The sequence below is a fragment of the Musca vetustissima genome, unplaced genomic scaffold, assembly GCF_032173495.1.
Source record: "Musca vetustissima isolate MV318-11 ecotype Yass unplaced genomic scaffold, APGP_CSIRO_Mvet_v1 utg50366, whole genome shotgun sequence".
In the NCBI taxonomy this organism is placed as follows: Eukaryota; Metazoa; Arthropoda; class Insecta; order Diptera; family Muscidae; genus Musca; species Musca vetustissima.
Window position 1 is genome coordinate 1 of NW_026885019.1, and position 60,856 is coordinate 60,856.

At 35.2% G+C, this 60,856-nt stretch overlaps 1 protein-coding gene across 1 annotated transcript; it reads left to right on the top strand.

Moving 5' to 3' along the window:
* Positions 1 to 11,515: 11,515 nt before the first annotated feature.
* On the top strand, positions 11,516 to 21,722 carry LOC133332105 (inactive hydroxysteroid dehydrogenase-like protein 1). Its single transcript, XM_061540486.1, has 5 exons — positions 11,516 to 11,585; positions 15,016 to 15,138; positions 15,196 to 15,306; positions 15,384 to 15,835; positions 21,660 to 21,722. The coding sequence occupies exons 1-5, from the start codon at positions 11,516 to 11,518 to the stop codon at positions 21,720 to 21,722; spliced, it is 819 nt and encodes a 272-aa protein (XP_061396470.1).
* The last annotated feature ends 39,134 nt before the right edge of the window (positions 21,723 to 60,856 follow it).

Below are 60,856 nucleotides of genomic sequence, written 5' to 3' on the forward strand. Positions count from 1 at the left end.
ATCAGTATTCCAGCATCGCAGCATGGTCACTATATAAGTTACCATCAATGGCAAATCGGAAATCATATCCAGAATCAATCGACGTTTATATTTGGTCCAGATTTGAAGATGGAGAAAATCAAAAAATCCATGCCCATCTTAAGGTAAAGGACCAAGCGATGAAGAAGACACCAAGGTTAATGCTGAAGAGAGATAATATTTTGAGAAGAGTGAATAAGAACACAATAGCCGATGTACATTTCTGGAATCCCGATTATGCACCGATAACTTTAGGAGCCGATGTGGCGAAAAATATTTACATTGGTGCACCGAAAACCATTCCAGATCTGCCAATGAGCCAGTGTACTTTGTTCGGATGGACATTTTTTGGTCATGTTAAAAAGGTCGATATTAAAGAGAGTGAACGTTAAAAGAAGAGGAAGAAATAAACATAGATATTTTTTGGTGGAATAACAAAATAAACGTTATACTGACTTAATTTAAATTTGTATAATTTTTGGTTTAAGGGAGACCAGAATGCCTGCCTGCAAAATTCCAACTCAATCGGACAAACGTTAGCTACATAGTGCAGAATTTAATTAAAATCGATCAAAAATATATATGGGAGCTATATGTAAAAGTCATTCTAAAAATATTCTCAAAAGTAACTATGTTTCCATTTATAGAGAATATTCATCTAATTGTGGTGAGTATATATCTTGAACGAATAAACTGTTGAAACGGCGAGTTATTAAACTAAATTAGCGAATGCATGAACCAGATAAAGTTTACGCAGCGAATGAACAAATGAATATGCCATTTATCTAATGGTGGTGGGTAGGAAAAAGTGAACGAATGTGAACTATTGACATATGACGGATAAAGGTCCCACTGAAACGGCGAGTAAATTAACTAAAGTAGCGAGTACAAGAACCAGATAATCGCATTCGCTTAAGGGAGTTGTGTGTATATGAAATAAATTATGGATCAAATAATCATAGTAAATACAAGAACCAAATGGCCGACAGAGCTTTAGAAGAACAATTGAACCAAGAAATCTAATCGGATTTGACAATTTAGATATGCAAAGATAAAAATATGCCATATATTCGTTCGGGAAAAAAGAAATTCATTATTTTTCGGCAGATGGCTGTACTGATAGACTTCTCATAAAGTATCGATCAAAGAATTTCAGATTTATGCTCGTTGGAAGGGTGACACTTAGCTGTAAAAAAATCATTTTGCTGTTTTTTGTTTGGTGCATTCAGTTGTGAGTTACAGGGTGTTAAGAAATTTCTTTAATTATAAAAATTGGTATCTAGGGGAGATTGTGAAAATCGTCTACTAGAGTTTTTTGCAAATAGAGAGCAGGACTTCTATGAGGGAGGCATTATGATGTTACCTTTAAAATGGCAACAAAACGGTGCATATTTGGCCCAAATCGGACATTCCGAAGCCTGTTAATGGATTTCTTTTTCCCCAACCTAATATATGAAATAAATTAATTCGATACATGGTATTGTCTTTGTGCATATGTTTGTAACAGCAAAAAGAAATGAGATAGACCCATGGTTCCTTTTGAGGATATGCATAGAATCACTTTTGAGAGAATGAAATGAAATTTAGCACAGATTACTTATTTGTCGAACTCTATTGAATTTTGAAAAAATCACTTCAGATTTATATATACTGGTGATACACTGGTGACCAAATCTAAAGCAAATAAAGTTCCAAAGACAATAAATGCCTTACAAACATTTCAAAAATAAACATATCGTATTGGTTTTTCTGTTTTAAATCGGGTAATTTTTCTTTTTATGGTGTTCGATCTATTTACGAGATTTATGAAGTAATTGATCGGATTGTGTACATAAATTTGTTGGAAAACGTTATGGTTCCTTTCGCTGAAACAAATACACCGCTTGTTTGTGTGTTTCAGCTTGGCAATAACCTCAAACATACACCGAAACATGTCAAATACTGGTTCCGGGCGTCAAAACCCGGGATTTTATAATGACCAGCATAATCATCAGGTCGTCACCTAAAGAAAAATTTTTGGAGTACCATAGATAGCAAAAACACATAAACTCTTCCCCAAGGTTCAGGATGGTAGGACAAATATATTCCAGGTTCAAATTGAGCGTCTCATAAATGCAATGTCTCGTAGGTGTGCTGGTTATGAAGTCGAATACAAGCAAAATTTTTTTAGGAGGGCAGTTCGGAAACTTGGAATAATTCGTTTTTCAAAAATATTTTTATTTTTCAACATAATCCCCTGAAACCAATATGAAGGAGTTACCAGATCGAAACAAAATTTAACATGTGTTTATAACAAAATACTTAACTTTCTTCTGTTTATAATAGCGAATTAATAGCCAGTTCTAAACCCAGTACAAAAAATTATAAAATAAGCAAATCCATATATGAAAATCCACCCCAAATCTACAAAATTAATCCCGAATTTAAACAAAAACCTTTGATAATACTGCAAAATCCAGCTAGGGTTTTTATACCCTCAGCCTTATGGTTAATGAAGGTATATACACTTTGATACGGCGAAAATGTGCCTCATCGATTTCATCCAAATTGGCACATCTTAATATTTCTTCCATACTTAGTTTACGTTCTAAGATGGGGAATATCGGTTAACTCCTCCTCCACAAAATGATCAAAATTGTGCTAAAAATTACTTTTATAATAACATGAAAACGAACTATCCAAATTATGTTTACCAAGCCTGGATCTACTGCGAAGGTGGTATCCATTGGCCCACTCCTTCTGTTACCTCCCTCACAAAGGCGAATGGAATGACCGATTTGAACCAAACTTTGGACAACCTATTATCTTCAGGAAACCTTGATCAAGTCCGAAGTGACTTTACTTGTTCCCAAATCTAAAAACAATTCCTTGCTGGTAAGCGTTTTACCTCAAATGAAGATACAATTACAGTTGTAAACCACTATTTTAAAGACCTGGAGAAAAACTATTTTAATCAAGGGATAGTATTGCAAAAAAGCGTTGAACTAAGTGGATTGAAGTTCCAGGAAATTATATTGAAAAACAAAAATATTTTTGAAGAAATTTCCGAACAGCTCTAGTAAATCTTTTTAAAACCGCGTTTGTATAGGATGCCTTTTTCACATTAGTATAGTCTCACAAAGTCGAAGTCTCAAAAATTACACAAATTGCATTTTCATGAAAAAATGGAAAGCTATGGTATTTAAAAAGGGAGGGAGCTTTCAATAATGCCCGCACCAATTCTTAGAGACATTTTGAGTTGACCAGACAATCATAACATTTGCCAGCCACATGCTAGCCTACAAGACATAAATATCAGGAACAAAGCAGGACAAGGGAGACGGCAAGTGCGGATTTTATCATCAATGCTATGGATTACCACTATCAATAGTCTCTTAAGGACCCTAACATAGAAGGAATTCGAACCCGTTTATTAAGCAGACGACACTATAATACATCTGACGGGAAAGTATCTAACTTCTTATGTAGGGAGGCTGAGACGGTGTTAAACATCGCCTATAATTGAGCGAGAATACGACACTATAATAAACCCATCTTTCAAAACAAAGAGATAACCATATCAAATAAAGTTAAATATCTGAGGATCATTCTAGAAAACTTTAATGGAAAGATCATATATAGGAACGGTTAAACAAGCTTACATATTCCATCTGCAGCCGTAGGCTCTAAATGGGGTTCCAATCCTAAGATGATACACTGGATCTATATGAGCGTTATTAGACCAATGCTAGGGCAGCAACAGACGTAGAGCTTGTGGAGAAGAAAGCGAAACTTTAGAACATTTCCTGCCCAACCTTTTCAAGCCCTCGAACCCAATTCTTAGGAAATGACACCTTTGGTGAAATAACCGACCTAAGGGGATGTGAATGGAAGAAAAACTGAAGGGATTCACAAACAAAGCTGAATTCCCAGCAATTTAGGGCAATCAAATCCAAAACTGAATTATATCTTTCTACCACCTCCCCCTCTTTCCTATCTAACCTAAACATCTTAACCGAACTTGACTTGACCTTTTTATCTATATATTTTGCATATTATTTTAAAAAATTGTTATGTTAGTTAGAAAACTATGTATTTAGCTTCCACCAAAATTTAAAGTAGAGCATAACAATTACATGTTGTACATGTTCCTTGGTGTAATACACTTGCTCCCATTTCTTCCAGATAACTATGAACATAACACGAATAACTTACAGTGGAGGACAAAAGTCTACGTACGACCCCCTTTTTTTTAATTTTAGCCCAACTTAAAACATTTAAAAGAAAAGTAATGATGCAGTTTTGTTTAGAATTTAATTTTATTAGAAATAAAACAAAAATAGCGCATATTCAGCTTAAACTATAAAAGTTTTTAATAAAAAACATAAATAAGGCATTGACAAAAGTGTACGTACGTTTTTTATTTTCCTTTGTTGATTCATTGTTTTGCTATAAGTTAACGGTAAAGTACCGTTTATTTACTTTAGCGCTTATTCTTTGCATTCTCTTTTAAATTCATGGAATTGTGTCACTTGAGTAATATTCCGATCGTGATAATGACGTCGCGCACAGAAATTTCTAAAGATTTGCGAAAATTGGTGGTGGAGCACAGGAATAATAAAAAATCTTTTGGCGAAATATCAAAATTATTAAATTTAAGCAAATCCACGGTGCAAACAATATTTAATAATTTCAAACAATCAAGTTGTTCTGAAAGTAAACCGCGCAGTGGCCGTCCTAAGAAATTAAATCGCAGGGAAGTGTCGTTCATCCGCAATGAAGTAGAGAAGAATCCCAAAATACATGCCACTAATTTGGCCCAGGAGCTGGCAGAAAGATCACAAATTGTTGTCCACCCACGCACAATAACCAGGGCACTTAATAATGAAGGATACCGTTGCCGAATTCCTCGCAAGAAACCCCTTATAAGCGAGAAAAACCGAAAGCTTCGCTTGGAGTTTGCAAACAAGCATCGGGACAAGGGATTGGAATTCTGGAAATTGGTGCTGTTCACAGATGAGTCCAAGTATAATGTCTTTGGATATGATGGAAAAGCCAAAGTTTGGAGAAAACCAAATACTTGTAAGTACGGTAAAACACGGTGGTGGCAGTGTAATGGTCTGGGGAGCGATTGCAACCTCAGGAGTAGGAAACCTTGTGTTTGTGGAAGGTAATATGGACCGCTTGCAATACAAGCGCATATTGGAACATAATCTGCAGCCATACGTGGACAAACTAAACCTTGGTGCGAGCTGGATCTTCCAACAGGACAATGATCCTAAGCACACGGCGAAAATTGTTAAAGGTTGGCTGCTGTATTATGCCCCACGACAGCTGCATTCACCCCCACAAAGCCCGGACTTAAATATTATTGAGCATGTTTGGGAAATTTTGGACCGAAAAATCCGAAAGAACGCTATTACTAGTGCTGAACTACTCAAAGAGAAGCTGATGGAGGAGTGGCAGAACATCTCGGTGGAAGAGCTAGAAAATTTAGCTGCTTCAATTCCTATAAGACTGCAAGCAGTCATCGATGCTAACGGCGGCCCAACTAAATATTAATTTTGTTATTTATAAGTAAATTCTTTGAATATTCTTTAATTTTTGAGTTCGTACGTACACTTTTGTCAGTGCCTTATTTATGATTTTTATTAAAAACTTGTATAGTTTAAGCTGAATATGCGCTATTTTTGTTTTATTTCTAATATAATTAAATTCTAAACAAGACCGCATCATTACTTTTATTTTAAATGTTTTAAGTTGGGTAAAAATTAAAAAAGGGGGTCGTACGTAGACTTTTGTCCGCCACTGTATATTTGTTTTTTCTCGTTTTTTAATACAGTTGCATTTTCTGGTCAACTTTCTTGATCCAAAATTAAGATAGAACAGCAACGACGTTTTTTCCAGCAAGTTATCGCAACTGTTTTACAGTGGCAGTGGTGTAGTGTCACAATTTATGTAAATGTTTTGTGCGACAAGTTCACTGGGTCACGTGCGTTTGGGGTCAGACAGAGACAGACTAATGACCACCGGGGAAACAACATTAAAGGACACCTCTTAATTTAAGAAGATGTTGATTGCATCTATAACATGGTCATGTTTTATGCAAAACACATTTTCGGATTTAAGTGTGATAATGAAGAAAATCAGCTAAATAATAGAGATTTGAAAGAGATAGGTGGAATACGGTAAGATGCTATAAGGCTGTAGGCATATACAAATAATGTTATATATATTATATGGAGTTTTGATAGAAAGTGTCTTTCATAGGTACAGTATTTTTCGGTTAATTCACCCTACGGTTAATTGGTTTCCACGCTTAATTGAACCACATGATGGGGCAAAAAATATTTCATAGGAAAATACATGTAAATTTTCTCGGATAATTAAACCCTGTTAATTGGTTTCCGCTTAATTGGTTCAAAATTCATGTCATCAAAAATAAATTTACTTTTACTTTTCACCGGTTAATTGCATCATAATAATTGACAAATAATCTGTAATTTTTTACATACATATTTGACATAATTTAATTCAAAACGTAAGCGTAATTTGTATTTGAAATTGGATTTTTATAAATCATTAGTAGTCCCAATTATACGTGATTACTGTAATTGAACAAACTATTCAATTAAGCGGGTTCGGATAATTGGTTCCTCGGTTAATTGAACAAAAATTTGTGCAAATTTTGATGTGCAATTAACCGAAAAATACTGTAATCTAAAGCCAGGGAGACTTTAATAGTCAAATAGATGAACTTAGAGACGAAATTAAGTCTTCAGAAGTGGAAGTAAATTAACTTTCGAAATGCTAGGCTTCGTCGGAGAAAGCGTGGCGTTTTGATGATACCAGTTAGTTGATGATAAGTTAGCAAATGTTCGTCAATACTATAGTAGGGTGTTTCAGAGGTTGTGGTTGATTATGTTGGCGATAAGAAGAAATATGTTAAGGATCATTCTGCAGCATGGTAGATCCTGCCTGTGAACAAAGTTTGTTAGAAAATCGTAGTTTCGAGTTTTATACTTAAATTTTTATATTTTATATGCCTCTTTTGGCGAAATGTATTTTCTTATAAGAAGTAGAGAATGTCTTACTTTCCGCATCAATCTGGCAGGGTTTTAGAAAGTTTGCACAAAATGATAATGAGAGTCCGTCTGCAAACAGGCGGTAACCTATTTTTACCTATGTATATACAGTATATTTACCATGGCCCTAGTTGGTGTTGTCCTCACTTATTTTTGCCAGAATAAGTATTTGCACACTTCTAATATTCAATTTTGGAGTGCCCTTAACCCTTTGACGTATCAATTAGAGCAACGAAGTTCGATTCCAACTGTTAACACACAACTTGCACTAAGTAAACCGGTTTTGATGCAAAATTGATAATTAGACAACTGATTTGCATTAGACTTTGTACTCAGCTGCAACAATTTTTTTTTGTTCACATTTTTAGCTGAAAATAACGGGAAAATTGCACTCTTTTCATCAAATGTACACTTCTACACACCACGAGTTAGACTCGTGATAATCAATTTAGGCACAGAAATTATACCACGAGTCAAACTCGCGGAAATACGTCAATGGGTTAAAAACAAGAAAAGCACAATTTTGTTTACTAATTTAATGCCATCGATTTTATGGGGTGTTTACTTTATATTTGATATGATTTCCACGCTCAGTATTTTCACAATATTTGTTTTAGCGAAAAAATGACGTTTGGCAACCATTTGCTACCAGAAAAACTATTCGTACACATCTAATTTTACAACGCAAAAGTGTGTAAAGAAGCATTATAGTGAAAGAAATTCGTATATTTTCTTCGATTTAAAAATCGAGATGACCCTCAATACGAAAAAATGATGCTGATGAACTCGGATTTCCCTAAACCAGTAAGGAGTTTGAATCACCATTTACATAAAATCGGACGAAAATATATATGGGGGCTATATCTAAATCTGAACCGATTTCCCGCAATTTCAATAGGGTTTCTTGGGCCAAATAAGTGACATATGTCAAATTTCATCCAAATCGGATCATAAATGTGATCTGTACTTTGTTCACAAAAATACATGAATGGACCACAGTGTGTTAAAGGGTATAAAAATAGGCTATTGGCAGAAGAGGAACAATACATCAATTAAAACTTCCAATTCACATGTTCTATTTATACCCTACACAACTATGTTGTCAGGGTTTTATAGCTTTGTGCAGCCCCAAAAGTTTGTAACGCCGCGAAGTATTGGTCCTAGACCCACCTTTAAGTATACCGATCGTCATATCTCGACTAGCTGAGTCGATCTAGACATGTGTGTCCGTCCGTCCATTATAATTTGTAAACACGATACAGGCCACAGTTATAGACCAATCTTCATGAAATTTTGCATGTAGGATGGGTTCTGGCCAGTTCCAGTTATGGTCAAGGACAACGCCTAAAATGTTAGGTGATGATCAGATAATAATTTTTCGGATGAAGTGGACCGAAAACTTAATTATTTGTACTTTTCGAGTCGAAAGCCGAACATCACAACACAACCCACGGTGAAGGGAATCTGGACAAGTAATTAGAGGTGCTGTACTGATTATTAGTAACATTTGCTGGCCTCTAGCCAGTCAAAAGTGTGCAACTATCGCGAAATATTGCCCAATCTCAGAATATAGAACCACAGAAAGTTAGATTTTCATGCAAGTTGTGTAGGGTATACTGCTCCGCTCACTGGTTTCTATATAGTTCTATTTTTCTATAGTTAGCTTCTATTAAAAAATCGCAGTATTACGACATCCAAAATCAGTGAAAGGACAATCCTTCAGTAATAACATTCATAAAGAAGCTGTGCGCAAAATTTTAAAATTATCGTGTAGCTCGTAGAAAGCCGCACATATCCGGCATGAACTTCAGACTGATTACATAAAAAGGCAATTTTGCATTTTTGGCATTAAGGGAACCCCTTCTCGATTTTATTTTTTCAAGATTTTCAATGGGCTGGTTAATCAATACCAATGCTTGTTAAGGTTTGTAACTTTGCACATATATATTTAAAGATTTAAAAGAGAAGAAAAGTAATTTACAAAAAAAATTGTAATTGTTTTTGTAATTAAAGAGTCCTTATTTTTGATGGCGGGCATGATAACTCCTCACTGGAACATCGTAATCCGAAAATTCCAACGGTGTTAGAAAGAGTACATCTCTGGCTCTCGTATGAACTGGGATTATTGACCTCGCTCTAAAATTAACAAAATGGCGGACCTTTGAAAAAATATTTTTCGAAAATCGCCGATTTTTGACCAAAAACCAAGTTAAAAAATTGGCTTTATCCTAGTTCATACAATAGCTATACACTCACAGAGAAACGTGTAAAAATTTGGAATCGATTGCGTTATTAGTTTTTGAGTTATCGTGCCCGCCATTCGCAAAAGAGAAAAACGCGTTTAAAGTTTGAGAATACCTTTAGCCGTCATTTGATGCTGACACAATAAATCGGCTATATCTTCAAGAGTTCTTGAAATTTTCACTTGAAATTTTGTAGGGACATTCTTGAATTAATGTAGATTCGAATTAAATCAAAAAAATTTTTGACCCCGAGAATGGGGGGGGGGGGTCCTCTTAAAGGAAAAAACTTAGTTTAGCGTAAGAATTGTACATTCTTCCTCGCCTTATTATAGACGATTTTCCAGCGTTTCAGCTTTACAACTTTTCAACATAGTCAGTTTGGATTAGTTTCTTTAGAAATATTATAAAATAGTCTGCAGAACAGACTGCTTCAAATTCCTCCTCGATTAAGTTCCTTAAGAGACGGATAAAAGTAGAAACCAGTGGCGACCTGCTGAAGGATGTATTTTATAGATTTGTTGCAACTGGTATTCTGCTATATACCTTCAGAGAGTTTTTCTTTTTTTAACGTTCCCACGCCACATAACGTGGAGATAAAGTGCACCCCATAGTTCGGACTATGGAGGGTTAGTAATGAAGGAAAATTACTGGCTACAGAATTAACATCAGCCAGTCTTATATTAGTAGGTAGACATAAAAATTAATACAATAGTTTTGACAAACATCCAAAAAAATATTACAACGCAATTGTATGGCAACAATATTACAATTATGGACGAATAACACATTTTTTATTACATGAAAGCGTTAAAAATGATACTCTGTTATATAAATTATTATAAATGTCACATACAGCGCGAAGTGGATTTGTTAGTTAATAATTATGCCTAACTAGGGATAAGTTATGGGGTAAATAATTACGTGTTCTAAGGGAGGAAATATTAAATTTTATTTCATCGGGTTAAAAAGTTAATAAATATTGGTCTAAGCATTAATCGCTGGTCATTAACCGATTCGAACCGATTCTATTTTATTAGAATAATATTTATAAAATGGGCTCCAAAGTACACAGCCGTATTCTAACGTGGGTCGAATAGACGTATAGTTATATACGAATCATCAAATTCTTTACACCATCGCTTTAGAAACGATTTAGCTTTATTAACACATAATTCAATGATGATTCAATTCAATTTGTTATCTCAAATGATACCAAGATCTGAAAACGAGTCTACAAAGACAAGTTTATGAAAACCTATAAAGTAATCAATAGTTAATAAAAACACTTAATTGCGAAGGTGACACATGAGCTCCATTAGGTTTGTCAATGCACACCTCCCTCTTATAAAGCCATGTTGGAAAGGAGATTGTATAGAGAATCAAAGTGGGAAATTCTTCGAAAACCCAAAAGTTCAAATAAATTTGAAATCGCACTTAATTTGGCAAAGCCTCTATAATTTTCAATAGTGCACCGATCATAAGCACAAGACTTTAGTATAGATGACAGGACATCATCTGCACCAGCAGAATTAGAAGTTTTTAGTGATTTCAGGACATGTAATACCTCATCTTCCCAAAGTAAAAAAAAAATGTGGAAAAGGGTTTACCTTATTCATGTGGTAGTTATAATTCAAATTAAACGGAAAGTTTGAATAATTGTTCTGGAAAATTTGGCAAACATATTTGCAATATAAAGAAACTGTGCCAGAGACTTCTATAGACAAGTTGCCAAAGGCGGCATTTGATGGACTAGCTGGAGACTTCTATAGACAAGGTGAAGCATAGAGTTTTTCATAAAAGGGCTTTCTTAGAAAATTTTGTATACAAAAACTGAATACAAATTTCATTAAATCTTTGACATCATGAAATCGATAGATTTATAATAGGTAATTAATTACGACACCGCAAAATTTTTGTAAAACAGTGTAAATTAATTTTGTATTAACATTATGCTATTCGATCATTTGGATCGTATTCGTTTCTATTCTTAATTGTACTTTATTTCTCTTAAAAAAAAACATCAACTCGCTGACCAGTGAATTTAAATTAAGCAACGTCAGTAGCTTTTTGCATTCGAAGCTGTTCGATTCACTTTGTTGATTGCATCACAGAATGATTATTTTTGTACTTTTTACTTGTATTGGAATCTGTACATGTCTGAGTAAATTGTATTATTGTTTCAAAACACCAATGTTATTATTCTATTATGAATATGTGAAGAGAATAATACCGCTAACGGAGAAATTTGGCAAGTGGGCAGGTGAGTTGTCAAATTATTTCAATCTAGGTTTAAAGCTAATAGCAAATTAATTTTGAGGCTATTCTTTAGAGAAGAGAGGAAGACTATTTCACTGAGCTAGGATTGCGGGATGTGATCTAGACTACAGACTGATAAGCATGTGTAGTGTGTTTGCTTGCAAAATGTGAGATGAACAAGTGTGTGTATCCACTAGAGTTGGATAGTTCCGAAACGAACTAGTTCATTGGAACTATTCTGATAAAAGGACGTTAGAAACTAGGATCTCGTTCCTTTCATTGATCTTGTTCCCTTTTCACATATCGAGAAAGAATGTAGCCATCTTCTCGATATTATAGATGATCAAACTTATGTATTTTTTCCGACGTCAAGGAACTTGACAACAAATATATGATTAATCTGTTAAGGGGAAGGTCGCACCAGCCTCAAATCAAGACCGGCATTCAAGATCAGAGGATAGAGGTGATAGAGAAGAAGTTCTGAATGTTTTCTTCGCAGAAGAACTGAAGAGCTGAAAGTCTGCAACATTATCATAGAAGAACTGAAAGTCTTCCTCATAGAAAAGCTGAAGGGGATTCTCCAAAATAGGTATAATTCTTGGAGAACTTATCCTCCTCCATACGAGAGCTGATTGTCTTCTTTCCCATAGAATATACGAGATAGTGGACTTTATGAATCGGAAGAATATCTTTTTCGCGGCGGTGCAGGAAAACAATCTCAATGAAAATTGTAGCCTACAGTGTTGTGACGGTTACAACGATCTGAGGAATGATTGCACCATAAGTGGTGGTGAGGGCCTAGCATTCCTTATGCACCACTTTGTTCAATACAGGCCTTTCTCGCTTGAGCTTGTCTCTACTGGCCCATACATATCATGTATGGGGGTAGCAGTTAAATGCAGTCGAGGTAAAGGAGCTTAACGTGTATATACCACCGATTAATAGCTGTAAACCGAGTTTTTTCTCAACATTAATTTCCTATTGGGGGGCAATAACCGTCTAGGGGATTTCAACGTTCACCATGAGTTGTGGCATTCCGTCCTAGGTAATGACCAGTGGGGAACAGTGCTGGCAAAGCAAATTGATAGTACCACGTTCTGCACGGTAAATGAGGATGCCCCCACCAGAATAACGGTAGAGTGTCAGGATTCACCAGGTCTGATAAATGACGTCAATTGTCATGGCAAAGAACACCTCTCCTTATTCACATTTAACGAGAAACTCTGACTGATTTGAAGAAATACGGCGGTCATTTTAACCGACAGTTTGTCGAGCCTCCCAAGAGCGACAGGGCGAAGCGAAGAGTACTACGTCATATAAGATCTATTCCCCCCGAGGAGGTACCACCACAGTTTGCAATGGTTATGGTGCATGTGTGATCCGTAACGCAAAGTCATCCAAAGCTTTGGTCCCCGATAGAATATCAACGTATATTCTAAAACAACTGGACGAGTGAGGAGTTGTGTAACTGACCAAAGTCCTCAATTTATCGATAGCCACCCAAATCATTCCCGAAGCCTGGACAATGGGCAGGGTAGTTCCGCTATTAATCCCAGGCAAGAATGCAAGCAAAGGTGAATCTTACAGGACGATTTCATTTTTGTCACCCGTAGTGAAGACTCTTGAGGTATTACTCCTCCGCACCATTAGGGAAAGCTAACCAGTTGGTCATCATCAACATGAGTTCTGTAAGTATATATCACTTTTTTCATGCGGAAATATGAAAATATCCGCCACGAAGTCGCCGATCACAATATTCACCACATGAACTGCGTAGATGAGAATGCCGTTGAATGTGCGGTCGGGAGCACACAATTTCGACCACCAACTACCCCAAAAAATATTCGAGGTCACATTCAACAGCATGTTCAAATCGTCCGCGCACACCACATCTATCTGCAATGAGTTTAAAAGTAGGAAAAAGGTCATCAAATCGCTTGCCGGCAGCACTTCGGGGAAGATAAAGAAACCTGGTTGGCCTCTTACAAAGCGTTGGGTCGGTCTGTGGCTAGTTATGTGGCAGCAATGTGGTCTGCGAATAGTGTTACGCAATGGAGAAGTATTCGGACCTGTCAGAACGCCGCCATGAGAACTGCGACTGGGTGCATCCTCATTACACCAGTGGACCATCTTCTTGAGGAGACGTCAGCATAGCAATGTGCTTTCGTTGCAGTGCCTGCTCGGGTGCTTCAGGGACGACAACCATACTAACCATCATATAGTGGATAAGACTCTCCACCCAAGAAGGATCTGCATTATCTGGAGAGACAGGTCTCTATGCAAAAGCAGTTGGTCTAGCAAATGGGCCTGATGAGCTCCGTCGATCTAACCCAGTGGATCCCAGGTTCAGGCAACTTACAATTCCGACCACCAACTACCCCAAAATACTCGAGGTCAGAATCGACAGCATGTTCAAATCATCCGTGCAAACCACAGATGCCTGCGATAAGTTGAAAAGTAGGAACAAGGTCCTCAAGTCGCTTGCTGGCAGCTGTTGGGGCGCAGGTAAGGGAACCTTGTTGAACCCTTGAACCCTATTGGTCAGTCTGTGGTTAGCTATGCGGCACCACTGTGGTCTACTAGTGTTACACCTGTCAGAACGCCGACATGAGAACTGCGATTGGATGCCTCCTCATGGCACCTGTGGACCATCTTCTTGAGGAGACGTATCTGCTCGGGTGCTTCAATCATCCTAACCATCATATGGTGGATAAGACTCACCATCCAGGCGTGTCAGGAAGGATCTGCATGATCTAGAGGGAGAGCGCTCTATGCAGTTGCCGCAGCACTGAACGACCCACCATCGCAGTTAACGAACGTCAGCTGTTCAGCGTTCAGGATTGTGCAGTCTACACATATTCAATTGCCCTGCCGAATCTACCCGACTTACTCCTGAAGATCTGTGGTTGCAGCCAGTGGAAGTAGCTGCATTTCTTAACTTGGAGACAGAACCTGACTGAATCAAATAGAAGAACAATATTCATATAAACTGCTACAACAACTACGACTAAGGATATTAACTATTATATAAAATCTAATATTGAAGTTCGTTCTTTGAAAGTCGATCTTCATTTAAAAACATAAATAAATTTAGTACCGCTTAATATTTATGAAAAACTAATCCCCAAATAATTTTTTCCAGCTAGGGCATTTGTAAAAGAAAAAATTTAGCTCCCTCACCAAAAGCTGTTTGTCAATATAGGTCCATGTTTTGTCGTAGCCATTATATAAAGCTTCCAATTCTCCTATCTGGGTGCATGTAATTTGGTATTTCAAACAATCAAAAGTGCCAGAGCCTGCATTAAAGGTTCCGACTTTTTCATGTGTATATATAATGTCCAGTACAGGGTAGGGGGTATAACAAATTCGGGCCACTCAAACTTTTCGATGTATTTTTCTTCTTACTTTTATTTAATTAATTTCTTCCATTTAAGCTATTACAGGTTCTACCGACGGCATTGGTAAAGAATATGCCAGAGAACTGGCACGACTTGGATTTAATGTGGTATTAGTTGCTAGAAATGAAAGTAAATTGGAAACAGTGGCTAAGGAAATTGGTAAGTAATCAGGTCTAAAAACTTATTCGAATTTTAATTTGCCTTTTTAATTTAAAGAAAATCAATTTGGTGTTGAAGTTTTTACAATACAGACCGATTTCTCACATGGTCCCGAAATCTATCCAAAACTATTTGAAGAATTGTCTAAAAAACCAATTGCTTTACTTGGTAAGTAAATTGCACACACAACCAATCATTTTCTTTTAAATTTAGAAAAAAAAATAATTTTTGTATTTTTCTTGCAGTCAATAATGTTGGCTTGGCCACCGAAAAACCCGACCTGATGTGGTCACTTCCTTCCAAATTCCTATGGAATATGAATTATGTAAATATGGCTGCTGCCACTGAATTATGCCTACATTTTGTGAGAGTGTGGGAAAAGAATGACACAAAAGGTTGCATTGTAAATGTATCCTCGTGTTTGGAATCATATCCAACACCTTATGGTGGAATTTATAGTGCCACCAAAGCCTATATGCGTAATTTTACACTGACATTACAGCATGAAGTTAGACCATTGGGTATAACCGTACAATTATTATCACCATTTTTTGTATCAACAAAACTTGTGGATTTTTCAACGTGGCTACGGCGAGGTAATCTTTTTGTTCCCACAGCTGATGTTTATGTCCGTGACGCTATAAGGACATTGGGAAAGGTGAATGTCACAACAGGATATTTTTGGCATACTATTAATGTAAGTTATTTTTATAGCATTTTTTAGAATTGAATGTATATTAAATTTGAATAATCTTTTTCAGGATATGTTCTTTAGATTGGTACCTTACAATCATCGATCGAAACTTTTGGATCTGTTCGGAAAATGTTTGGTATATAATTATTCGGAGATGTATGCTCAGCTTAATAATGGGAAAAGAACAAAATACAATAATGAAGAAGCGATCGATATAAAAACATCAGAGTAGAAAAACGTTCCAAACATTCATGAGGAAAACGCTATTTTTTGCCAATTATCTAGATTAAAACATAAAATACAACAACAATACATCTTTCTTAGAGTACACATACCAGTGGTAGTGTCACAATTTATGTTAATTTCTTTTTTTTTTGTTTTGTTTGTTGGCTCGTGCCAAACAAGTTCACTGGGTCATGTGCGTTTGAGAGCAGACAAGCCGGCAAACAGACTAGTGACCACAGGAGAAACAAAATAAAAAAGAAAAAAACATCTTTATTTAAGAAGGAGTTGATTGCATCTAAAACATGGTCATGCTTTATGTAAAACACAATTTTAAGATTTAAATCTGCATGAGTTTACCATTTGTGGTCCGCACCAAACTATCGTACACACGCAAATAAAAACAAAACACATATAACTATGCTTGGAGGTTGGTTCACATGTGGATAAGAATTTTCGTTGTTAAAATAAACTTTTTGTACAAAAAATAATAATAAAAATAATTGCGTACGTCCCTGGTAGTACTTAAAATTGTATTTAATCTGCTGCCTTAACAGCTGCGTCTAAAGAGGTTTTTGTTACAGGAAATTGGACGAAATTATATTTGGGAAAAATTATATATGAGAGTTATTATATATAATTTCGTCATATATATTGCATCAAATATGTTAACGGTTCCATAAAAGTCTTAAACTTTTTACAACTTATTGTAGGTAATAATATGAATCCTAATAGCACCTCGTTCATATATTAAACTTTGTTTAAAAAACGAACAAACAGTATCGGCTAAAACATAAGTACACCTTTTGTACATTTGTATACCCTCAGCCTTATGGATAATTAGGGTATATACACTTTGATAAGGTTTTTGCCTTGTTCGTATGTCTAGTTCATGTTCGAAGATGAGCAATATCGGAACACTCCTGGGCTGTGCTGAAAATTAATTTTATAATATCATGTGAACGGACTATCCAATTGGAACCAAACATTGCAGCCCATGTTATCATTATCAAACCTAGATCAAGTCCGAATATAGGACTCAATGATCTACTATGGCCTAATATTTTAACCATACCTGTATATTGATGGGATATGGGACTTATCGGTCCACACCTTCTAGAACCATACAAGTTATCCATGAAGAAATGGTGCACCATTTCGGACATGGCCGACCATATGATACCCTACACAACTTCCACGAAAATATTACTTTCTGTGGTTCTATATTCTGAGCTTGAGCAATATTTCGCGATGTTTGCAACCTCTTGGCCGATTAGAGGTCAACAGAAATTACTAACATTCAGACAGCCCTTCTAATTACTTGTCCAGATTCCCTTCACCGTGTGATGTTGAGATCGACGCGAAAAACACAAAAAAATAAGTTTTCGGCCATTTGACCCGCTAAATATTGACCGATCTTTATCAAAACAGGCATTCTAATTCTTTGGATCGACCAGAAAAACCGACCAAAATTAAGTATTGGTCTATTTTATTCCCTAAATATTAACCGATATTTACCAAAAACAATATGGGTCTTCATTGGGCAGAACTCATCCTATATGCAAAATATTGAGAACATTGGTCCATAACTGTGGCCTGTATCGTGTTTACAAATTATAATGGACAGACGGACACATGTCTAGATCGATTCAGCTAGTCGAAATATGACGATCGTTAAATATACCGATCGTCAAATATTTCGAGGCGTTACAAACTCTTGGGGTTGCACAAAGCTATAAAACACTGATAACATAGTTGTGTAGGGTATAAAAAGCTAAATTTATTTACAACTAAAATTATTCTATGAAAATCTAAATTGACCCAATTCTTGCACGGTAAAAACTTAAACAATTTTTTGATTTGTTCTTTTAAATAAGCAAAATTTTCTAGTAATAGACAGCATAACCATTATTTTTCATTACGGGAACACATCTACGAGGCATTGAATTAGTAAAATGCTCAATTTGGTCATTAGGTATACTATTCCTTGCATCCTGAACCTTTTGGAAGAGCCTATACTTGTTTGGTTTTTCATTTGCATCTGATGATTGTGTTGGATTTTAGACTCCCGCAACCAATCTTTAACATGTTTTGGTGTGTGTTCGAGGTTATTTCTTCGGCGGAAGGAACCATAACGTTTTCCAACACATGTGTATAATCAATCCGATCCATGACTTCATAAATCTCGTAAATATATCACCACATACAAATAAAATATACCAATACCATTATTGACCCTCCTCCATGCTTCCCAGTACACCTGCAATAATGTGGCATCCACCTTTAAAGTGGCACTTCGGAAACCTCTTAGCCTTACACAAAAAGCACGGTATAAACAGAAAAAAGTTAAGTGTTTTGCAAACTTCCATCTCTGTTATGAACACATATTCAAATTTGTTTCGATCTGGCAACTTCTTCATATAGAAACAGGTGTTCAAAAAAGACACATCGGGACAAGAAATTCATAATGATATGGTGAATGTGATAGGTGAAAGTGCTCCTTCAAATGCAACAGTAAAAAATTGGATTGCTGAATTTAAACGTGGTCGTACAAGCAGTGAAAATGGACTACATAGTGGACGTCCAAAAACAGAAACAACAACAGAAATTGTAGGCAAAATGCATGACACGAATATGGTATTAAATGATCGACGAATAAAAGTGCGTGAAATTGCTAATACTCGTATCATGGGCATCGAGTCTATTCAATTTTGCATGAAGAACTACAGATGAAAAAGCTTTCTGCAAGATGGACGCCGCATTTGTTAACAGTCGATCAAAAACGCATAATCATAAACATTTCTCAAGCTTGTTTGGATCGTTTTAAGCGAAATAAATGACTTAAGCCTCGTTTCATAACTGTTGATGAGACATGGATCCACCACTATACTCCAGAAACAAATCCAAACAATGGACTGAAGCTGGAGGAACTGCCCCGAAAAAGGCAAAGACAATTCAATCTGCTGCTAAGGTTATGACAACGGTTTTTTGGGACTTCAACGGTATTTTATTGATTGACTATCCGCAAAAGGGTAAAACAATAAATTCAGAGTACTATTGCAACCTTTTGGATCATTAAATGTACAAATTCGAGAAAAACGTCCAGGCTTAAACACAAAAAAAAAAAAAAATCATCAAGACAACGCACAAGCGCACAAGAGTGTTTAACAATGACTTAAATCAAAGAATTAAAGTACGAGTCGCTTGATCACCAATCTTTCTCTCCTGATTTAGTTCACAGTGACTTTTGCTAGTTCCCAAATCTAAAAAATTCTTCCTAGGAAGCGTTTTACCTCAAATGAAGATGCAATACAGTTGCAAACAACAATTTTGAAGACCTTGAGGGATAGAATTGCTAGAAAAGCGTTGGACTAAGTGTATTGAAGTTTCAGGTGATTATATTGAAAAATAAAAATATTTTTGAAAAAACTAACTATTCTCTTTTGTTGATATGCTAAGAAGCTTCCGAACCGCCTTCGTAATGAGTGCTCGAACTCATTTTAAGGAAGTGGTCGTCATATGTCACTCCATTAAAAGAAAAGACCCTTTTCCCCAATTTTGTTACATCCACAACGTCAAACCTATGTTATGATTCATAACATAACAGTGGAGTTATGGCACATGGTTGCATGTTGCGCCACAACATTTTCTGAGACTTTTAGAGAATTCTCAAACAGAGCATTTTCTAGAAGTACTTAGGATTGATGTTGTGGATGTAAAAAATTGGGGAAGAAGGGTTTTATGTTTAGTGGAGTGATACATGACTCCTTGGGACAATATTTCAAGCAAAAAACTAAGAGAACTGATGAGGATTTGTGGCGAAATCCGAAACTATAGTCTTCTCTGCCTTTCCCGAAAGTAATCAATGTGATCATAACCCACTTTAAAAATAAAAATTTTGTTGTCTTTATTTTTTAAAACAACAAGAAAGGAATCAAGCTCGCTTACCTAAAAAAATAAACACACACATCCCTACAAACAAAGGCCACATTGAATCTATTTTTCTATATGTTTAAATCAAACCACTGATATTAGTAACATATCTCAACTGATTGTATTCATAAGGACCGTTAACCCTTTGGCGTATTAATTAGCCCAAACAAGTTCGCTTCCGCTAGTACACAACTTGCACTAAGTAAACCGGGTTTGATGCTTAAGAACAGCCGCAAAACGAAACGAAATGTGAATGCATGTAATAAAACTATTTATTTTACATTAGATGTTGTGCACGGCATCAACTAGTTTTATTCTTATTATTATGAGAATCGAATCATAATCATGTTAGGCACAGAAATTGTACCACGAGTCAGACTCGTGGGAATACGTCAAAGGGTTAATGAGAATTTGGAAAGTCACGAAGAAATACTACAACTAATATAACTGCACGGGCATGTCCGATCCTTAAATATTTATAATGCAGTCCAAGAGGAGCAGTTCGAATTTTTAGAAAAAAATCAAATTTATTTATTCGTGTACCGATGATTCAAATGGGATGGGAAGGCGTGATGGATTTGTAGGCAATTTATTAAAGAAGGGATTTAAGTTTTATAGTTTTAACTGCATTACTCATAAGCAGGCATTATTCACGAAAAACATAAATTTAGTAAACACAATGAATACTGTAGTAAAATTAAAAAATCGCGGTGGGCACAACTCTCTAAATCACCGTCAATTTTTTTGGATGAGATAAAAGCGGAGTATGAAGATTTATTGATGTAAACCGAAGTATGATGACTAATAGAGTTGAGTAGTTCCGGGACGAACTAGTTCATTGGAACTATTCCGAAAAAGGAACGATCGGAACTATTTCCAGCTCTTTAATTAATATAGTTCCTTTTTGATCTCGTTCTTTTTTCTTTTCCTTTTTTTCTCGTTCTTTTTTTCTGATCTCTTTCATTCGTTCGTATTTCAAATTGTGTAAATATTTAAATCTTATTTTTTTTTTAAATATTTTTATTTATTTATAAAAAAAGTATTTTCTTCTCATCGTCCTGTAGTTTCATTTCATTTTTGCATAATTTTCAATTTTTTGCATTTATTAACAAATCAACAGGGAACTATGTGAGCGAAAAAAAAAACAAAAAGAACGATGAAAGAGAGAGATTCAAAGGAACTACATATGTAGGAGTCGGAACTATATGGAGCAAAGGAACTATAAAGAGCAAAGGAACTGTATGGAGTAAAGGCACTATATGGAAAAAAACAAAGTAAAAACAAAAAGAACGACAAAAGAAAGAGATTCAAAGGAACTATGTAGTAGTCGGAACTATATGGAACAAAGGAACTGTATGGAGTAAAGAAACTATATGGAGCAAAGGAACTACATTAAGGAACTAGTTCCTTTAAAAAAAGGAACGAGAAAGTTCGATCCGCTAAGTGATCTAGATTGCCCAACTGTAGATATTATATTGAAAAATAAAATTATTTTTGAAAAACCAACTTTCTTTTTCATTGATAGGCTAAAAAGTTTCCGAACCGCCCTCGTAATGTGTTCTCAAATTTATTTTAAGGAAGTGATCGTTATAATATTGCAGTTGGAGATGCATGTATGTACTTGTATTTTCATTGCACTTAAAGTTCGTTACACTTGTTCTTTTTATTTCAGACAAATAATAAGCATTGTGATGATCAGCCATCAAGCAGTAATGAAACATTACAATCTTCGTAAGATGTTTTTGAGACATCACAATCAAAAACTTCGCTTTTGGGGCAGTATTTGAACTCTCTGAATGTAGATAGAGACACTAAAGACGAAGAAAATGATTTCGACGAAAAACAGAAATCATTTTATGAAAAATACAGTTTTTGTATTTTGGGAAGCCAAAAGAATTCAGTATCCATATTAATACAAATTGTCAAAAGTTGTTCCCTGTGTTCATGTTACGCAAGTAAGCGTAGAAAGAGCATGTTCAGCTGTTAAATTAGTGCTGAGTGACCTCCGTTCAAATCTTTCAGCTGAAAATTTGGAAAACATTATGCTCATTAAACTTAACATATAAAAAGCAAATTACATCATATTTTTTGAATAAATGAACCAAAAATTTCAAAATGAAAATAGGCGTAAACTAATAGTATGGAATACAGTCTTATAAATTAAATTAACCACAGTAGGTTAAAAATATGAAAAATATAATTTATGATATTCAAATTAAAAATTGTGCATATAGATTTCACTTTTTATGTGGCCTAGTAGTTAGAGCATCTGCATCTTGACTGTAAAGTCGCCGGTTCTACTCACAGTTCGGTATAATAGGACTCCGCACGAGAGAATTTTAGATCTCTAATATTCTTGATTTGATTGATTACGCTAAACCATTTTTTTATTTTTATTACGCGTCTTCTTGCCTTTTCTATATGTTAATATAAATTTTATTTTCTGAAGGAAAAGATATATCTCCTCACATAATTTTTATTTTTGAAAAAAAACACTCCTTAAAAGAGTTTTATTTTCGACGAAAAATAGCACTCCTTAAATGAGTTTTATTTTTAACGAAAAAAATAACAATCATTATTTTTCGTTAATAATAAATAATTAAAATTAATGATTCATTTAAGCCTCAAAATAACAGTTTTTTATGGCTGATTTGATATAACTTATAACCGTTACAGTCCCTGCTTTTTTATAAGAAGGCATTTTTATTCTTGTCACAAGGATTGTCAAGTGATGAGTGACGTAGAAAAATAACCCTTCTAGTACAACTTAAAACTCGTTTTATGAAAGGTATGAAAATTATTGTGAGGTGGATAAAAATGATACGTGCCTACTTCAAAAAAGGCTTCATTTTGTAGTATGTAGCAGCTATATTGGCAAAGCAATGTCGTCCATTTCATGATGGATTATTCTTCAAAGAATTGTGTTATAATGTATAGAATGTATGAAAAGAAAGAGATTCAAAGGAACTATGTAGTAGTCGGAACTATATGGAGCAAAGAAACTGTATGGAGTAAAGGAACTATATGGAACTAGTTCCGTTAAAAAAAGGAACAAGAAAGATCGATCCGCTAAGTGAACTAGATTGCCGAACTGTAGAGATTAAGCATTTATGAAAAAGACAAATTTTTTCCAATTCATTTACCGATTGATAAGCCAGTTTTTGAATTTTGGGAAACCAACAAAATTCAGTATCCTGTTATGCATGTAAGCGTAGAAAGAGCATTTTCAGCTCTTTAAATAGTGCTTTCAGCACTTTCAGCTAAATATTTGGAAAACATTATGTTCATTAAACTTAACATATAAAAAGAAAAATACATCATATTTTTTAAATATATCAACCAAATATTTCAAAATGAAAATATGCGTAAAATAATTGTATGGAAGTCATTTCAATTAAATTCACCACAGTTGGTAAAAAATATGAAAAATTTTTATTCTTGTCACAAGGATTGTCAAGTGATGAGTGACGTGGAAAAAACAATTCTAGTACATCTTAAACCCCGTTTTATGAAAGGTATGAAAAGTATTGTGAGGAGGATAGTTAGTTAGTTAGTTTGAAAAGAGGGGTGGTTTCAAAGAACCACCACATGTCCATTATGGGACATACACTTAAGCCATAGGAGGCCTGTTGTGCGCTCTAGGAAGGAAAAGTATTTAGATTTGAATTATTCTTATAGTTTTTGTTTGGTCTCCCTATTCTTCTAGGAATTCTGTGTTTTTACAGAAGTCCTTTAGTATTTTCCATTCACACCCCCTTAGGTCATTTAGTTCAGGAATAGTATCGTTTTTCAAGAATTGGGTTCGGATGAATGCAAAAGCTGGGCAGTGGCATAGGAAATGTTCCAACGTTTCGTTGTCTTCCCCACACGCTCTGCACCTGCTGCTTCCCGAACACCCAATCTTGTGTAAATGTGACTGCAGGTTAAGGTGTCCTGTAAGAATGCCTATCAGTCTGCTTAGTTCTTTCTTGTTTAGCGTAAGTATTTGCTTAGTCTTATCCTCATTTGGGTCTCCCCATAAGATTTTTGTGTTTTTTCCAGTCCTCTCGTTATTCCAGAGTGTTTTGTGCGCCTCTTCCGCCCATGACCTCATTTCTAGACGTGAAGCGCTGAAAGGTTTTGCACTGTTCACATCTATGTTGATTAGGTCTGTAGCACGTCTGGCGAGTTGGTTGGCTATCTCGTTTCCTATAACTCCTGAGTGACCCGGTACCCATATTATACGTACAAGACCGTGTCGTGAGAAGTTATTTATTGTTTTTATACATTCCAATACGGTTTTAGATGTAACTGTCTTGGATGTTATTGCTTTAATAGCATGTTTACTATCTGTCATGATGTTTATGTTATTATGCCCAGAGTTAGAGCTTAACCATCTTAGACACTCCGTTATAGCTTGAACCTCCGCCTGTAGGATCGTGTTGTGATCCGGCAGGCGAAGTGAGATTTCAGTCCCCGGTTCTTCAATAAAGAGTCCCAGTCCCGTCTTTCCCGCTAGCCGGGAGCCATCCGTGTAACAACAATTCCCCGGAGGCATATGAGCTAGTGTTCCGCTGTTCCATGAGTCTCTGTCCGGTATCATGATTTCACACAATGTGATTGCTCTTGTTTCAGGTATTCGATCTGACTCGAAGTGGTTAATTGAGTGTCCGATCGTAGCCTGTACTATGTTTTCGTGCGGTGTGTGGTGTCCGTTGTCGATCCACTCGTTCATGGCTTTAAGTCTTAAAGCTGCGATGGCCGCTTCGTATTTTATTTGGATGTCAACTGGGTGTATATACAATATAGTTTCCAGTGCCCTGGTTGGTGTTGTCCGCATTGCCCCGCATATGCCTAGACAACAAGTTCTTTGGACTTTCTGTAATGTTTTTACATTACATTTTTTGTCCATTGCTGTCCACCAGACTACAGACGCGTAAGTTAGAATTGGCCTAATAACGCTCTTGTAGATCCAGTGTACCATCTTTGGGTTGAATCCCCATTTAGAGCCCGCGGCTCTTCTACAGAAAGACCAGCATCTATGGGCCTTTTCGACCCGTTGATGTATATGGTCTTTCCATCTAAGTTTTCTATCTAGGATGACACCTAGATATTTGACTTTATTTGATATTGCTATCACTTTGTTTTGAAAGATTGGTTCTTCATACTGTCCTATTTTTGTCTTCCTAGTGAAGAGACATATTTCCGTTTTGTCCGGATTTACGTTTAGACCTCTCGGCTTTGCCCAATTAAACGCTATGTTTAACGCCGTTTCAGCCTTCCTGCATAGTAAGTTAGGGTTCCTTCCCCTTAGAAGTATTATAACGTCGTCTGCATAACAGACTGGTTCAAAACCATCTTCGGTTAAGTTCCTTAAGAGACTACTGATAGTTGTGACCCACAGGAGTGGTGACAGTATCCCTCCTTGCGGTGTCCCTTGTCCTACTTTGTCCCTGATAGTTATGTCTTGCAGGCTACAGTTTATCCATCTATTCCTTAGCATATGGTTGACCCAGTCTATAATTTCCTGGTCAACACTAAAGGCTTCTAAGGATTGGATAAGTGTTTCGGTGCTGACATTATTAAAGGCTCCTTCGATGTCAATGCAGACTGCTAAAGTGTACATTTTCTTATCGAAAGTTCCTTCGATGTGGTGTACTACCTCATGTAGAGCGGTTTCCACTGATCTCCCCTTTACGTACGCATGTTGTTTATATTTCAGCGTGTCATTGGGGATGCTGCTCTTTATCATGGTGTCGATTGTTCGTTCCATGGTTTTGAGTAGAAATGAAGTAAGGCTAATTGGCCTATAGGCTTTTGGTGCTGCGTAATTTGCCTTGCCTGGCTTGGGTATGAAGACTACCCTGGCTTCCTGCCAAGCTTTTGGTGTGTACGCAAACCTTATACATGCATTAAAGAGTGCCGCTAGATGTGGTGATATATAGTCGATCTCTTTTTGTAAAAGAGCAGGGAAGACGTTGTCTGGCCCTGCCGCTTTGTATGGTGAGAAGCTCTTTATAGCATCTCGTACCATTGATTCATCAATCTTAGGTTCCACAGATCTTGCTTCCCTTGCTACCGTAGCGTCATCACTTATGGATGGGTTCGGTGGGAAGTGAGCGTTCATCAGAAGCCTTATTGTTTCTTCAATTGTTTCTATCCTGTTGCCCTCACTGTCTACCATCGTTTCGGCTTGAGTGTGGGTTTTTGACAGAAACTTTTTTATTTTTCCAGGAGTTGCGTTTGGCGGTTCTTGTCATTTTGTTGTATTCTTTCTGCTTATCGTGGAAGTTGTCCCAGTATACTGTAGATTTCTTGCGTCGTGCTCTATTGTAAAGTTTCCGGACCTCTTTTCCTTTATTTCGAATCTCCCCTGTCATCCAGGGTTTTTCGAAGGCAGATTTCCTTTCTCGAAGTGGACAACTTTCTTCGAAGGACTTTACTATTGCTTCCGCTAAGTTATTGACATTTTTGTCTATATCGTCAGTGCTTAGGCTTTCATAGTTATGTTGCCCTAGCCTTTCTTTGAGTAATTTTCCGAATTTTATCCAGTTTGTTTTGGACTTGTTTCGAAAATATATGGGTTTCGGCGGTGGCCCTAGGATTTTAAACCTAATATATCTGTGGTCCGAGAAGGAATATTCATGTGAGACTCTCCATTCTTGTACCTCGTCTATTAGGTTCGCTGAACATATTGTTATGTCTAATACTTCTTCTCTAATTCTATTAACGAAGGTAGGTTCGTTGCCTATGTTAAGAGTAATTAGGTCGTTAGTATTAAGATAGTCTAAGAGGGTTTCACCCCTTTTGTTAGTATTAGTACTACCCCATGCAATGTGGTGTGAGTTAGCATCGCTACCAATCAGTACTTCGTTACCTGTTTCTTTTGCTCTTCTCACCAGTCGTTGCAGCTCCGCCGTTGGTGGTGGTATCGGCGAGTCAAATGGAAGGTAAACTGATGCCAGGTAAATGTTCCCATTCCCGTGCTTCAGTATGGTTGCATCCGGTGTTGACAACTCTGGAGAGAATAAAAAGCATAAATTTTTGTGACATATTATACAGGTTCTTGGTCGGGAACCTGTATTTGCATAGAATAATTGGTAATTTATGTGGTTTAATCCAGAGACCTTGTTATTAACAGTCCATGGTTCCTGGATTAGACCGATGTGTATATTACCTTTAACTAGTTTTTCCATCAGAGCCGTTGTTGCCGTCTCACTCCGATGGAGGTTTATTTGGATGACTTCAATCATTTTTCATCCAAAAGGCGATCTTCCTGGGAGTCAGATATCTTCTCCTCGACTCCCTCGCCGTTTTTGTTGGGTTTTTCTCCCTCGCTGGTCTTTTTGGCTTCTTCTTCTCCGATCCTCGCCTTCCCGATCTTGAAGTAGACAGCGTTTGACACATAGTGGGCTTTGCCTTTAGTCTTGGCCAGACTTGCCATTGAAGACCTGTCCAAGCCTAACACAAGGAGGGTCCCATCTTTGTTCTCCTCCCTGTGGAAGACTTCCCATTTCTTCACCAACAGTGTCTTGTTTTGCAGACCAAAGACTTCAAGCATGTCCTCTGTCGAGAAGTCGCTGCCCCAACCTCTAACGAAGACCGTAGCTTTTTGTAGGTGAGGGATGTCTCTTTTCCTCACAAGCTTTAATTTTATTGCCTCGTCCGTGGTGGCAATACTTGCTACTAAATTCTTGAGGACCTCTATGCTCTTTGAGGACTCGAACTCCAGCATTAAGAAATCCCCTTTGAATTCGCAGCTGTTTAGATCTATGGGCTCTCCTCCTTGCCGCAGGTGCTCCATGATCTTTTTGTTGACCGCATTCATCACCTCATCGTGCGTCTCCTTTTTTAGTTTACCGGATGCGCTACGTTCGTCGATTACTGCATAGCAGAGCTCGTCCCTGTAACGCTTTCTGGCAACCTTTGCATAAGATGGCGGCTCCTTACCGATTGTTGCTACTGCCTTCCTCTTACGAGAAGGCCGGGCGTTCCTTTTGGAATTCCCAGTCTTCTCGGAAGATTTCGGTGTAGCGCCCGTCAACTCGATATTAGAGCCAGCTTCGCCACCCTCACTCGATGGATTCTGTGAGGAGGATAAAAACTTATTATTTGCCTCAAGATACGTGCCTTCTTCAAAAAAGCTTCTTTTGTAGTAGCAGCTATATTGGCAAAGCAATGACGTCCATTTCATGATGGATTATTCTTCAAAGAATTGTGAAATAATATATTATATTTGGAAAAGAGCTGCCAGCTTTTAAAAGGAATACCACTTTATTCAAGTTAGGCGTGAAATATCTATCATCTATTTAAATATAAAAATAAATATTTTTCTATATGATTAGATGAAACCACTGATATTAGTCACATATCTCAACTGATTGTAGGTGTAAGGACGGTTAATGAGAATTTGGAATGTCACGAAGAAATACTAAAACTAATATCACTACACGGGCATGCCCGATCATTAAATATTTACAATGCTGTCCGTGAGGATCAGTTCGAATTTGTAGAAAAAAAAATCAAATTTATTTCTTCGTGTACCGATGGTGCAAATGTGATAATAGGAAGGAATGAAGGGTTTGTAGCCAATTTATTAAAGAAGGAATTTACGTTTTATAGTTTTCACTTTATTATTCATAAGCTGGGATTATTTACGAAAAACATACTTTTAATAAACACGATGAATATTGCAGTGAAATTTGTAAAATAAAAATTCGCGGTGGAAAAAACTCTCTAAATGACCGTAAATTTTAAACTTTTTTGGATCTGATAGAGTGTGAAGATTTATTGATGTAAGCCGAAGTAAAGTGGCCAAGTAAAAGAAAGTGTCTTTCAAGGCTTTTCGCCTTGCAGGAAGAAGTTCTTCTTAAAATCCATTGTTTCAAAAGATGCTGCCGTAATTATGTGCCTAGAAGATCCTTTCCATCCACAACGATCCATTTTCATGTGATATTTTGGAGCAGAATGAGGATCTTCACGACGAATTAATTAGAATGAGAATTGATACATCTTTGCCAATAAGTAGTGGTTTGGATTTTTGGAGATATGTAGAAATGGACAAATATCCAAAAATTAAAAATATGATTTTCAAATTGTATTGTTTGTTTAGGTCAACGTATGTGTGAGAATCGCTATTTTCGTATTTAAAAATAATTAAAATAAGAGCAGAAACCTTATTTCCGATTTACACACAGAAAACCTGCTCCGGAAAAAATGTTGCTCTTACGAACTTAACATAGACGAAATGTTTGAAAAATTACATCAAATTCTCCAAATTTCTTTCTCCACTACTTGATGTAATATTACGGTATATCTACTATGTTCAAAAATGTACTAATACATTGCATCACTTTGTTTCAAAATCAACAAGAAATATGTACAAAAAGCTGGATGAGAAATGGGAATAGAGAAGCATATATACCCTACAATAAAAGATAAACGGTGGAAAATAGTGAAGGAGCTTAGAAATGAAGAATGGAATAACCATATTCCAATACAAGCTAATGACTTAAAAAATTATTTTCACAGTCTTGTAAATCAAACACAAACATCACCAGATATGCAATATGCACATTTTTATTGTACAAATGAAGATTTGGACAATGAGATAAGTCTGTTAGACGTCAAAAAGCATTAAATAAAACAATTTTATAAATATGCCTCTGAAGATTTGTTGAAACATATAACATGTATCTGGAAAGAAAAATAGGTGCCTCTTTTGTTAAGTGTATTATTTATCCAATTTTCAAAAAAGGTGAAAGAAATCAGCCCCAAAACTATCGTCGCATTTCTTTTATGAACTGCCTTCCAAAAATTATTATTTCGACCATCAACGACAGATTGACTAATTGGTCAGAAATGTGTGGAATGAAAAGGAGTATCAAGTTGGATTCAGAAGGAATTATTCCACGACTGATAACATATTCAACCTATCGGCAATAATACATTTCAACTGGCTTAAAAATAAGAAAACCTTTTATAAACAAGAGACATTTGTGTATGAAAGGTTTTTTTTTGCAAAGAAGCAATAAATAGCTTCTGGGGAGAATATCTCAACAAAAAACTAAAGGAACTGATAAAGGAACTTCCCTGCCTTCCCCCTCGGCGGACAATGTCATACATTCCCCACTAATAAATAGTCGTTTTTTATGAAAACAATAGACTGGGATTCAGCCTGACTATTTTGCAAAAACAAAATACAAATGGTATCCCAAATGACCCGCCAACACTACTCATATGCATTCTTTGTAGATTTCAAAGCTGTCTTTGCCGAGTTGCCAGAAAATCTATGTTTTTTAAGTTGCATAACATGAGTATTTCAACAAAAGTTGTAAAATTTATAGAAAAAATTTACGAAAAAAAACTACATTTTCTATGTGGACAAGAAGGGAGGTCTCAGATGATATTCACGCCCAAACTTTCCCATAGGAAGCAAATACAAGAAACGAACTGGCAAAAAATAGCATAAATACGTGGAAATGCTTCCTTTCAAAATCAAACGTATCCCTGAGAACAAAATTGAGTTTTTAGCTGTATGCAGATCTGTCCAATCATATGGATCCCATACATGGGGTTTTTCTTTTTTCGGTGTAATCGATAAACTAACAATCTTCTTTTATAAAATAAAATTTTAAAACTGCGTACGCATATATAAAGAATTCAGCAATCGTAAGAGCAAAAAAATCTCAACGATTCTACGACAAATTAGAACCCACTCTTGGCGGATCTTTCTTCATGGAGTATGTAACACAGGATGATATCATGCGGATAATGAAAGCTAGAAGTGACATGTTAGCTCTAAACTCAAATCGATACCGAATAGAAGCAAACCCAAGATGCTCAATGTGTAATACACAAGAAAACGAACACATAAATCATATTCTATGTCGCTGCCCAGCAATAAAAGAATCCCGCCAGAGATTTTTCCAAAAAAAAACTGTACTTAACGAATCTGAACTAATATATATATATATATATTCTCAATGGACTGGTAATCAGCTGGAAAATGTTAGTGAATTATTTAAAAACTTGTTCACAATATAGAACCCAATTATTGTTAGAATTCAATTTTTAAATATTTTACTTTTTAAACACTGAATATTTATATTTCTTTATTTATTTATTTATATTTAATTTTGTAAAAAACCTAAAGGCCAATAAGATTTACAATATGCATGAACTTATAGTACCTACTCCAGAACTTATATACCTACTTATAGTACCTACCTACTTAATATTATTGACAGACGACTATAAGTCTATATAAATAAAATATTTTTATATTCTTTTTGTATACTCCATTTATATTGCAATGTAATGTTACAAAATCCAAATTAAAGAATATAATACTACTAAATCATTGTTTCCGAACCCTGATATTTGTTAAATTATAAATACCACTCTGTTATAAATTCTTGTTAGCATGAAACTCACCACTCATCCAATTGGAACACCGCATCAATAGACGAGAGAAACAAATTAGAAATGAAACAAAACAGTAAATCAAATGCAAGGCAAACATAACTACTCTGCAGCTGTTGAATTAAATTTGTTCATTAGTAAAATAATATATAAATACTTTAAATTATAAAAATATTTAAAAAATTAAAAAGCCAATAAATAAAAAATATAAATTTTTAAATTTTATGTACATAAAAACCTCTAATGCAAACAAATGTTATCTACATATCAATCTGTATTCTCCAGTTTTTTTTTTATAAAAATAAAAGATCATAATAAGAAAATAATGTTTTCAAAATTAAAACCCCTAATTAACCTACTTAATCGCATTTCCTAATGTGTATATTTAAAAAATTGAATTTCCCTTTAGTTTTTAAATTAATCTATTTTGTTTTGGTTTTTTTTCAAAAGAAATTCCGATTTTTTAATTCGTTGAGGAGAGCATTTAATGCTCTCTGATTTATTATTTTGTTGGTTACATTTCTGTTACATTGTAACAAAAAATTACCGGCATTAATGCTGATTTTCTGCTGCTCCCATAAAAATCAAACAACAAAAAATCCCTTTTGTAAACTAGTAAACTCTCCCGTTGCTTGCTCTCTCAATACATTACAGGGGGCCTGCCTCATTTGTTGTGATTTGTTGTATTTTTATTACACACTGTGGCTCGTTCTATCAAAATCAGAGTACCTGTTAATTGAATACAAGGGAAATTTTTAATTCAATGTGAGAGGTTATGTTTATAAAGCCGAGAAAGAGAAGGAAGAGCATAATGTTAGTTATGCGCTTGCTTGTTCACAACCAAATGGAATTGGAACATGTTGTGGGGCAAAATTTCCCTTGTGTGAGAGAGTGAGAGCCATGTTGTAAATGGTGAGCAAATTTCCCCTTGTGTTGGAGTTTTGCACAACGAACAAAATCAGTTGAGTTTTTGATGCCGTTGCGGACGGAGCGTTTAAATCGATTGAAAAATAACGGTTAGCATTGAATGCTTGCTTGCTTATAAGGTGTTAATTTTTTTCATACATTTCATCTGCTGTGTATGGTTTTTATTAAATACAAGTGAATGAAATTAAATTTGTTATACTTTAAAGAAAAAATGGAAAAATAAAAATTGAATTGTTTGAGAAGTAAAAAATAAATTAATTAAAAGAAAAATTATGTTTTTTTATTAAAAAGGAATTATTGATTTTTTTCTCCTGTAATGATGAAGAGAAATTTAAGATTCCGGATAACATAAGCAACGAAAAAAAGTTCTGTGCTTTAAGGAATGAAAATGTTATTGTGCTGTTCTTATTTTATTTCTGGAGATTAAAGAAAGGAGAAACAAAAATAAAACTAAACGACAAATAATAAAAAGAAAACAAATCTCTTGGTGAAAAAAAGTGCAAAAACCGGTTCCAAACAACCAACTCACAGCAAATAATAACGAAAAAAAATTAACAAGTCTCGGATTTCAAACAGCAAAACAGAGTGTGGGGAGTTGTGTGTTGTTGCTGCTGCTGGGGTTTGGTTGTGTGTGCAAGTTGCTGTCTCCTCCGTTGGCTTGGTTGGAGCAACGGCGACAGTCAACAACAGCATCAGAAGCGGCAGCACAGATTCCAATCAACATTCAATATATATTGTGGACTACTCTGAATGTTGTATACCGGACAATAACAACAACAACTCGATTTGTTGTTGCTGTGTGTGGTTGGTTGTCTTGTTTGACTTATATGGCCATTTGGTGGCTCGCTGTTATGGTGGCTTACATTGGCCCACAAGCCAAGACTGGACAACACCAAAAAAAAAAAATGTTTGTAATGTGAAAAAAACTTAGGCTCCGGACCAGTGACAACAACAACCACAGCTTTGCTTAATGGATGCTGGGAGTTGTTGTTTGAGGAGTCTTGAAACAAGAATAAGAATTAAGTACAAAGTGAAAGAAGACCAAACAACAGGAATGAAAGAATGACAAAAAATTAACAAAGCAGAAGACCATCTTACAAATAATGGAAAATAAAGAATGCTAATTTTCAAGGGTGGCCCTTTTAAAAAAATTGTGAAAGGATACCCAAAATTATTAAGAAAAGTAGTGAAAAATTAATTTCTAATTTGTTTTTTCATTTTTATTTTTATCCCTAATTCTCTTTTAGTGTCTTCTTTTTCATTTTCTTCGTGTCAACAACAAATTTTCCATTAACCATTGATGAAAATTGATATAAAAAAGAAAGCAAGAAAAATTCCCATTCCATGGAAAAAATCTCCACCCAAATGTTCAGAAAATAAAAAGGAATGAAGGAAAAAATATAATTCATAGTTAATTTCAATTGAGTGCGAGTGTGATAACTGAAAAGAGCATAACAACAGTGAAATAGTGAGAGAGAGAGAGCTCACGGAGAGCTATTATCCTCCAAAACAAAAAATAAAAAAACCTTAAAAAAGGCTAAACAACGCCTGAGTTAAGGTGTTTACCTTGCTCCCAATAAGGCTCTCAGTGGTTTGATTTGGCTATCTCTTCAATGGAGAAATCTTTTTTAAAAAAGTAAACAAAAAAATAGAGAGAGATTCCCTAATAATGAAAATAATTAACAAGTGAAAAAATAGCACAACAAAACAAATAAGTGAAACAAAAAATAATTAAAATTTAAATACAAAAATTTAAAGTGTTATCAAAATAATTACAATTTCCAAAAAGAGAGTTCAGAGAGGGCAAGAATTCACATACGAAAAATATTACAACAGTTTACCCCACTCTCTCTCACACAGAATTTATAATCCTTGTCACAAAATCATTAGTAAAGCTCTCAGCTCTCCCGGTGTGTGTTCGTTCGTGTCTGTGTGAATTGTGTAGTACGTACCCGAAGAGTTTATCATAAACAACATTTACAACAACAAATCACAAAACATCCAACAACAACACTACCATCAGTGTCTCTCGTTAACATTATTCCTGCATTGCTGTGTACTCGACTCTACTATCGTATGGTATTTTGTTGTTGTTGTTCTTGTTTATGCCATTGGATGTCAGTTGGTGGTGTGGTGTGGCCGTTTTCGTTCTCTGCCAAATGACTTTATGTTGAGTAAAAAAGGTCAGTATCCTGGTTATTATAGATATTCCAAGTTGTGTTGTTGTTTTTTCGTTTCTTCCACATCCTTTTTCGTTATCATCTTCCTTGGGCTGATTTCGTTGTTTTTTGTTTTTGCTGGAGATGTGGAGATTCTGTGTTTTTTTTCTATTTTATGCAGCTATTTTCTTATGGCCCGGCCAGTTGGGAGCGAACGTTTTAATACATTTTTGGACTATTCTTCTTCTTGTCGTATTTTTTTCTTGTTACGTTTTGCATAAGGCAAATTGTAGGAGAATCCAGCAATAGAACACCGCTTTAAAGGTTTTATTGCTGTACTGCTACCTCACATTGGGTCGTCTCTTATCAAATTTCTGTAATTTGTTGTTTTATCTTTTTTTGTATGTTTTGTAAACTTTAATTCAATGATTTCATCCAATTGGAATTTAAGATAACACCGTTTTTACACTGGATAAGTGGTGGAAAGTGTTCGTAATATATATTTTTTTCGATACCGATATATGAAAGTAGCAAACACAAAATTACTCATTGCGCAATAAAAATAGACAGTAAATAAGGAATGTCAAAATGAGAGATGAAAATAACAAAGAAGATGAAACTAAGGTTGTTCTTTGATTTGTAACAGCTGGTCCTATGTGTTATAATAATATGATTTTTTTAGATTTAGTCGTATGAAGTAATAATAAAATGGAAAATCGCTGAGGTAGCATAACTTCTCACTTCTGAAGGAATACAATTGGATAAGTGATAACATATACAGTTGTGAACAAAATAATAGCAGCGCACCCTATCTTCAATAATTTTTGTGTTTATGTTTTCGAAAGGGGACTATTTGTTTTAATCGATTACTTTATTGAACGTTATAGTATGGGAGTGCAAAATAAAATTAATGAAAATGTTGGTATAGTTTTAGCACGTGTTGTTGTATTATTGGATACTTTGAAGCACTCGACTTATTAGTCTAAACATTACAGCAATCTATAAAAATCGGCAAGCTAAAAGTCGTTTATTTTGAAAGTGGTTTAGTGCCAATTTTTCCTATGCTGAGATATTTAATGTTTTGGGTTTGATTTGTTTCAAAAATATTGTTAAGTGGTATTAATTGGTCAAACCTGTTAGCAGCTGTAAAAAAACAAAACCCTGTATTATCGAAAAAAAGAACCGCAAAATCAGGATAAAAACTTTCCAACGAGCCCAGAAATTGAACAGTAGTCGACTGGAAACCTGTGATCGGGGGTTACTTACTTCCCAACTTTAGTAGATTTTATGGTGCAACACAGCGGTTTGGCAAAAGGACAGAGTTAAAATGTGAAACAACGCGCCAACTGGCTAACGACCTCAATTCAAATGGATAAATGGATACGATATGTCGCTGGTTGGAAAAAGTAATGTATTATATTTTGTATATAAATTTTATGTAAATTATATAAGATGTAAAACTAACTAGGTGTGCATATTTACAAGTTTGGCCTAAAAGATGGCTTTGCCAAATTTTTGGTATTGATATCCACCTTGTTCAAGCAATTTCAAACCAGCAGCCACTTTTATTGGAGTTGGAATTGATGTGGATCTATTAGGAATGGCGAGGTCGTTTTAATAGCATTTAATACATACATAAACGCATCTTTATTGAGTCGAAATTTTTGTCTAAATCTATAAAAATTTAATATTTGAAAATGTTCGTCACAAAATTCGTACTTATATGCCACCGAATAATAACTTATTTTTTTTTAAACACTCGTGTCGTTTTCTATTCGACGATAAACTTTATTGGAGATGAGAACTACTTCAACGGCCTAATGTGAAGCACGGTTGATGAATCGCCATGGCATGGGTTGGCTTTAACTTAATGAAATAAGTCTATTGAGAGCATTGTAGAGTCATTTCCACCGGTCTTGTTAGATAATAACGTCTATGAAGAAGTAAAATCGTGACAGAATATTTTGGTGAGCAAAATTTTCAATTAACGCAAGGATTAATTGGGACCAATACCAATTAGCTTCCAATAATTTACATGAACATTCGCAGTAGATCTGATGTGATTGAAAAAATATTTGCATAAATAACACATTAAAAATATAAAACTAGTAATAACCAGTGAGCGGAGCAGTATAGTCGGACGGGGCCGACCATGCGATACCCTACACAACTACCACGAACTCTAACTTTCTGAGGATGTTTATTCCGAGTCTGAGTAATATTTCGTGATATTTGCCCCCTCTTGTCCGATTAGAGGTTAACAACACCTCTTTCTTACTTTTTTCGAATATTCAGTACAGTCCTTCTAATTACTTGTCCAGATTACCTTCACGGTGGATTGTGTTGTGATTTTCGGATTATACTCTACTCGAAAACACACAAAAAATTATGTTTTCGGACCATTTCATCCCAAAATTTTAATCTGATCATCACCGAAAATTATAGGCGTTGTTCTTGACCATAACTGGAACTTCATGAAAAATTTCAAAGCCATCAGCGCGATATTTCTCCCTCTAATGTGGTAATGGGTTACTGAATAATATCTGAATACGTAAGCACCTGTAAATATTTGACTGTAACTCCCACATCTGAGTAGATACATCACTATATTTGGTATCAATTTAAAGGCCAACCACTCCTCTTGGATGTGCTATCAACTCTTGGGGTCTACATCCTCCAGGAGTAAATATATATGCCATAGAATACAAATTTTGTCATTTTTCACACAAAAGTCAGGGTCCATTTGACCCGCTAAATATTGACCGATCTTTATCAAAACATGCATGCTTATTCTCTGGCCCGATCCCCTTCTCCATACAAAAATTCGCGGTGTTTGGGCCATAATTGCGGCCTCTGGAGCGACCAGAAAAACCAACAAAAATTTAGTATTTGGTCCATTTCATCCCCTAAATATTAACCGATCTTTTCCAAAAACAATAGGGGTCTTCATTGGCCAGAACCCATCCTACATGCAAAATTTCGTGAAGATTGGTCCATAACTGTGGCCTGTATCGTGTTTACAAATTATAATGGACAGACGGACGGACGGACGGACACACATGTCTAGATCGACTCAGCTAGTCGAGATATGACGATCGGTATACTTAAAGGTGGTCCTAGGACCAATATTTCGCGGCGTTACAAACATTTGGGGCTGCACAAAGCTATAATACCCTGACAACATAGTTGTGTAGGGTATAAAAATATTCGTATTCTGTAAACGTAAATTCTGTAGATATCGGATATAAGAAACTCAAAAAATTTCAGAGATTTCTTTCTTATATGCGTTTTATTCTTATATGGAATTATCAGATATAAGAAATTTGTTTCATATAAGAGTACATACGCATATAAGAAATCTATTTCTTATACGAATATATTTTCTTAAAGTAAAATGTTTAAATGAAAAGCGTTTTTTAAAGAACAATATTTTATTAAATAAAACAATTCAATATATAAAAATACAAAGTTACGGAATTAAATTATAGTTTGGCAAGAAAAATGCAGTATCTTAAAACTAAAAATTTAAATAAATAAAAATAACAAAATTAAATTCAGTTCCTAGTTTGACTAACAATGTTTAAATATATTCAATGTGGCCAACAAAATTAAATATTTTCTTATATGAAATGTTTTCAAATACATTTGTCAACTAGGTTGTTTGTTTATTCGCGTTATTCTTATAAGAAGCAATTTTTGCACTGAAAAGATGTAAAAAGGCTTGGTGTTTTTGATAATCTTTCTTATATCCGATTTTTTCTTTTATGAGATGTGCTTATATCCGATATCTACTGTACTCACTTTTGTATATTGGTGTTGATTTTGTTTTCTTTCATTTATTCCTAGAAAATTTAAGAAAAATTCGTTAAGTACAAAATACGTTTTTGAATTTGCTTTTTTTACTTTTATTTTTATGACATATGTAAGATTCTCCTGCATAAAAAGTGTCCAAAGTACAAACATGTACTCGCTTCTGCACGCCACTGTATGTACATTAAGTGTAGATCTTCGCCCATTTTTTGGTTTCTTATAGTGGACTATAGAATAATTTCGACTCAGCCGAAAAAGGATCAGAACAAAAATCGATGTCGATTTCGACATGTCTGTCCGTCTGTTGGAATCAGGATTTTGCATGCGAATGAAGTGTACCGGTCCACGTTCTGGTATAGATCCTAGTTAAAGGTACCGTCTAATTTTCATAATTTTCCAAAAGAAAGGAACGGGTTTTTGTTGGCCGAAATATTTCTATGTATAAAGTTATCAGTACAGTTCTATGTTATTGTATAGACACTATATAAAAATCCCGCCCACTTGTCAGCATTTCGGCCGCATTTTCCAAAACAAAAGGCTCTAATATGGCATTTAGTCGGTTTGGAGGGTGGCATTCATCTTCACAGGTCCATGTTTTGACAAATCTGACCCATCAAGATCCTGTCCAATGTTCGGTATTTTGATTTTGGTTTTAGCATAATTTTCGACCGAAGAGACTAAAATTTGGCAAAAAATTGCCATTGCAAGAACATGTTTCGACACAGTGGCATTTTTTGATATTTTGAGGCTTGTAGCCGCATTTTCCAACCGAAAAGCTTTCTTTTCGGTAACTTAACCACGTTTTTACTTGTTTGTTTTTAAATTCACAATACAACGCATTATTTTCCAACAATAAAATGTGCAATAAATAAACTGTCAAACCCAAAACAAAAATTTAATTGGATTTCTGTATCATATATCAACTTTTGTCGAATATTAAAGAGAATCGTTGGTTTCTTCTTTGAAATTAATGCAAGTAGTTCTCTCCTTCTCTCTGAACTTAACGATCTGATATGACATAATTATGTGATAATAATTAAAGTCAAGGCATGTGAATATCAACAAAAGTATTTTTTTTTTTGTTAACGTCACTGTAAAGCCTTTTTGAAAACCCAACATTGTTGTTGTTAAAGTTCTTTAATAAAATTGACTCTTTTAAAAACGTTTTCGTATTTTCATCGTTTTCTAAATGAAGTGTACTTTAGGTGCTCCAATAACAAAGTCGCACACAATATCGTCTGATAATTGTCAGTTGTATAAATAGAAAAAAATTAAACGAAAGAAAACACCAACTGTTGACATTATCGCAATTGATTATCGTGCGCCGTTTATACAATTCCCATTTGAATTGTAAAAAAAATGAATTTGTAGGGTAAATAAACTGGGCATAAAGATTGTGTGAGTAATATTGTTATTAACCTTCAAGTAATAAATGACAAAATAAAAGCAGCAAATATTTACTTTAATGTTTCAAAGTACTAAATTGTCTAGTTGATATTTCTGTATTCCAGTTTTATATTTGGCCGGGAATTGTTTAAATTTTTAATTTTTTGAGGTATTTAAGTACTTCCGCGCAAGCAGTGTTATATTTTTAATATGCCATTAATAAGTTGTGGGCTTTAGCAAATGCGTCAAAAATTAGTAGGGACTTCAAAGAAGACAAATAAATACATTTTTATTTATAAAAAATGAAAAATAATATAAAATCTAAAGAATAATACGAATACGAATACATACCTGGACCACAAGGGAAATATAAATAAAACGCATTTGCTCAAATTCTAAATCAATCAATTTGCATTGTATACCGCAATTAAACACTTTAGATTTTCAGCAATGTTCGCTTTCTAGAGTTGAGTGCTTCCGAAACGATCTAGTTTAAAGGAGCCATTCCGCAAATGGAACGATCGGTACTAGATTCGATTCTTTCGTTCATCCAGTTCCAGTCGTTCCTTTTTGCTCATTTAGATCGCTCTGTTCATTGACAGATGTGTTCCAATGAACAATTTAACTAAAAGAAACTATGGAACTAAATGACCTAGTTAGGCGATTATATTTTTCTCAAGCACTGTGTTTTGTTTTGGTATCGTCCATCCATTGTTTCTTTATTTCAGACACTGTTAGCGACCACGGCATTGATGTTATAAAATTCGCATATGTATTTTCCAAAATATTTCGATATAAATGTCAATTGCAATATATGAAATAAGTGTTGATACGAGCAATAAGCCCAACCAAATCTTTAACATTGCATATGATCGTTCAATGTCGTAAGGTACAATTAAAAACGAGACGAGACTTAACGAAGTAGAAAACACGAAACCTAAATATAAAAATTGAAGAAACAAACATTTTCTGTGCCATATAAAACCCGTCACAGCTACGAAACACACTCCAAAGTTGGTTCTCTCTCTGACAAGAAACGAATATTTAAAGTTTTATGAATTACATTCATAAAATGCAGAAATCCGTTATGCAGCCATAAAAAGTCCTGAATACATATATTGGATTATTGTTGTCTCGGAGGCCACGAGATAGTCTGGAAAGAAATAAGTTAAAAAATTGGAAATCAGAGTAAAAAAAGAAGAAAGATAATCAGATAAAATATATTGAGTTTGATAAGTTAGTGATAAATAATTTTCCTTTTGTTTGTAAAAGAAATAATACCAGATTCATTTATTAGCCTAAGAAATTAGATTTGCCTGCAAGCCTTGCGTCCGTGTGGTTGAGCCGTCAGGATTGCTCAGACGATAAGAAAATTCAGTTAAGAAAGCTTTTTAGTAGTATATAAACGTACAGTGATTGCGTAGAAAATTTTACGCAAAAATTTTGAATAGCCCCCATTTATCCAACCGAAGCACCTGTAATTTCGCATATCGAGTTTTCAGAGGATAGAATACCTCCTCGCATATTAAATGTTTCGAACTCGTCCTCATGAAAAGGTTCCACTTTTTTATAGTGGTCCACATTACCTGATCTTAAATATTTTTATTTAAAAATATTATATAAATATTATAAAAATTATATAATTACGGCTAAATGTTATCTTAGATATAGGGGGTGGTCCACATTACCCGAAGTTACTTTATGATCTAAATTTTGCAATGAAAACGGAAGCCAGGAGAAGAACCTACGTACCCACAATTATGTGGCGCGTTTCGCCATTGTTTAAGCGGCTCATCAGGCGTATTGGCCTATGTGGCTTTACAAAGGTTGTATCTTGATAACTTGTATTTATTTCGCGATGAAATTGGAAATGCGAATTAAATTCAAATTTGTCAAGGTTCGATATTTGTCTCCATTCTAGAAACAGCCCTTTTCAAATCAGATTTTTGTTGTAGCTATGGATAATTAATCCACACCCCTACAATTGCTTCCATGGCATACACATGTTTTTGCGCAACCTTTTTGGAAGTGTGTTGATGGCTCAGAACGTTAAGTGGTCTGGCAACCTTTGTGTTGCTCTGAAGACCTAACTTGTAACCCTAGCCGTTTTTGGATATTTTAAGTGAACGTTATACTATGTGTCATTAATCATCTAGGAAGGGTGCAGTGGGGGTCCAATTGAAGTTTATCATGGAGGAGTTATTGGAGCATGGTTGGGTGGACCAGTGTGGAGTCGAGACATCAAGAGCCCGATGTATGTATGTTTCCAGTTGGTAATTTTGTAGAGTACAGAAATTGTAGAAATGCTCCCCTAAATTCAATGTTAGTGTGTTGGTTGATTTAGCAGGTTGATATCTCATATACCGAAGAGAAGCCCAGAGCTAGTTAAACGGCTAATCATAATCGAAATGGTACTCGTTTTTTAGAGTTGGGTTTTAAACTCTCTTACTCAACAGTAGTCGCTTTTTAGAGTGGGGTTTATAAACTCTCTTAGAGTGGGGTTTATAAACTATCTTATGTTAACTTTATTATTGAAATCAAATCGTAGCGTCCTTTTTTATTTTTGTTTCATGGTCACAATCAACACTCATAATAGTAAGATTGTAACTCCAAAATTAATTTTGGACCCAATGTCCTACTAATGTCTCGTTGCCGTGGATAGAACATCACCTTGTCAAAACCAATTGCCAATATTGGTATAAATTTTTAGGTTAGGACAGTTTCTCTTCATTTTTGGGTTAGGACAGCTTCTCTTCTTTTTTAGGTAAGGACAGCTCCTCTTTCGAAAATCGCTCTCGCGTTTCATCAGACTCGTTATGAAGCGGAAGCGGAAAAATCTTCTTAAAAAATCCTACCGTGTTTTCAAATATGACTTCTCCTTCTTCTCAAGAAATGTTCTGAGATATCCATCTTAACTTTTATTTTTTCGATCCCTCAATCTAAATCCCCTCATAAATATCACTTTCCTTTAAATTAAAACACAAGTGTGGGTTTATTCTCCCTTGTACAATTTTCCGAAAACAAGTATTTCAACATTCGACCACAATTAGAAATAAATTCCGATGCAAACAAACGAACGAACGAAACAAAATCCCCACAATAAGTGTGACTTCACTTTCGATTTGTTTTAATGGCCCATTTGGGTAACATCCGAAACAACAACACTACACATGGCATGCCATGCCATGACGGGCGGCAATATCAATAAATAACGGAATGTAATAAACAGTTTTTGCCAACAACTACTGATAGCCGAACAGCAGCAGAAGCCACTGTCACAGCTCCTCCCTGAACTAGAAAATCCGATGATTCGTTATAAAACAGAATATAATTGACACTAACCAGGATGGGGAAAATGTTTATTGTACCCCTTACACCACATCACAACACACGAAGCAAAAATTGCCAACAGCCAAAAGCGAAGAAGATGCTGAAAAGGAAATCAAGGAAATACACATAAATTGTGTATAACGGCAGTTCTGCTGCCCCACCGGCTGACAGGCAATTCCAGGCCGTTACAGAGGAACTTTAGCAATAGAGAATTTTTGTTACAGATTTTTTTCGGGAATAGAGACAAATCAAATTCGGGGATGTCAAAACAGACATCAGCTGCTTACCACCACCAACAAACAAGCATAACAAAGGCAAAAGGAAAACTTTGTAACAATAACAACATCGAAAAAGAAAATGCCAAAAACATCCATCCAGGATGCACGATGAAAACCGACAGGCAGACCACAGAGAAAGAGACAACGGTGTAACAACGATTTGAAACACATGATTTGATAGTTAAAATTCCAAAAAAAGAGAGACCCACAGCAACATAAATTTCCTTCTCTTAGATTTATAACAGCGAACCACCACTGAATCTCTAGGAGAAAAAAACCATTTCTGCACGCATTGCCACCCACCCAAAGTCCCAGGCACACGCACAACCTCTTACTCACTTCAAACCCCCCAGCAAACCGGACTGACACTTGAAATGATGTCTGAATGAATGATAAACGGCTTGGCAGGACTTTTTGCTGTTTTTCGTCGTTTGTTCCGTTGTTGTTTTGTATCAGACAATAACCACACAATAATGGCACGCACAACACTTTTCTGTTTTGTTTTCGGGTTAGGGAGTGGGGTTGCTGAATTAATAACACGATAACTAGAGATGCAAAAAACAGTAGATGAGCGAGAAATAGCAGAGTCCTTCAATTTGAACGCAAACACACAAGCAGACTTTCTGCCCAGACCTAATATTTATTAACCTAACAGAAGAGGGAGGGAAGATACGAAGGGATTCAGAAGAAAAAAAAAACAAGGATATCTGGGATGAATAAATTATTCAAGGAATTGCCAGACAGAAAAGTAATAACGAAAATACAAAACGGATAACAATTAGAAGAAAAAAACAAGTAAAGCTATTTCTTTGCCAGGGAAGTTAACAATTCTGTAGAAGGGAAGGAGAGGAGTGTAAGGAGGAGAGACAGACACATAAACGTAAAATGTCCTGGCATGTTTCCTTGTTTCATTTGTGTGACAGGAAACGTATTTTGAAATGTGATATTTTCTACTGTTTGTTTGGTTGTTTGGAGGAAGATTTTTGTTTGTCGTATGTCTACAATAAATTTATAATTAGGATAGGAATAAAAATGCAGATTTTAAGGTTGACGAAGGAGAGAGATGGGAGTGAGAGAGAGGAATAGGGCATCTGGGATAAATCCAACGTTGATTGGATTTGATAATTGATATTCTCTAAAAATTGATCCTACATTTTATCCAACAATTGTGCAATGTTCAGCAGCGGAAGCTGATTAGAGCTTGAGACCAGCCTGATTATATTTCTAGAAGTTCTTTATTTTTTACTAATTCATTTAAGGAAGAATTAGGTTCGAAAATTTACAAATGGTGAGGCAGTGACAGAAGAAACGTTCCAACGCACTCTGTATTCGACGCATCCAATCTTGTTAAATGTGTTGAGGATATCTGTCAGCCTGCCAATTTTTCTTTTCTTTCGCCTCGTTCCCAACTGATTTTGTAGGTCTCTTTAAGGAACCCCCCATTCTCGATTTTATTTTTTCAAGATTTTCAATGGGCTGGTAAATCAATACCAATGCTTGTTAAGGTTTGTAACTTTGCACATATATATTTGAAGATTTAAAAGAGAAGAAAAATCATTTACAAAAAATGTTGTTACTGCTTTGTTGTTGTTTGTAATTAAAGAAAAGTCCTTATTTTTGATGGCGGGCATGATAACTCCTCACTGGAACATCGGAATCCGAAAATTCCAACGGTGTTAGAAAGAGTACATGTCTGGCTCTCGTATGAGCTAGGATTATTGACTTCGCTCTTAAATTAACAAAATGGCAGACCTTTGAAAAAATATTTTTTGAAAATCGCCGATTTTTGAACAAAACCAAGTTAAAAAATAAGGAAGAATTTCACCGATTGGCTTTATCCTAGTTCATACGATAGCTATACACTCACAGAGAAACGTGTAAAAATTTGGAATCGATTGGGTCATTAGTTCTTGAGTTATCGGGCCCGCCATTCGCAAAAGAGAAAAAACACGTTTAAAGTTTGAGAAGCCCTTTAGCCGTCACTTGATGCTGACACAATAAATCGGCTATATCTTCAAGAGTTCTTGAGATTTTCACTTGAAATTTTGTAGGGACATTCTTGAATTAGTGCAGATTCGAATTAAATCAAAAAAATTTTTGACCACGAGAATGGAGGGGGTCCCCTTAAGACGGGTCCCCTAAGTTCAAGACGTGTTGCGCTAAAAGGTTTCACTTCTTATAACCTTTAATTCTTGCGTGACCCGGAAAATAAGTTGTTACCAGTGAGTAGAGCAGTATAATCGGACGGGGCTAAGCATCTGCACAACTACCACGGAACTCTAAGTTTCTGGGGGTCTATATTCCGAGCCTGGGAAATATTTCACGATATTTGCACGCTCTTATCGATTTGATGTTAACAACTCTTTCGATGTTCGGTTAATTTCTTCCACGAAATATGAACTGATCATTATTGAAAATTGTAGGTGTCGCCGTTGACCATAACCGGAACTTCATTTCCTAGCCATCAGCGCTACATTTATACCCTCTAGTGTTGTAATACTAAACAATATCAGAATATGTAGACACATGTAAATAAAGAAAAGAAATCATAAGGCTGGTCGTCGAAAATGTCGATAGAATGGATTAAAAAAAGCTCGATAGGATGGATCGAATTTCCATCTGCGAAGCCTTGGCCAAGCGAAGTGAGATAGACCCATTTCTTAAACGGATGGTGACGATAGTATCAAAGAGCGGTGAAGCACCTCAAATGGTTGCCAAACCGGATTAACGGCCAGGAAGGTTCTGCTATGCATTTGGTGGGAATGGATGGGGATTATTTATTATGATTTGGTTCCAACTCTAAATTCTGATCCCTACTGTCAACAACTGGACCGTTTAAAGATAGCAATTGACCATGACAAGGCTAGTCCACACACATCTACAGTGACTCGCCAGAAATTTCGGGAGCTTGATTGGGAAGATTTAATGCATCCGCCATACAGTCCAGAATTGGCACTAAGCGATTATCATCTTTTTCTTGCATTGCAAAATTTCTTTAATGATAAAAAATTGGTATCTAGGGAGGATTGTGAAAATCGACTACTAGAGTTTTTTGCAAATAGAGAGCAGGACTTCTATGAGAGAGGCATTTTGAAGTTGCTTTTAAAATGGCAACAGTTCATACAATAAAACGGTGCATATTCGCACATTACGAAGCATGCTAAATAAAGTCCTATAGTTCATATAAAAATAATGGATTTCTTTTTCCCCAAACTAATATTTACCTATAACTCCCACATCCGAGTACATACAACAATATAATTGGTAACAATTTAAAGGCTAACACTCCTCTTGGGTATATTATCAATGTCTTTCATGAGTAAATATTTCATTTCATTTTTACTCCCTTTTCAGACTCCTTTCTTTGTGTAAAATTTCGTGACATTCTAGTCAAAATCGAACAGAAAAACTGGCAAAAATAAAGTTGTTGGTCCATATTACCCCCTAAACAATAGAGGTATCCTTTGGACAGAATCCGTCCTACAATTTTTGACGATTGGTCCATAACTGTGGTCTGTATCGTGTTTACAAATTATAATGGTTTACTAAAAGGTGGGTCTAGAACCAATATTTCGCGGCGTTACAAACTCTTGTGTAGGCTATACCGGGACTGTAGTGTAATTTTATAATTCTGTTTTAGACCAACGCCAAATGTTATTCTTTCTGGGAAGATATGGTAGGGTATCATCACTTTCTTTGTCAACCACAAACTTGCAAACATGGATAAAAATTGAATTATTTTGCGTGTTTATTACTATTGTTGTAGTGGTCGATATAGTTGTGTGTTTCTGTTGCTATTGCTACTTGCTTCCGTTTAATATGTATTTATGTTGATTGCAAATCAAAAACAATTTTATTTTCTAGAACAATACAATTTCAACTTGATTAGACGCATTGCAATCGGCATGAAAGTGAACTAGAACAAGCTAAAAAAAATAGTTCAAGGGCTCTTAGCCACTGTTTTGTGCTGCATAAGAAGCGGGGTGGGTTGGCGCATTGGTGTGGAGAAATTCAAACAATTGATAAAAACAATTAATAAGTTTGCAATATATAGTTAAAGTCTAGACAAAATAGTATTGAGATTTAAAATGTTTAATAACAAAAAGTAATTTGAATTTCGAAATAATTAATTTCGAAAATTGTAATATTTAACATATTTTGAATGTATTACACAGAATATTTAATAAATATTACTACACAAAAAATATGTTCTCAATTTTGATACCAACTTTCTTTGGTCTAAAAGAAGAAGACTTTTTTTTAATAATTTTGCATTTATTTCATATATTGTATTTTTTTCTAAACACTCTCTATTCAGATAATCCTCCAGATACAACATAGTTTATTCCAATCCAAAAAAAACTCACTTTATTGATTTCATCGTTTTCCATTACAGAATACAATGAAAGGCAATGAGATATCTAATCTTTTAGCATTATTATTCTAAGCCATGACTTCATCTAATCCCTCATCAAAAAATATTTCTGATATTTTATCATTACTCATTGACACTATCGAAAATAGGGGTGATTAGTTGACTGTGCCAATATCTTTCAAAATTAATATTATCGAGATTCATTCTCCCATAACACCCCTTTTAGTTTTATCGTTATTATTCTGCAATAGCTGAGCACCAACAGCCAGCCAATCCTTTTAACTTCTTTTTAAGTGTGATCTCTTTGACTAGCCAGATATGAATGCCAGGCAAACTAATGACTAACACGTGCCTGCCTATGAGATGTCGTAAAAAATAGTGGCAATCACCACTTGCTTGGTCAAAAGGGGTGGCTGTACATATTGGAGACAACACAGGAACATCAACAATTGACAAGGACATTATTGAGGCTACTCATGCCATATTGGCATCATCATCGTCCATTCATGAATAAAATATCAATTTATGAAGTGAAAGTTTAACTACAACAGCTGTGATGGAGTATTATTTTGCGTGTCAATTATTTATTTATTGGTGGAGAGGGGTTGGTGATGGAGGGAGAGAGATAAAATTACCAGTATGTTGCAAGATTGTGATTAACAATTCTATGTAACGAAAGAGTTGCTTGCAGAGGATGTTATTTTGTATAATTTGTGGGTGTACTGCTCAATGTCAGAGAACTGTTTCATGCTAAATGTCACACGGAAAATTTGTTTACGAGGGCTACTATTAATATTGCTGGCCTAGTCAAAACTATGTGCTGCTTAAATCCATTTAACGTTTCGATTGGAAACTTTGCCATTTTCTTAGCATAGAAGTAATCAGTTAGCAGCGAGTTGAAAAATAAATTTAGAAAAAAATGAAATTATCTAATGGACAACTGGACTATAATCGATTTATTTAGGAAACGACAATCCCGACAATTCTTCCAGGGTATCGTTGGAAATGCTATTGAGTGTACTTTTCATTGCAATAGTGAAATTAAAAAAAAAATGCCCAATACCGTTGTGTTTAACGATTTCTGAAAATATTCTTGATTAAGGATGGAGGGAAATTCATTCAGAACAACATGAGTATCGCTGAAAAGGTTATTGATATTTGCTGTTGATATTGGTCCATCGGTCCCTTCATGCAATTTTAACGTATGTTTTAGGCGGGAAATGTGTTGAAGCGAAGATTATTCCGAACTCGCAAAATGTTGATAAAAAAAAACTAGCAAAAAAGTGTAAGTTGGTGTTGCCGACAGATACATATCCTTAGGCTCTAAGGATGCCTTCGGAACTACACGCAGGTTATATTATTCGCTTTATATGAAGTATATGTTTTTTTATCAAAGTGGTTTCGGATTTAAAGTTTGATCAAATTTGTAATTCTATTCAGTTCACCTTAAATGGACAAGTTTATAAAATATTGACCCTTTGTGGGGGAGGTATCCGAAGGAGAGGACCGACGCGTGCCACCTCCGGACTGGATCTAGGCTTGGTAAAGATAATGAGTTGTGCAAAGTTAGCTTCATATCGAACATTTCATTCGCCTGATATTGGATTTATAAATATTGAAAGTTTTTACCTTTTGTGGAGGAGGTACAAGAAGGACTTGATCTAAGCTTGGTAAAGATAATAGAAAGTGAAAGGTTTGGTTCAAATCGATAGTACCTTCGCCTGATATAGGGTTTAAAAATATTGAAAATGTTGACCGTTTTTGGGGAACGTACCAGAAGTAGTGGACCAATGGGTTCCATCTTCCTACTTGATCTAGGCTTGACAAAGATAATAGGTTTTGCGAAGTTTGGTTCTAATAGAATAGTCCGTTCACATTATATTAAAAAATTAATTTTTTGCAAAATGTTTACTATTTTATGGGGGAGGTACAAGAAGGAGTGGACCAATATTCCCCATTTTCGAACTTAAACTATGTTTGGAATATATATTATGATGTGCATAGTTTGGATGAAATCGGTTACTTCCGATTACAGATAGACGGGCTTCAAATTGTCTGAAACGGATTTAGTCCAAAGAAACATGAGGTCTAAAACCAATATAGCTCTATGACTTTGAACTTCATCAACGACGATCCAGATTACCTCAAAAAGGTCATAAATATTGAGAAATCATAAGTGTAATGCTATGACACAAAAACTTTATGCCGAGCATCTGAATGGAAAGATCCTGAAGATCCAAGACCGATAAAAGATCGTCAAGTTCGGTCAAAGGTAGGCCACAAGGTCGTACGATCCCTTAGGAATACTACCTTAAAGTTATACACCGTTTGTGTGAAGCAATTCGATAGAATCGCACAGACTTGTGGTAAAGACAAGCATGGATTTTGCACCGTTTTTTTTTTGCCAAAATCATCATGTTTACCAGACTTGATCCCCATTGAATGTGTCCTCTTCCCAAAACTAAAGGCTCCGATGAAAGATAACAATTTTGCTACGATTGAGGAGGAGAAAAAAATACGCTGACATAAGTTTATTATATCTGAGGGGGATAACTCTAAAGGTTACAAAATAGTTGTTATTGATGGATATGGAAATGATTGAATTTTGATCAGACCTTAGACTCCAATGGGTTTTGATCAGATATCATATATCTTGGACGTCGTATTGTCCCCTTAGTAATCGAGTATGTCAGCAACGTACACAGGATTTCATTTCGGGGGGTGGGCCCGGTAGTACAAAATGAAAAAAAATCGCTGTTGCAAACATAGATTTACTGTGAAAAATCCGTACGTCCATGGAATATGTATTATTTTCACCAGTATTTTCCCAGTAGTAGGGCACGGAAAGACAGCAGCATTTATATTCTCAACTACTTTTCCCTCTTTAATTTTCACCGTGTCTGCCACACAACAGCTTCTTGTTTCCCATTCTAAAGACTATAGTTTTCTAGTCATTCATCTTTATAATTATATATAAATGAGTTTTTTTCAATTTTTTTCACTACAACTATTCTTCCTAGAGAGAAATGAACAGAGTTGGGAATAAAAAAACAACAAATCAATACAGAAGAACATCAATAAAAAACCAAACGCACACACATACATACAATCACAGAGCCCCCAGAACTACCAACAACAGTGCCATCACTTTAATGGAAAACTTTTACTCTGATACTCCCTCGCACATCGTTCGATACCAGGCATCAGATGAGAATGTAGTTGTGTGTTTTCCATGGAATGTGCCCATGGGTTTGTGTGTGTGTGTTTTGGAAAAACCACAGTCAACAACAATGGCATGCAAGGGCAAGGGGGGGGGGGGGGCTAGGAAAAAAGCCAACTTATTTTGTTCGTTCTTCCTTTCTCACAGTAGTATTTTCCTATGTGAGTGTGCGTTTTGTTTTCTAGTTTTCAATTTTTTTCTAAATGGAAAGTTTTTTAGAGGAAAGAAAATAAAGAGAATAATAAAAAACAATAGAATTCACTATACATATACTAACATATACACACACACAGTGAAAGCTCGTATACCCATGCATATTGAGAATGAGAATAAACCAAATCAATTTAATTTGGAGCAAGGATAAACAAATACATAGCCTGTTGTTGTTGTGGTGGTGTATAAATTATAAATGAAGGCATGATTTGCAGGACTAAATGGGGTGGTAGACTATATAAAAAGACTTTATTTGTTGTTTGATTTTATAAAAAAATAAATAAATAAATTTCTCTTTGTGGATTTATAAAAAAAGTTATTATTATTTGTTACCAGTCATTGTTAGCAACCTTAGCTGACCTACCAATATTTGTAGTTCCTTCGATTTAATAGAAACTGTTCACCGAACAGGTCACAATAATGAGGTGAAAGGTAAAGAAAACAATGTGACATAAACATCTAGGTGAGTGGGTGTGTGTGTGTGTGCAAATGTTGTCATTGTCTGTGATTAGAAAATGTCCTGATATTGTTTTCTTGTGAAAGAGGGAAAAAAAGAAAATTAATTTTCAAGGACCTTGGTTAAATTACACTATGCAACAAAATTATGTGTATTTAGAAAATTTATTTTCAAGGAACTGAATTAAATTGCACTTGGTGCAGCCCCAAGAGTTTGCAACCCCGCGAATTATTAGCCCTAGACCCATTTTTAAGTATACCGATCGTCATATCTCCTGGTTGAGTCGATCTAAACATGTCCGTCCGTCTGACCATTATAGTCTGTAAACACGATATAGGCCACAGTTGTGTACCAATCGTCACGAAATTTTGCTTGTAGGTTCAGTTCTGGCCAAAGAGGAAATATTTACGATCCGTTAATATTTAGGGTTGGAAATGGACCTTTATTTTTATACCCTTCACCACACTGTGGTACAGGGTATTATGTCTTTGTAACAGGCAAAAGTAAACGAGATAGACACATGGTTCCTTTTGAGAATATGCATAGAATCACTTTCTAAGTCGATTTATGCATGTCCGTCCGTCCATCCGTCTGTGCGTCCGTCCGTCTGTAGATGTTAAATTGTAAACAAAGTACAGGTCACATTTATGATCCGATTTAGATGAAAATTTGCACAAGTCACTTATTTGGCCCAAGGACGAACCCTATTGAAATTGGGAAAAATCGGTTCAGATTTAGATATAGCTCCCATACATATTTTCGTCCGATTTAAGGTAAATGGTGCACCAAAGTCCCTATATATCATTCGATTTGCACGAAATTTGGCACAGAGTACTGAATTAGCTCCAAAATGGTGTGTGCCAAGTTTCGAGAAAATCGGTTCAGATTTAGATATAGCTCCCATATATAGTTTCGTCCGATTTAAGGTAAATGGTGCACTAAAGTCCCTATATATCATTCGATTTGCTCGAAATTTGGCACAGAGTACTGAATTAGCTCCAAAATGATGTGTGCCAAGTTTCGAGAAAATAGGTTCAGATTTAGATATAGCTTCCATATATAGTTTCGTCCGATTTAAGGTAAATGGTGCACTAAAGTCCCTATATATCATTCGATTTGCTCGAAATTTGGCATAGAGTACTGAATTAGGTCCAGAATGATGTGTGCCGAGTTTCGAGAAAATTGGTTCAGATTTAGATATAGCTCCCATATATAGTTTCGTCTGATTTAAGGTAAATGGTGCACCAAAGTCCCTATATATCATTCGATTTGCTCGAAAATTGGCATAGAGTACTGAATTAAGTCTAGAATGATATGTGCTATGTTTCGGAAAAATCGGTTCTGGTTTCGATATAGCTCCCACATATACATATATATTCGTCCGATTTTACATAAATGGTGCACCAACCTTCTAATGTTTGTCCGATTAACACGATTTTTTGCACAGTGTATCAAGTTGAGACTTGAATAACGTTATTGCGTTTTGTTGAAATTGATGTAGATAATGTCATAGCTTCCATATGTATTTCGAATGGATGTCTGAATGAAATTAAAATTTTAACAGTGCGGCGAACGGATAGAGTGAATTATTTTTGCTAAAAGTCGTTTTTCATAAATTTGTCCCACGGTACGAAGTCGACTTTAAATCTGCCCGAATGAAATTAAATGTATCATAAGTTGCAGAAAGACTTGCGTATGTTTCTTGGAGGGGATACATATGTACAATATATCCAAAGTGGTGAAGGGTATCATATAGTCGGCCCAGTCCGACTTTACTGCTTTCCTTACTGGTTTCTGTTTTTCTGGTTGTTCTAGAGGCCACAGGAAGAGAATCTGTCCAAAGGACAAGCAATGATAAATATCGGTCAATATTTAGAGGGTCTAATGGACCCAAACTTTTGTGTGAAAATTATATAGTTGCTCTAAAGGCCGTTATTATATACAGAACGCTACATATTTTACACGGCAATGGAGATCTGACCAACTACTTAGAACGCTTGTTGAGATCATGCTCGATCAATATTCCGAGGATCAAATCAACGAAAAACCAAAAGTGATCACATTTTTATTTTATGGCGTAAATATTCAACTCGGAAAATTAAGATTTGGGAAATATGCCAGAGTTAGAAAGTGGAGCTGTTGGTCTGTTGTCGATCAGGAAGGTGCAAATATCGTGAAATATTGCCCAGGCTCTGAATATAAAACTGAAGAAAGTTAGATTTTCGTGGTAGTTGTGTAGGGTGTCATATGGTCGGCCCCGTCAGACTATACTGCTCCGTTCACTGGTTGCTTAGGAGGAAAAAACTTTGCAAAAATATAGGACCATTTTTTATATTAGCTCATTGTAACGGTCCACCATAGAAGCTGGGATTCTTAGAGCGTAATTATCTTCTTCGAAAAAAGTTTTAAATATAAGTCCATATTTTGTAATGCATTCCATGCTCGTCAGATTTAATGCATTTGGCCCTTTTTCTTAGGATTTTCGGGATTTTAGAATGACTCATTAATAATATTTCCAGAATAGGTATATTCTGAAAATATAGGTTAATCTTTATTTCGTAACTATTGCATTCCGATAAAAATTAGAGTTGGCTCGTTCCAGGGCGATTTAGTTCAAAGGAACTATTCTGCAAAATGACCCTGTTCTCTGGTTCATGTAGTTCGTTTTTTTCTCACGTTCACCTAGCTTATATTTGAATCAGACACGTTGTAACGTGTTACAACTGTTACATTGCATTACATACCACCTTAATATATAGCCCTCATTAATATAATACTAGGATAGCTACATAAAATAATAACTAGACAAATGGACTTTAATAAACAATCATGCAAACAGTGTCAAAATATGGGAAAGTAATTCTCATTCACTTTGTTTTATTGTGTACATAAGTATTTCAATTTTCTTTGGCAGAGGTCACCGAGTGCTACTACGTCAACCAACACTACTACAACTCTAGCAGACTACACATCCGAAGCCCATCGAAACTGCAGTCGATTACCACAGTCAGAGCCTACTAACTATAACTAGAAACGATTACAGCCACCAGTTATACCTCCATCATAGCACCGAATCGATAACCAAAGAATCTAATAATTCCATAGCATTGACGAATCCGAATGTTAGTCCTAATCTAAACATAGAAATATTACAATAAAAAACAGAACTTTTTACCATTCGTGTTTCAACTTAAAGTTTGTGGGTCCTTGAGTTGACTCTGACTGCGACTGAGCTGACTTCAGACTTAGATAAAACCACTCGTTATACTCGTTATATATTTATCAATCTGGTCGAAATTTGTGTAGGTAACTGTGTTTTCAGACTTCAAAATATTCGCATTTGTTGCGCTGAAACGTCTCGTTTTCATTCACACCTTTTTGAGTTTCTTACTTGTTAACAAATTTCTGACTCAATGTAAATACTTGATATTTGAAGTACTTCTTTACACAAAAGTATATTCATACTTGTTGTTGTTTTTTCGACGAACTCGCGAACCACTTCTAATAATTTTACTTCCACTTGAAACATATGATAAAGGCAACGGTTCTAACAGAAGAAATTCTAATGGTGTAAATCCAAACAAATTCAAAATTTTCAATAACATTGTCGGTAAGCATTTATGTATGGAGTGCCCTTAGTCTTCTAAAATGCCTTTAAAAATCTATGATTGTAAATCTCATACTCCTCGACAAGTTAATAATTTAAAATTTATAATTCTCATTGTCCTCGAAAGATTGTGGATTTCAAAGTAGTTGAAAAATTTTGCTTAAAAATATACGCTGCCCTTGAAAATTATTTCCATAGTTCTAAACAAAAATATCCTCTAAGAATTTACGCTTATAGGTCCCATAGCACTCACAATAAAACATTTTTTTTATTTTTTACACTTATAAATCTCATAGACCTCAAAAAATCCTTTTAAAAGCCTGCTTATAGACCTCGAAAAAATCTTTTTAAAAATTCTCGCTAATAGAACATGAATAAATCCTTTTTAAGGCCACGCTTATAGTCCTGAAACAAATCCATCCATTCATATTCTTCGCAAAAAAATCCTTAAAAAAACCACAATTATAGGTCTCATAGTCCTCGAAAAAAGGTCTTATAGTCTTCGAAAAGTCATCCAAAAGACCACGTTAATAAGTCTCATAATATTCCTCGAAAAAGTCAATTAAAATCTAGGCTTATAGGTCTCATAGCCCTCAAATGTAAGTCATTTAAAAATCCAAGTCTCGATGACCTCGAAAAAATCCTTTAAAAACCTACACATATCCACTGAAATCCACACTTATATAATATGTCTCCTATTTCTATTTCCATTTTCAGATATATGTATTGACTAATACAGCGCCCCCCATATCAATCAAACCACCCACAAACATCGATTCTCTTTTTGGATAACTGTGATGAAAGTTTTCTATGACATTTGCTTTTGTTGTCTAACTTTTATCCCAGTTCAATTTCAATTCTTTTTTTTTTGTCAGGGTCGTCATCAATATCTGCTATATTTTAATGGGTGATTTTTTTCTTCAAATGGAAAACAGTAAAACGAATCGAAATGAAATACAATCGATTGAAATTGAAAGTGTTGGGCAATTTAAATAATGTCAAATAAAACAAAAAATATTTCCAAATCCAACCAATAAAAACACCACTATTTCACCTGTTATTTTTTTTAATACCGGTCCACAATTAATAGTTCGTCTTTATGTTTGTCTTCTCTATCTCTCCCTCCATTCGGTTTAACAACTCTGTTCAAAGTGTTCCACTTTGCCTATGCAGCGGAACCTTTTGTGTTGTTGCTGCGATGTTGGTGTTGTTTGAACAAATGCCGCCTGTTTTTTTACCGCTACTCTATAATTTTTCTTAACTTGAAAATAAATATTCATTAATCATATTGTTTACCTTTGAGTTAAAGTGTTCTCTGGGAGTTTTTTTTGTCTGCATTCATTGTTGTATGGTTAAAACAACAACAAAAACATTACAAGATAACACAGTTTGTTAAATGATTGTAAATGATATGAATGACGTTGATATGATCATTTTTAGATAATCGCCGAAGTGTAAATCAGTTTGGGATTTAGACCATTGCACGATAACAGATAGAGAGAGTCATAAACATTTTTGGGAATTTTTTGGTTATGGGTGATTTTTTATTTGTTAAAAGAATTTTACTTGAAGAGCAAAGAAAATATGTGAGTCATGGGGTACTTAGCCCCTTTATATTTCGAATTTAGTGAAATTAAATCGTTAGTATGAAGAAGAGTTATCCATTTCACCGAAAAAGTATCCGACTGGTGTTCCGTGGAACATAAATGTTAGATTTGTTTCATTAGCTTTCTGTAAGCTCTCCAGCCTGGAACCTGAGTTATTTTGATTATTAACAATTTAATTGTTCTAACAAATATGCTACGAGGACTACTACATATGTATGATCAAAAAATGTAAAATACCAACAAAATCGTTATGTGCATTCGCGGCGAAGCGACGACACAAAACAGTTGGAAAAGTACGCATTTGTCTGCAATTGCTTTGTTAACCACGAAGTAAGGCACCAAGAAACTTCCCAGTGAGGTGGTAACGTAAGTACTTCGATTTGTTACAAGAGACTTTTGGGTAGAAAAGGTTTTTTCTTGTAAAGAAGCTATAAATAGCTTCTGGCGAGAATATCCCCAACAAAAAACTAAGGAAACTGAAGAAAATCGTTGATCACACCTTTGTTCTGGAAGGAAGTGCGGCTATAAAAATATTTGACAGGTCAAGACAGCGCGGCGGTTACGTCAGCTTCAATTTTTAGTCGATCAAAAAGGTGTGTGAGAGATTGCATTTTTATATGGTGCGAATTGATTCGCTCTCGTCCGTTGTTTTTTAAAATACTCCGAAAACTGCAAACATTTTTCTTAAATTTGGCTCACGAAGGCTTTTAAAAAAAGCCTTCAAAACTCCTAACAACAGACAGTCTTCGAAAAATTCCTTAAAAATTCAAGCTAACAGCTCAGAAAGTCCTCAAAATATACTCGCTTATTGCTCACACAATCTTTGAAAAAATTCGTTAAAAAATCCTAATATTAGATCAGATAGTCTTCCAAAAAATGCTTTAATAGCCAAGCTTATAGCTCAGCTAGTCCTCAAAAAATATTCGCGTGTAGTTCAGACAGTACTCGAAAACATCCTAATATTAGCTCAGACAGTTTCCGGAACAAAAATCTTTAAAAAGATAAGCTTATAGATCAGAAAGCCTTCGAAAAAAAATCTTCGCTGATAGCTCACACAGTCTTCGAAAAAATTCGTTAAAATCCTAATATTATATCAGACAGTCTTCCAAAAAAATCCTTTAAAAACCAAAGCTTATAGCTCAGCCAGTTATCAAAAAAATCTTCGCTTATAGTTCAGACGGTCAACGAAAAATCATAATATTTGCTCAGAGAGTCTTCGAAAAAAATCCTTAAAAATCCAAGCTTATAGCTCAGAATGTCCTCAAAAAAATTTATAGTTCCGACTGTATCGAAAAATCCTTAAAAATCCTGATATTAGCACAGGCAGTCATCAAAACAATCTTCAAAAACCGAGCTTATAGCTCAGAAAGTCAACCAAAATACTCGCTTGTAGTCCTCGAAAAATTCTCGCTTATAGTCTTTGAAAATGTCTTTAAAAATCCATGCTCGATTAAAACTTCTTTAAAAATCCACGCGTATGGCTTAGAGTGTTGTCGATAAAAACTCTTTTAAAATTTCCTTTAAAAATCCACTCTTATATCTCAGACAATTGTTTTCATTGCAACTCCGATCATGTAGCTCATCTCGAAAGAGAAATTAATAAAAAACATTTACATGAATGATCTTCGCCCTAAAAAGGCATAAAAAACAAAAACTCAAAAATTCAGCTTGAGCCCGGCTGGGATTTGAACCCTGGTTCCCAAGGCATCTGTTGGTGTCCGGCGCCTTAGCGTTCAAAGCCACCTCCTTATCTTCCCAATATGCACAATATGCAGTTGCATACCATTGAAGACAAAATATTGTAGTCTGTATGGAAAAAAAGTCCGTCACTACAAGAAAAATCTGCTCTGAAAAGGAATGTTCTGGTGTGATGCCAAATGTCCGAACCTTGACACGGTTGAATTTAATTCGTAGATGCAATTTCGCAACAATAGTCGACATAAATACAACTTATCAAGTAAAGACATTTGTAAGCCACATTTCCCAATATGCCTGATGAGCCGCTTAATCAACGGCGAAACGCGTCGCATAGTGGTGGGAATGTAGTATCTCTCTGGCTTTCCTTTTCATTGCAACTCCGATCATGTAGCTCATCTCGAAAGAGAAATTAATAAAAAAAAAATTGTTAATAAAATTGCCTTTAAAAATCTGCGCTTATAGCTCAGAAAGTCCTCAAAAAATGCACGCCTATAGTTCAGATAGAACTAAAAAAAATATATATAAAAAACGCTTAAAATTCAACGGTCCTCGAGAACACTTATAGCTCAGATAGTTTTTAAAAAAATTTCCCTTAAAGTTCAGACAGTCCTTGAAAAAAATCCTGTAAAAATCCACGATTAAAAAAGTACTTTTAAAAATTAATGCTTATAGGACTTGTAACACTCATAAAAAGAACATTTTAAAAATCTGCGCTTATAGGTCTAACAATCCTTTTAAAAGGACTTTTAAATATTCCCACTTGTAAGTCTTACAGTCTTAGTGAAAAGGACTAGGTCTTGTAGTACTCGTAAAAATCCGCTCCTCTATTGTTGTAAAAATTACTTTATAAATCCACACTTAAAGCTCTGCTAGTTATTGAAAAATTATACTTTAACAATACCCTCTTAAAGCTCTCATTTTATTTTAAAAATTATTTAAAATCCACCCTCATTGCTCAAATAGTATTCGAAAAATAGATATTTAAAAATCCGTTATAAAAGCTCCTATAGGGCTTGGGAAATAGTCCATTCAATAGTATTATAATATTCATAGCCATTGACAAATATTCCTTAAGAGATCTTCGACTTTTCTTAAAAGGTGCGGGCTTGTAGCTTTCTTTGCGATTGAAAATGGTCCATTAAATATTCACGCCTATTAATCACAGTCTTCAAAAATCCGCGCTTAAACTTTCACATAGTCATTAAAAGCCTTTGCTTAAAGCATTCATAGTCTTGAAAAATAGTTCTTAAGGAATCCACGATGTTAGCATTCGTTGTGCTCGAAAAATAGTCCTTTTAAATCCATAGCTATAACAATGAAAGTCTTTGAAAAAAGTAAAAAAATTGATAGTCCTGGAATTATTTTTCCAGGTAGTCCTAGGATTATCTAGAAAATGTGTGTAAAAAATCCGCCGTTTATAGCTCGGCGTTTTTACGTTTACGGCGTTTTACGTTTATTTTTATTTATTTGGTCTTTGTATGAAGTGCTAAATCCCTTTTATATATAGCCCTGTTCGAAACATTACCAAATTCCTCAGTACTTTGTTTAAAATTCGCTTCGCTGAACTTCATCTAAAATGCTGTTTCTTTCAAACAAAATAGGAACAAAAAACAAATCTGAACTCATTTGTAGCTCTTCTTTTGCACCAACATTGAAGCCATGCAACAGCCAATGGTATGCATGTTGCACATATTCGATTGTGTTGTTGCAACTGTTCGACAAACTGGTTTGGTTTACTTTGCAACAATGACTACTGTAGAGCATTTTGGTACTTGCACTCCTTCTTCCTTGTCCTTCTCTCCATGTGCCCCTACACAAAGTAGCAACAGCGGCAGTATGTGGTAATATGAATAATTAAAACTAATAAAAAGTATGGCTTCCGAAAATAGACAAGTGAAATTCACCTTTCACAAATGACAAAGAGACGACGACTGCGGAAAAACGAGGACACAGACATGATGATAAACATACACAGAGAGAGACAATAAATGAAAGGGAAATTTAAAATGTATAACCTTGTCCCATAGGCGACTGACTGGTAGGGCATTCATCCAAACACACACTTATAACCGACACATCAAAAAAGGAAACTAACCTCATTCTCTTCTGCATTTCAAATAATTTTTTTCGAAACAAAAGATTTTGAAACGTAAATTGAAATTCTTACTACTGGGCCATAAACCCAGCGGAATGATGTTATTCAGTTTTGATGTTGATGGTGGTAATGAAAAACTGAATATAAAACCTAAAATGAACATTGCTATTGACCTTAGTAGCATCGACGATTGTAGCTACCTGCTAAACAAAACTCAGGCACTTTACTCATTGTAATATTGAGGGAGTGCGAGTGTGTGTGTGTGCGAAACATAAACAATAGATTTGTTCCAAGACATTGGTTA

What these genes read in the sequence shown, in the direction of transcription:
- LOC133332105 (XM_061540486.1), top strand. Translation starts at nt 11,516, where the DNA reads ATGTTATTATTCTATTATGAATATGTGAAGAGAATAATACCGCTAACG. An exon ending in AAAACCAATTGCTTTACTTG is followed by an intron (nt 15,307 to 15,383) that starts GTAAGTAAATTG and finishes TTTTTCTTGCAG; the next exon opens with TCAATAATGTTGGCTTGGCC. An exon ending in ATTTTTGGCATACTATTAAT is followed by an intron (nt 15,836 to 21,659) that starts GTAAGTTATTTT and finishes TTTTTATTTCAG; the next exon opens with ACAAATAATAAGCATTGTGA.